Below are 72,089 nucleotides of genomic sequence, written 5' to 3'. Positions count from 1 at the left end.
CTAGCTCACTGTAATATCCTGAACCCGAGTCTCGTCAATAGTGCTTTAGTTCAATCATGAAGATCGTTGAGTCCCCTAAGATGTAGAGTCCTAAACTTGAAGATTCTATTTCCATCATCTTCGTAACCTTCTCTTTTGAATTAACTCTTAAGCAACCAAATTTGGCTTGTCCCTCGTAACAGAGCCAAAAACATCCAGTTGGAATCTAAATACCCGACAAGTACTAAGTACCAAATTGTCATTAGGCCAGGTATTAGAATCCGCACAATCTGCTTTCAAACTGATTGAGATCATCTTGCTGTGCAATCACTCAATCTGGATCCATTTAAGAGCTTCTGAATCTTCCTCAAGTTTCACTTCAGATTGAAACTCAAAGAAATAACATCCTTTCACAATAGCTCTCCCAGTCTTCACTTCACCGTTAGGAACATTTAAGAACTAGAACTCGGGAATGATATTGACTCCAAACCCTTTGTCTAAGCAGATACGTTCTTGATATGTCCTGTTTATCTTGTGTGGTGTTGAGTTTGACTAGTGGATCTACCAAATGCTCCCCCTAAGCTGTTGCTGAGATTTCTTTAATAATCCTTATCCTTGCAAAGAGATTCCGCTTGGATCTGAATCATCATTATACCAATAATATCACCTTTAACAGCTTGGAGCAAAGTGTTGTTCAACGTCCCATCCAGACTTACAATCACCTTATGTTGATTAATCACAATCACCCTGTAGACTGTAGACTCCATTGAGTAGCCGAGGAAAATATTCTTTGAGCTTCAAATGCAAGACTTGCAAAGAGGCATTTTCCTCCAAACACATACCAAGAGTTAGTGTTTGCTTCTGATTGGCCACTGACAAGAATGGTGTCTTTCTGGATTTATCAATGATCAGGGTTCATCTTGATCAACCTTCATTTGTGACGTCTTGTCCTTCGAACACATACGAACAACACGAAAGAATCTAGAGTAGTCAATGATCTTCGCAAAAAGATATTTGGCTTTGTTGTAGACATGACATTAACTGATCCGTAGAAATCCATACGTATCATCTGAAGCGGCTCAGCAATATTGATCATATCTTTGCTTCTGTGCGATGCTCCTTTGACTTCCCTATTGACATACCTCATAATCTTCATCCATAATGAATTCCAGATGAGGCAGTCCTCTCACCAAATCTCTTCTTACTAATAAAAAGAGCTCCTTGTTTTGACATACAAGTTTGAGAGCTTCAAGTGCCATAGCTAATACTCATCTGATGAGGCTTCACTATCAAAACAGCTCACTCCATCTTCAGTTGAAGTTCCATATTAGCTACGAGCAATATTCACATCCTTCTTGATTTAAGATAAAACACTATTCCATGAACTGACATAATGTCCTTTGTCAGAGAACCGTTTGATACTAGGAATTTGTGTGCTTTGACTCTTCCAAGAAAGATATTCTTCCATGATGACATTCCAGGAAAACAGGCATGTCCCGTAAGAGAATCTTTGTTGTCATCTTTCAAAGATTATTGACGGAACTGCTCACACAATCACATTTGCTAACAGGGTACTTTTTGTGAATCATATGATTTCAGCTACTCAGCAAACAGAGTGCACCAAAAATCATATGGATCATATGTAACCTGCAATCACAAATGGAAAGAGTTCTATGGTCCCCAAACATAACTGGGTCCGGATGGATTAGAGATTTTTCTTTAACAGTGGTAACAACAGAAGTAACCTTAACATGCTAATTCTTATCTAGACATTGCCCTAATGTGATTCTCAAACATGCTTTTCTAAAATCAATGCAAGTACAAAGACATGCATTCATGACATGAAAATAAACAGACATGATGTTGAATACACATGGCAACCAATCAAAGATAAGACAAGAGCAAGACAGGCAGTTATGCAATTCAGAAGATTCAGTACTCGTTACTTAAACCAATTAACACATGTGCAACAGGTAGCAAGTAGAATTACATATATTCAATAATCTTTGAAAAGCATATGGATTAGACACAAGAAATTAATGATCACATTATCAATTCATACTAGTCCCAATCTGTTGTCATATGGCATTATTCTATCTCTATTACCAAAGTCAGTTTTAGATCTAACATGAAGTTCTAAAAGTTCTACTGACACAAGGTAGACATTCCATCATAGAACAAAATAAAATCCTTAACAAACAATACAGATAAATAAGCAAATCTAGTTAAACTAGGGAATCTGAAAGTAAGTGTTTTAACAAAGTTATATATGCTAGGATCATAACCCCTAAAACTAAGCGTCGTGTTCCAAAGGAAAGCTTCTAATCTCACCATTGCAAATAATCAAATCCTAAATATTCATACACATGTTAAGAATCTGCTAAAGACACATGCACAAGATTATCATCAATCCTAGTTACCAGAATAGTCATCTAGCATACTAGTTCAACATTATCTACTGTGATGCTATCATGCTTGTGCTTATGTGTTAAACAATTCTACTCAGAGATTTATAACATGCTTTGCATAGTTAGAAAGAATTCGTACCTGAGATGTGCGAGTTGAGTCATCTTCAGAGAATGCTAGGATAGCCAGATAACCATAATCATCCTTCTCATCAGCAACTGATCTAGCTCACACATTTCCTAGAATAGCATAAGAACTTGTTGTGATGTTTCTTTCAAAACATCCACTTGAATTTCAGACAAGCCCTATCATCCTTGTTTGTCGAGGCTTCGATATATATAGCAACCCTCCTTTGCTAAAGATACCAATCAATATTGTGTGTACTGACCAACTTAGTTTTCAAACAACCTGTCGAGCTGAACCTTGAAGAGTCTCCACTTGAAACCAATGGATTCCATCTGAATCTGACATGACTAAACCTCTCAGACAGTGTTATGCTAATCCTTGAAGTTCTGTCCTCACATTCTTCAAAAGTGTTAACTTTTGTCGACTTGAGCTTCCTTAAATTCAGCAGTTACAAACTCTTCTGTTCAATCCTAAGGTTCTGACATAAATGCACGAAACTGATTTGGTGCGGTAGTAACTCGATAATTATATCCTTAAACCTCCACAGTTCTCTGTCTTTGGTTCAGTTGATTCTGGATGGATTTAGCATTGATACAATTCACTGTGTAATTGTATTTCCCTGAATCACTGAGTTATATTGAAATCCCTTGAAGATTCGTCCGTAAAAACTTCTCTTTTCCTACTACCAGTGGTGCCATTCAAAGTTGACATTCCGAGCCCTAGAAAGATGCTTCACTGCATATGTAGCAAATTTCCATCCTGATCTGGTGATCTGATAATCAAGTCGGAGTAATTACTCAGATCAAGGCCTGAAGTACCTTCTTCAAATTCACTGTCAATAGTGTCCAATCAGTCTTCAATAGAATCTTCTTCGAATCACAATCAGCTTTGTTGAACATAGAAAAACTGCTTCTAATAATCCTTTGAGTAATCAATTGGATTGGGTCATCAATGTACTTCCATTACCGGTTCTGAGAATCTGGTATTTGAAAGCCCGGTGTTTGTCTTGTAATCTGTCAGCCTGATCTGTCTCAACTAAATGTCAATCTGATTTGTCTTGGAGTAGAATAATTAAAAAGGTTACGGGACACTTGATTATTTAAACTAAGTTTAAATTATAAAGAAAATAAATTTAAAAATAAGTTTTAAAATATGAAAGAAAATAAAGTATAAAATAAACTTAGTTAAATCTATAAAGTAAATTTAATTATATTTAAAAAATAAATTCAAATAAATTCATAATAAACTGAATAAGTTTAGAACAAATTTATTTCAAATTCATTTAGTAAATATATTAAAATTTATTAGATAAATTTAATTTTTGAAAATATTCAAGTGTCTCGTCTCCAATTAAATCATAGCTTCCAGAACAAACTAAATTGAACCCTTGAACTTGAACTTATATCCATAATCAGTTAAAATCCTCTAAAATTTATATTCTAGATTTTAACTTAAATTTAAATCATAAACTATACAAATTTAAATAATAAATTTATAAAAATTTATGATAAGCTTGGTAAGTCTAAGAGTAAACTTTACAAGTCTAAAATAAATTTAAACAAATTTAATAATTGAATTTAGTAAAGTTTATAAAGTAAATTTAATTAAGTTTATAAGATAAATTTAATTAATTCATAATAAACTCAATTAATAAGTTTAAAATAAATTAAGTCAAATTTATAAAATAAACTTATTAAAATTTAAAGTATAAATTTATAAGTCCCGGTCCAAAGTTCAGTATCCGACAGATTTTCCTTGCTTAGGCCTACGGACAAATTCAGCAACACAAACCGGAAGAACATTTCCCCTAATCAAATATCAAAAGCTAGGTTCTTGATTTTCCGTACGATTAGGATCCTGATTTGTATATCAATCAACCTCGCTCTGATACCAATTGTTAGGTCCAAAGTATCGTAGAAGGGGGGGTTGAATACGATACTCACTACAATTTAAAATTCTTTCGAATCTTGCGGATAAATAAATTGCAGTCCTGTAATGGGTTTCGTGTTCCGGATATTTATTGGGTCGGTTTCTGAGGATATGAAAATATTAAACCAACACACAATATTTTCCAAGGTATATCTGTATATTGATAAATACCTCGAAGGGTGCTACAAATCCAAACCCGAAGGTTGGCTACAATGACCACTACTCTCAATATTACAAACTCTAACCGCTACGAATATTTCTATTACAAAGCTAGACTAGAGTGTATATATAGTGGGAGTAGCCGTGCAGAGCACTTGGCCATTTCATCCCGAAGGATGATGTAAATTGTGAGAACCACAATCACATATTTATAGGCTTTCATAAACTAACCATGGTTAACGAGTTCGTCCTGGACGACTTGAGTTCGTCCTGGACGGATTCGATTTAACAAAATAAATCTAACTCCCAAGTACTTGAATTGGTGCCAGGAGATGTTGGTTTGGGGCGCAACATTTGACCAAGTCAAATGTTGCGCTTCATTGCTCCTCTGTTTGGTACTTAGAAATAATTCCAGTAACAAAAGTTGCGCCATGATTGTTGATTAGAGGAGCAACATTTGACCAGGTCAAATGTTGTTCCAATATAGTGCATCCCTTGTAGAGTTGTGACTTAGAAATTATTCTAAGTCACAAAGGGTTAGTGCCAAGAGTTGTTAGTAGAGGAGCAACATTTGACCGGTCAAATGTTGCGCCCGGGTCAAATGTTGCGCCTGGGTCAAATGTTGCGCCCGGGTCAAACCTTGCGCCTTGGTCAAATGTTGCGCCATAGAGTGTGCAAGAGGTATATGGTGACTTAGAGAAATTCTAAGGCAAATATGAACTTGCTCCACCATTGTAATGCTTCCCCTGTTATCTCTCATCTCTTGGGGACGAACTTTGACTTTGGTCAAAGGTTGCGCCTCAAGAGTGCTATGTCTTCACTGTGATGTACTTAGAGAATTTTCTAAGTGAGGAAGAGCTGTTGACTTCGGTCAAATGTTGTTCCTCACATAGTAAGAGCTTTCCTTGTTATCACTCCTTTGACTGAGATTGACTTGAGTTTGCTCCATCCATATATTTATATTATATTCATAATATTATATAAATATATGTATAAATAAAGATATATATATATATATAAATGTATATAAATAATATTTATATAAACATATAGTAATATATATATATATACATATATTTAAATATATTCTCATATATTTAAATATATATAATATACATAAAATTATATGTAAATATAAATATAAATATATATAGGGATATATATATAATTATCTATAGATATAAATATACACATATTTATGCACATAATATAATATATATATATATATACACTTAAATATATAAATGTTTATGTAAAATATAAATACATATACTATATACATATATATTTATTTAAATATATATACATATAAATATACATATACATATGTTTAAAAACATATATACATATATATTATATATATTATATTTAATTAAATATACATATATACATATATAATTATATTTGTACATATACAAATATATAAGTGCACACATATATAAAATGTCACTTCCTGATATGGCTTTCTGTGGAAGCTTTGACATATGGCATTTGAGCAGTAAGCTTTGGCATAGCTGGCATTTGGCTTGACTTGGCTTTGGAACAAATGACTTGATATGACTGGATCAATTCTTCGATCGATAAATACTTTGCAAAGCTCCGTACGTGCTGACGCTTAGTGCACTGGTCTGGTTCACAAGCGACTAACACTGAAGTTGAACATTGTACCGTCTTTGTCAGCAACCATTGATCAGTCGGTTCCGGGTTAGTTTATGCTTCAGTTTGTTGATTATAAATAACCAACCAAGATATATAGAAATATCTTGCTTCAGGGGTTGCACTGAAATCTTTCGAGTACTTGGACAACATCTTCATTGCTTCCACAATCTTGAATACTTCAATCTTTATTCTTCACTGAGGCATGAACATATTAATGAACTTCTTCCAGTGAACTTATTCCTTCAAGACTGTAGATGGCTTCTTCAACCTTTGTCTTCGTATCTTCCGATTCCGGTGCAGGCGTAGTGTTATTTACTTGTCCTGTTCTATTGTTGAGTTATCATCCCTATGTAACAGATAGGGTTGTCTTTACATTTAGACTTACATAACCCTGATTATTACTCCAGCTGAAATTCGGATGATTTCGGTTGTTAGGGTGGTAAGTAGTTGGAGCAGGCTGTTGACCTCTCTGAAAGTTGCTCACAAATTGTGCTGATTCACTAGAAATGGCACACTGATCAGTAGCGTGAGTACCAGCACATAATTCGCAAATTAAGATTGGCTGTTGAATTCCTTGGTGAGCCAGAGAATCGACTTTCATCGTTAGAGCCTTAAGTTGAGCTGCAATAGCTGTAGATGCGTCAAGATCAAGAATTCCGGCTACCTTCCCTTGAGTGAGTCTTTGAGTGGGGTTCTGATATTCATTAGCAGCCATCATTTCAATAAGATCATAAGCTTCTTCATAACTTTTAGCCCATAGCGCACCTCCAGAAGCAGCATCAAGCATAGGTCTGGATTGAGGTCCAAGACCATTATAGAAACTGTTTATTTGAATCCAATCCGGCATGCCATGATGGGGACACTTCCTTAGCATCTCCTTATACCGCTCCCAGGCTTCACAGAATGTTTCTCCTGATTGTTGAGAGAATTGAGATAGAGCATTTCGTAGCGCAGCAGTCTTTGCCATGGGGAAGAATTTAGTAAGAAATTTCTGAGCTAGATCTTCACATGTAGTAATTGAACCAGATGGTAAAGAATGTAACCATCCCTTGGCCTTATCTTTCAGTGAAAATGGGAAAAGTCTTAGCTTCACAGCATCATCAGAGACGTCATTAAATTTGAAAGTGTCACAGATCTCTATAAAATTCCGTATATGCATATTAGGGTCTTCAGTAGGAGAACCCCCATACTGTACCGAGTTCTGGACCATTTGAATAGTTCCTGGTTTGATTTCAAAGGCTTTGGCTGCGATTGCAGGCCTGACAATGCTTGACTGGATATCATCGATCTTTGGCATAGAGAAATCCTTCAATGCCTTACTGTCTGGTTGTGCTTCAGGTTCTGTCATTGTTTCAGAATCAGAAGACGAAGATGAAGATGAATCAATTGCTTTTTTACGAGCTTGAGAACGTGTTAGCATAAACGCGATCCAAGTACCTGAAATAAAGAAAAGAAGAAAAGTGAGAAGAGAATAGAATCCTAGTCAGTGAATTTTAATGCACACTGATGACAAGTACATAAACTAATTAATTAACACCGAGTCCCCGGCAGCGGCGCCAAAAACTTGTTCGCAGAAATCTACACGCAAGCGCACGTGATCACAAGTAATATATTAAGTTCGATCCCACAGAGACTGGTGAATTAAGAATACGCACCTATGCAACAATGTATGATCAATTTTCACTGCCAAGACAATTAACAAGGATGGGTTCTTTTATACTAATAACTAAATTTACTAATCAAATTCAGAATAGGAAAACACATGGGATTCTAACTTCATTATCGAATTCATCTAGAATTGAAATTACTGATTAACATGCGACTGTTGATCCTAATCAGACAACACGGAAGTAATACATGCCAACTCTCGTTGCACACATATCATACCAATCAAAATCCGCAATTAAGACAGAAATCTCATGGACACCAACAAAGCTCAGACCCTATATCTCTATAGCGGTAGTGTAAGCAGCGAGGTTTAATAGCAAGTCATCTATCGTGATTACACAGGGTGATAAAAATAGTTCAAGTCTACCACAAATTATGTTTCATTCACATAATCCTATGTTTACATGGCATAGTTCTAAATTCAATCATCCACTCTCGCTTCAGAAAGAATTAACAAACAACTCAGAAGTTAGCTACGCTTCTAAGAAGAATAAGCACGGCTCATGCAAAGAAATCAACGTACGTCACAAAATCACATAATTAATATTCGTTACTAGACTACATCGATAAATCCATTAGAATCCCATGAAGGCGGTTAGTTCATAATCGAACTAATCGACATCATGGGTTCTAGTGAAAAGATGATAAATAAAAGACAAGAATTAAACGGAATAAAAATGCTTGAATAAATTATAAAGATCACACGTTACAGAATTGATGTTCACGATCTCGCTCGAAACTGTCACTTCCTCGCGAAGAACGATCCAATACAAACTGATAATGTGCTTGATTACTAGAGAAAAATTGAATAATACAATATTCTACTACTCTAAAACTACTTGGAGGCTAGGGTTTTACACACGAGAAATTAAATTACATTGACCAAGTCAACCGGGCCTCGACCGCTGCGAAAATCCATCAGAAAAGCTGTAAAAATCGGCCCGGGAAAGTTCTGTTGGGCGCGGCCGCGCTAAACTAGCGCAGGCGCGCTAATTGCAGCAGTCTGTAGCGCGGGCGCGCTAACAAGTAGCGCGGGCGCGCTACTGTCTGTCTTGGCAGCTCCGTTTCTTCGTTTCTCGCTCGTTCTCGCGTGCATGTCCTTCCTCGCTTCTAGTACCACTTCCGTAGGTGATCACGGTTGCATTTAGCATATGCAACAAGCCCTTTAAACCCCTAGATAGCTCTAGTGGACGAGTGTGCTCTCGTGAGGGTTTGTAGAAGATATACCCACAAAATCCCAAGTCGCGATGAATCCACAATTCTCTATTCTTGCAAATAATGCACCAAAACCAACCTAAAATGATAGAAAATCACTTCATCACCTCAACTCGTGACCTGCACAGAAAAACAATAAAAACACATCAAAAGACACTAAACACTTAAGTACAATCAACCAATTTAAGTGGAAATGAAGGCCTATAAGTGTGTATAAATACCACTTATCAAGCGTCTGCTGAAGATAGTTGGTTATGGCATAAGAAGCTCTCACACCTCAACTTCAAAACTATGAACTCTCTAGTCAAGAGAGATCTAGTGAGAGGGTTGCCTTCCCTGGAATTCTCAACTGATGATCTTTGTGAAGCTTGTCAGAAAGGAAAAGCGAAGAGAGCATCTCACAAAGGCAAAACCATCAATACCATTACAGATCCACTTCATTTGTTGCATATGGATCTGTTTGGCCCTGTGAATGTTGCATCCATTGATGGAGGAAGATATGCCCTAGTTATTGTGGATGACTTCTCAAAATTTACTTGGGTTTACTTCTTGGCTTCTAAGGATGAAACTCCCCTGACAGTAATTGATCATATCAAGTTGGTTAAGTTGGAAAAAGGTGTTCCTGTAAAAGCTGTAAGATCAGATAATGGAACTGAGTTCAAAAATCAAACTCTAATCAACTTTTACTCTGAAAAGGGAATTAGAAGGCAGTATTCAGCACCAAGGACTCCTCAGCAGAATGGAGTCGTCGAAAGAAAGAATCGTACACTGATCGAAGCTGTAAGGACTATGATTGCTGAAGCAAAGCTTCCTCTGTACTTTTGGGCTGAAGCTGTGTCTACTGCCTGCTATACCCAGAATAGAACTTTGATCAACAAGGATCATATGAAAACTCCATTTCATCTGTATAACAACAAGAAACCTTATGTCAAACATCTTCATGTCTTTGGAGCCAAGTGTTATGTTCTCAAGGATGGTGAAGAGAACTTGAACAAGTTTGAGCCAAAGGCATCTGAAGCAATTTTTGTTGGTTATACAAATAATGCTTATAGAGTTTTTGTAATTGATACTCTGTCAGTAAAAGTTAGTGTCAATGTTACATTTGATGACACTAAACTTCCAAGTCTACAATCTGCTGATCCATCTGAGTCTCTGAAGTTTGACAACTATCCAGACTCTGATTCAGATGATGATATACCACCTGAGGTTGCAACAGGAGATGACAACAATGATAATGATCCAGGCAATGGTGGAGGAAATGGCAATAATGCTGGAGATTCCACTGATGCCAGTGGTGGATCATCAAGTCAACCTGGCAACAACTCAGGGGGAGCTGGTGGATCAACTAGTCATACACATCAGCCTAATGATAATACTGCTGAATCATCAAGGACACAACTTCCAAGGGAAAGGATTTGGAGCAGAGATCATCCCTTTGATCTGATTATTGGTGATCCTGATGTTGGTGTAAGGACTAGAAGTGCTACGACAAATGAATGTCTATTCTCTGGTTTTCTTTCACAATTAGAACCAAAGAAAATAGATGAAGCACTTGCTGATCCTGATTGGGTTCTTGCCATGCAAGAAGAACTCAATCAATTTGAGAGACAAGAAGTCTGGGCCCTGGTTCCAAGACCAAAAGGAAAGTCTACAATTGGATCTAGATGGGTCTTCCGTAACAAGTTAGATGGTGATGGCATTGTTGTAAGAAACAAAGCCAGACTGGTTGCAAAAGGTTATTCTCAGGAAGAAGGAATTGACTACGATGAAACCTATGCTCCAGTTGCTCGTCTTGAAGCCATCAGAATATTTCTTGCATTTGCTGCACACTCCAACTTCAAGGTATATCAAATGGATGTGAAAAGTGCATTTCTGAATGGAAAGCTAGAAGAAGAAGTATATCTGGAACAGCCCCTTGGCTTTGAAAATCCAGAGTTTGCTGATTTTGTATACTTCCTATTCAAAGCTGTCTATGGACTCAAGCAGTCACCAAGGACATGGTATGACACTCTCTCTGAGTTTTTAATTGAAAACAATTTTACTAGAGGTGTCATAGACAAAACTCTCTTTTACAAATTGCATGATAAGGATATGATATTTGTACAAATATATGTTGATGATATTATATTTGGTTCTACTAACGATAACTTGTGCAAGAGATTTGCTAAGTTGATGCAGAGTAACTATGAGATGAGTATGATGGGTGAGCTGTCCTACTTCCTTGGTCTTCAAGTAAGCCAAAAGGAAGATGGAATATTCATTTGCCAATCCAAGTATGTCAGAGATCTTCTTTGAAAGTTCAATCTAGAAGACTCTTCACCGGCAAAGACACCCATGGCCACTGCCACAAAGCTTGACCAGGATAAATCTGGTAAGAAAGTTGATATCACAAGCTATCGAGGTATGATTGGCTCTTTACTTTATCTTACTGCAAGTAGACCAGATATCATGTTTGCAACATGTTTGTGTGCTAGGTTCCAAGCTGATCCTAAAGAATCACATCTTATAGCCGTCAAAAGAATCTTTAGATATCTTAAGGGTACACCTGGATTAGGTATTTGGTACCCTAAGAATACTGGTTTTGACTTAACCGGCTATACAGATTCTGATTATGCAGGATGCAGGATTGATAGGAAGAGTACGTCTGGAAGCTGTCAATTTCTAGGACGTCGGTTGGTTTCCTGGTATAGCAAGAAGTAGCACTCCGTGTCTACTTCTACTGCTGAAGCTGAGTATATAGCTGCTGGAAGCTGCTGTGCTCAGATCTTGTGGATCAAGAACCAACTGAATGATTATGGTGTTGTAGTAAACAAAATTCCTATATTTTGTGATAATACAAGTGCCATAGCCATTTCCAACAATCCGGTTCAACATTCAAGAACCAAGCACATTGATATCATGTATCATTTCATACGAGAACATGTCATGAATGGTACAGTGGTGTTACATTTTGTACCCACGACTGAGCAAATTGCTGACATCTTCACTAAACCACTGGATGAATCCACTTTCTCTAAGCTGGTTTGTGAATTAGGGATGTTAAATATGACATAGTTCTCTTGTATATATTCTTCATATGCATTATATGTTTTTGTATATTTTTTGTGAATTTTCTGTATAATTATATCTATATTATTAGATTTTATATGATTTTCTGTATGTTATCTGATAATATTCTGAGTAATTATGCATGTTTGTATATTAGTCTGTAATTTTCTAAGTGCTCATACACTCCCCTGTAATATTCCCTAAGCATTTAGATAATTATTTGTAATTATTTTGTATTTTTCAAAATTAATTAAGCATAAATATTTGATTTTAAGTTAATTCATTTTATTGGATTAAAGTTAAAGTCATAAGTATTTATATTTAATTAAAGTTGAAATTTACAAAATATTTGTGTAATATATAGTATTGTTTTTATTATAGATTTTTGATTTTAATTGCAAAATGTTTTATCTTTTAAATTAATCAAAAATCATATTATATTATTTCTAATTTCAGCAAGACATTTCGTTTGTCTTACTGATTTGGGTTGGCTGTTCGGTAAGACAATTTAATTGTCTTACGCGTATGGCTGACACGGCAAGACAATCAATTTGTCTTTCTCAGTTTATTTTTCGCCCAGTTCGGTAAGACAATAAATTGTCTTACTGACTACACTCAAAAGCATTGCTTCGTCTCGGCAAGACAATTCAAAATTGTCTTACCGAGACTTCACTCGCTATTGTCTTGCAGTGCCTGTATATATACCTCCGTTAGACAATTGAGCAAGACAATTTATATTGTCTTGCCCAAAGTTCGTCTTCTTCCCTTGCATATACATACATATATACACGCACTTGATCTGGGTTTTCAAGTTTTTGTCGAAAACTTGCTGGATTCTTGTATTTCAAGCTCATAAGCTTGCTTGGTTTGTGTTGTTGCTCTACTTACAGTCGAACCTCTGCCAAAATTTCGAACTGACCTCGTGCAATTTTGATCGGAATTCAAGCCACTTTACTGTGATTACTCGAGTTTTAACGTTTACGTTTGCTGTGCTTATCCGTGTAATCGATTCCTCTGATTTGTGCTGCGAACTGTTTTGGATCGACTTGCTGTTAGGGTTCTTAAGAATTTTGGGGATTATTTCAATTTAAGGGCTTGTTTGGCTAGTTGGTTATTTGTATTAGAGGCTGCGTTTGGTTTGAAGTTAGTTGAATTTGGGGTTTTTGATCCTAAGGGCGTGTTTGGCTGAGTTGGATTAATTGTTTAGTGCCATTTAAGTTAATTAACTTTTAATTCGATATTATCCAAATATTTCGAATTATTAATTAATTAATCAAGTTTTAATTATTAGTTGAAATTCGCGAGACATTTGAGAATTCACATTTTAGTTGAAAAATTCTCGCTTAATTCAATTTTTAATTATTAAAAATGGCCGGAGAGTTTGTGATTGCTGAGACTAACTACTGTGCCAGCCTCAACCCTGATGATTGCTCTGATAGATTCCGGACTTGGGTCAGATTTCTTTCGAGACAGAGTTTAGTCAGTACGGCACTGACTGCAGATATTCCGATTAAGCTGCAACCTCTTTTTGACTTCTACTCAAATGCTGTCAATTCTACGACTCTGGAGAATTACAAGATAATAGGGGATCTGCCTAATAGGAAACGTATTGTAATCACTGTCGATGATGTGAACCGGATCTTAGGACTTCCAAGGGACAATTTTGAGCCAGACCCTTCAGAGGATGAACTGAGACAATTCTTTCAGGATATTCACTATCAAGGTCAGATTTTTCTCCCAAAGATGTCAAAGGGAAATCTGAAGGCTGAATGGGATGTGTTCTTTGACACCCTTGCCAAGGTGTTTGCTCCCACTAATCGAAAGAACTTTGGGAATATATCTTCAATGCTGCAAATCTTTGGATTCAGCATAGCTTATAACCGTCGAATCAATTTTGGGAAGATATTGCTGAGGGAGATTATCAGAAAGATGGGGTCTGTTACACAGAGATCAATTCAGAGGAATGAGAAAGTTGAATGCTTCTACCCCAGGTTTCTGATGTTATTCATGAATGATAAAATGGATGATGCTGATAGGCACATGTACGTAGATTCTCCTGCTGTTCCTATTCAGAGGACTTGTGCCAAGATCCAGACCCGGCTGGTGAACAAGAAAAAGCATGACAATGTGCCACTGGTGGTGACTCCTTTCATGCTAGAGCAATTCAGTGCTCCATTTCAACCTGTACAAGTTCCAGAACCACTACAACAACAACAATATCAACCACAACAACAACAACAAGCTCAACAACAAGCTCAACAACAAGCTCAACAACAAGAACAACCGCAACAACAATCACCTCCTCAAAACTATCAACCACTTCAACTACTTCAAGACTATCAGTCATCCAGCCAATCCTCACATTACTCTCCCTACAACCCTCCTTACAATTCACCACAACAATCACCTCACCAATCATCATACAATTCTCCTCACCAATCTCAACACCAATCCCCTCCATAATACAACTTCTTCCCAGACCAACAAGCCTCCATTCTTCCCTCTCAATCTGAACCAACACCTTCACCTACACATACACATACCATTCCTCAACCACAATCAACCTCTCAGCCACTGCCTGCTGATTCTGCTATCAATCCTGGCCTACAGGACTTCAGGGCTGATTTACAGGTAGCTCAGGTACTTTCTAATCTCACCGATACCTTTAATATTGATATTGCAGATTATGATTGTGATATTGGATTTGATTTCCAGACTCCCAGCATTGAACCTGAAAACACCCAGGTTCATATCCAAGCTGATGTTTCCGCTTCAACTACTGATTCTTCATCAAACACTTCAAACAACACTACTTCAACCCCTGTTGTTAGAAAGGTAGCCCGGAAACGGAGTGGGAGTGCACTTTTACGAGATCCCGCAGCTCTGTCTCATAAGAAGCAAAGGGTGGCAGAACCAGAGACAACTGCAGCTGCATCCATTTCCTCCCAAAAGGATTTGGACACTGAAACGGTAAATATACAGTCTCTAGATTCATTCTCTCCACAGAATGCATTTATTGAAATTGGCCGTCCGACCGCGGTATCCTGTAAAGAGTCAAGCACACAACTAGCACTCACGCTAGTAAACACTGAACCTGTGTCTTTTGATTCTTCACTTAGAGAGAGCACAGAATTTCAAAACATGTTATATGAAAATCTTTCTGATCACTCTTTCTTTTTGGATCAGGATCTACTTGGCAACCTGCAAGTACATCAGCCTTCACAGGCATCTGAAGGACAATTTGTTCCTTCACTTCCTACGGTTCCATCTCAGGGGACTATGGTTGTATATACAGGTTCTGGTGACGGTGTGAAAACTACGAGTGAAATCAGGCAAACACCGAGCGAAACACATACACGAGAGGATAGTGAAAAATCTTTGAGTGTTCGTGAGGTGAGCGCACACACCAACACAGATCTGTTACAGGAACAAATGGCTGCTCTGAGAGCTGAGATAGAAAGGTTGAATGCTGAGAATGCAAGATTCAGAAGTGGAGAGCTGGTGACTCTGCAAGAGAAAGTTGGTGATCCATCCTTTACTTCTCTGAAAAAGGAATTGGATGATCATGTACGGGGCATTCACTCTAGGATGGACAAATTTGATACAACTCAGGAGCTCTGTCTGACGAAGCTTGACAATTTGGAGCAAACTTTGGCTCAAGTTGTTCAACACTTAAAGATCAATCCGTCAACATCTCAGTCTACTCCAGAGGATCCCTCAACTAAGGGGGAGAAGGATAAGGATGACAAAGATAAGGATGACAGCAATGCTGATGCTGCTGATAGGAGTGATAAGGGTGGTGATACTGATAGGAGTGATAAGGGTGGAGAAGGAGCAAGTAAAAAGGATTCTTCTGCAGCTAGCAAATCTAAAGGCAAAATGCCTGAAACTGAGAACATCTTCACTAATCAGGATTATGACAATATTCCTGAAGATGTTGATGATGATGATGCATTTGATTCTGCTTATTTTGAAGCTGAGGAAGAAGGTCGTTTCGAGGAAGGCTTTCTTTTCAATTAAGACCAGTCTGTGGACCCTGAGCACATGGAAAAGGTCAAAATGTTTAAAGCTCAACATGAAGCTAGCAAAGCAAAGCTTCAGGAACTGCAGAAACTGGTGGATGAAAAGAGGACAACTGATGAGTTGGTCAAGCTGGAGAAACAGAAACTGTGGGATGCCAAGTGCAAGGAAAAGAGAGAGGATATCTCCAGGAAAGTTGGTGAAAGCTGGGATATTGCAAGACAAATCCTCTCTGGACCTCAAAGGGAACCTTTCAATGATGGTAAGTTCAAATCCTTCATTTATGACCTGAGAGAGGCTAACCCTAATGAAGATATGTTTATGCGTGCTCTTGCTCTCGAGTTAGAATATTTAACTATTGGTGTCAAGAATCTTCTCAATGAATGGGAGATCATTATTTCTACTCAGAGAAACGGAACATTCAGGGTTTCAATTGATTTATTCAAGTTTCTATCTCTAACTGAAATCTGGGTGATTCGTAACAAGATCAGACGCAGCTCAAATCTGAATGAACTCCTTCGTGACAGACTTATGGATTGTGCTATTCATAACAGTCCACAAGTTGTCAGAAAGCCTTACTGTGTCAAGTTCATTCACGAGAGAAAGTTTGGAACCTTCTACCTGGACCACCAACATCTTCTTAAGTATGATGTTAGTCAGTTGGTTCTTGTATCAACAATTCTACGTACCAAGGGCTTCGCTACTAAGGCCAAAGCTGATGCTGATACTGAGATTGTAAACTACTGCACAAGGAGAAATATTCAACAATACTTCAGGAAGATGAAGTATATCAACCAATCTCAGCCAGCAGATTTCATCGAAGACCCTGTGGATATAGAGGTTCAATTTCATCTTTCATTGGCTCGTGAAAGAAAGAAGCGTGGAGAATCCACTGCAGCTGAAGAGCCTACTCAGAATGAGCCTTCTACTCCAATTATTCACTGTTCAGATGCTGAAGAAGGAGAAGTCACTCGTTCTGAGTGAATAGATTGATTAGGATATTTGTTAGATATGTTCAAGGAACATCCTTTTGTAATCTATTATGAATATGGTTTAATGTTCAATGCAAGCCATAAACTTTTGCTATTTACATTCCTTTGTTTAAATCTTTGTCTTATCTGTTAGTTGAGTTATCCTCTAGGAAATTTGCATGTTATGTTAACAAACAAATAGGGGGAGATTGAAAGGCATATGTTCAGCCTATTTGTATTTAAAGAGATACAACTCAATTCAGATAAGAAAGCTCAGTAAATAGCAAGTCAACGGAATTCGTACGAAGAACGTCAAATGATTTATGGGAATTATATGCCAGATAAATTCCAGGATGCTGCTGCACACCACTGAAAGAAGTTCATTAATATGTTCAAGCCTCAGTGCTCAAATAATCTTTTGTGGCACGTCCAGGAGTTCAGAAGATATAAAGTTTCTATAGTTTATTTTATCAGAAGATTCTATTTAATGAAGATGTACTTACAAGACGAAGACTCGACGAACAAATCAATTTCTTAATGTTTATTTGACAAAGAATATTTGATTTAACTAGATACAGATGAACCAGACAGTACATCTGTGTATCAGTTATTCAAATTAAATATTTGAAGTCAAGCAGATTTGATGGTTCGTTCGTTCGACTGATCAAGACGGAGTTATTAATGTTTAAAGAAGACGGGAAGCAATTCTGCTGAAGAATGGGTGATTAAATATTTAATAGATTATTATTTCACTTCATAAATAATTATATTAATTATGTAATTTATTTATTAAGTTGATTCACTCTCGAATTAATTTAATTTATGAATTTATATGATTAACTTAATTAAGTGGATAATTTTCTATTTTAAATATATGTCAAATTACATTTCAATCACCTACATTTTGGCATCAAGACAATCTGTTTTGTCTTGTTAATTTGTAAAGGATTCGGCAAGACAATCTCTTTAGTTTGTCTTACCGAATGTTATGTAACTTACAAGACAATCTCAATTGTCTTACTAAGTTCCTGAATCAACTGCCAAGACATTTGTTGATTGTCTTACCGAAGAAATCAGGAGGCGTGCAAGACATTTGTTGATTGTCTTACCGAATGATGATCAGCAAGACAATCTTTGATTGTCTGGCTGAAAGAACAATTCTGCCAAGACAATTAGGCATTGTCTGACCGATGTAAATTGTCTGCAAGACAATGTCTGTGGCTTCCCAGACAATCCTTGATTGTCTGACCGAATGGAGATTGTCTGACCGAGCTCTGAATTGTCTTGCTAGCTATAAAATTGTCTTTCTGCTGTGTCTTGTGCTTGCAAGGCAATCCAAAATTGTCTTGCCCTTGCCACTTTGTCTTTGCTACTCTCAATTGTCTTGTCTTTCAATTGTCTTACAAGTACAAATGCTTTGCCTATAAATATGGCTTTGCATTCTTCATTTTTAGTGTTCATCACTTTGTAATTCAAAGCATTTGTAAAGCTTTCAAGTTGTTCGTAACTTGCTTGATCGTTATATTCACAGTTTTCTGTGCTTTGATAACCCGGTTGTTTTAATCACTAAAATCTAGAATGTACCCTGTCGAATTTATTCTACGAACTTTTAGTGGACATTAAAACTGAACCATATTAATTATATAACGACTTCAAACATTGTTATATTAGTTAATTATAATCTGATTAACAAGTTATATTCAATCAGATTATCTTCCGCGATTATTTGGTATCGATTGTATTCAACCCCCCCCCCTTCTACAATCGTATCTGGACCTAACAGAGATGTTACATGCATCACAGTTAACCACACTTTCTACTTCATCACCCTCAGAAGCAGACAATGTGACAAGATGGGTTTTGCAACGCATGTCAGCTATTCGACTAATAAACAATGGATTAACAGGCTCACCCGCAGCAAGAAATTCAAGGTAGGGGACCATTTTTAAAACACAACTCCGACAGTGCGGATAGGCAAACAGCTCGCGAACACGGCTTCGAACAAAACCACTATCACCACCATTGTACAACAACTGAAATGCAACCCACGCTAATTTGGAAAAGAAATCACCATTATTAGATAGAACGAGAAGGGAATCTAACTGTGCGTCAATGCTTCCAACTCCGCATATTAAATTCTTGCATGGGACAAAACACCTCGCTCCAGGAATTTCTAACCTGGACACAATAAACAAAAAACGAAAGAAATAACCAACTTCATTGGGGCTGTTAACGCGTGAAAACTTATACAGCTCCTGAAGGGGATATGCACGGAGAAGCTGAATAATCACACAACGCCGTTGACTCTGACACCATGCCATAAAACAGTGGAAAAAATCTTCAAAAGATCCCCCAGCTAACACCGTCTTCAAGATGCAGACGACCATATCAACAGGGATATTGTTTAAATTGTGCGGCACAGCATCCATGGTGTAGAAAGTATAATACGCAGCTGGAACCAAAACCCTGTTTGCAATCTGCAGAATCAGCCCACACACACACGAGTCCTTATATACACACAGTCGGATATGGATGCTTAGTTATCGGTACACATAAAAAAAACGGGCGTTATCCAAAACGGCCGCTGGTAAAATAAAGGGCAATTATGGCTAAATCAATGAGTTTTATAACTCAACTGTTCTTTATTGGTGATAATCGCCTACTAATATACAGCCAAAAGGCGCCGCACATTATTCGCCCTGGATCGTCCATATATATTTGTATAATTTTCGTTCCATTTTCAGTGTACATCCCTCACCACATTTACAAATCCTATTATATTTGAGCTACATAAATACAATTACTTTAGTGAATAAATAGATTGACAAAATATTCACAAATATAATGCCTAAATATATGATTGCCAAGATTATGGAAACAAGATTGTGTGTCCATTGATATTTATGAAAATCCTTTCTAACGCATTATAATATCATGTTCAAAACATTATTTGTGATAAAGAACCTCGAGAAAACATGACACAGAGTTTTAAGCAGGGCACAAGGTTGTACATCACATGGCAATTCACCTGTTATAAAAATAGCATACACCAAGCTGCCAACACCTACCTAGAAAGACCTTACGCAAAAACATAGATAAACATAAAACACCTCTATAGCAATTTATCTACAAAAAGTAGAATACAAAACATTTGGCAAGATGTAAAATAAGAAAACCATGTGTCCAACAAAACATACACTGCTACAAGGAAGCAAAACAGAATAGTGTATTAACAACAAACAGGTCAAAATCTAAGGCTGTAAGTTTCTTGACCAGTTGCTCACAACCCTGGGGAGCCTTATAAACACCTTTCTTTCTCCTTATCAAGAATCCAAACCCCAAGAAATATTCCCCATTTCCGCCACCCTCATGCATATCTACAAACCAACCACCACGACATTTTTCGAAAAATACCTTTACATGATCATCCAGAAATTCATCACAAAAGTTGAAGTAGAGAGACTAGCTTACAAATAAGAAACGGATGCAACATAAAAACAATGAAAATCGAAGGCAGCAATTAATCTCAAGAAGCAGCAAAGCTGGAAAGTGACGCTTGATGATGAAAGTCAGCATCCAAATATTAGGAGACTGCCTATGGACAGGTAATACAAGACATGGCATATTTAACAATGAACATATTAATAAATGATGGGTTGTGGATTATCGATCATCACAGGGTTTTTCATCGAGTCAGAGACACTACCATATTGATAACAGCGATTTAGGGACATACTGAAGTGGCAGGTAGGTGAACTAAAGATGATTAATACGCTGAAACACAATCCAACTAAGCTATAACTCGATATCAAACCGTATAAATTCAAAATTCTGATAAAAAATACAAGTCACTTGGTTAATTAAACATCCAAGGCCCCCAAAATTATTTTGGTTAACTCAATTGGTGCTTCGACTTAAAGCTCATATCCTGGGAAAAGTGCTACTTGTTTCTAGAGTGAGACAAGGATGTCTGTGTATCGGAGCAAGCTATCCTGGTAGATTACTGCTACATGTTTTTAGTGTAATTCTTCCTGTTAACCAGATTAATCAGGATCTCACATTTCCAGCTTAAATACAATTGTAATCTTATACACTATTTTGAATTTACAGGCATAGCCTTTCCGTCAGTTGAGTGCGACAAACATCAGACTAATATAATCATAAGGGACTTATCATTTGGCTCTTTTCTTATTTCTGCCAGTAACCTCAGAACTCATATGATCGGTTTATTTTCAGTTGGATCTACTATTTTATCATAATTTTGTTAGCGGTCTGATTCGGTATGAACCATTAAAATGTGTTCAGGTTTCAGTCAAATACAACTGCTTAGTGCAAATTCATATTTGAATTGAAAATTTGTGTCAGCATAACAAATGATATATAACTAATAACATAAACTCTCATGCAAAGACTTAAGGAAGCAGACCATTAACAAACACAGGTCGTATACACAATGACTCTATGATAATGGAACACTACGGAGAACACACTATGCTGCTACTGGTTATAAAACTAAGCTTCAACACGTAGGGGCCAAATAAGGCATAAAACAACTACGGAACCCTAAAACATTTACTCAAACTTGCATACTACATTGCACGCTAACATTTCAATAAAACACTAGATAGTAGACTCGTAGACGAAAGGCTGACTTATAATTTATAGCTTCCTTCGGCCACAATGCACGGCCATAACGACGCAGGGAATTATTGTTTCATGTGCCCCAACCACTTCTTACAAAACTGTTCAGCATGCAAGCCAATTCACAGAAGATGCACAACTCCGCCTCAATACAATCTATTATAAACAGGTCATCCCCATCATTTGAATGAATAGGACAACATGTCTTCATTTCGACAACATGCACGAGTTTAGAAGATTCAACAGAGGAGTATATCACTTTAATACTGGCAAGAGCACGAACTATCCGATGACAATAATAAGGATCCCTATGAATATCAACAAGTCCATGTAAGGCAGTGACACTGGTATGACGACGGTATAAATTTTTTTGAATCCAGTTGGCAACCTTGGCCAAAAAAAGGCCCCGGCCGCCAAGGTCAGCAAGGGCGGCAAAACTGGCCTCAGTACTGCCAGAACCAGAGAATAGATTGAGGCAACTTCTATACACTATAGCGTCACCAATACCCATTTCCTCAGCCACGTTCATGAACTGATGAAAGGCGGATATATCCGAAACAGAACCCATGTCTCCAAACTTGTACAAACTGCTAATAGGAAGATCCTCAGACAACTTCACAATGAGGTGACGCCTTTGAGAGCGAGCCCATGCTTTCAGCAGATTAAAGAAGCCGTCAAATCCAGTGGCCAACGCAGACTTAAGAAACAGAGATATTATATCTAGAGGTAGTGTTTCCATCCCCCGGTTTGAACACATTTTAGGCGACTATTTATTCGAAAAAGGAATGACAGAAAAAACTTCGGTTCTGGAAATAGAAGCGACTAAGCATCCTTATATTACAAAGCTGAATGCACAAGCTTCTATAAGATAGTATACAATAATTTTTAATTAAATCCTCCCTAAAGGCATGGCGGTTACACTCTTTCATATCCCACCTAATTACAGTACATACACACCTTCCGCCGTGGACATACAAACGCGCCCCAGAAATATAAGGAGAAAATGAAATGATAAAAAGAGTATTTACTTCTGCTTAAATTTCTGATGCCCTGTATATTTTTACATCCACAAATTATTATCATACCTCAAATATACAAATCCTAAATAAATATTCATTACGGGAACTACAATGTTTCTAAGGATACTTGTCTCAAACTTTAGACAGTTTATTATATTAACGTAACTAGGTCCAAATACATAAATATACTTATTAGTACAATATCATACAAAAGTAAAATATCCACAATCGTAAAACAATGAAAAATAATATGGAAAACATTAATATATTTAATAATATTATCGACTGCGTGCTCGAAAATTATATAATTATTTAATAAAACTACTAACCACTTTGAATTAATTTATTTTCTAACATTCCATCCTACAACTAAATCCATAACCAAAGTTCCCAAAATGAAAACTAATATTACTTTACCTGGTAAAATAGCCACTGCTGTTTACATCAAAATAAGCCACTAACCATGTGTAACTGATGCAGAATAATTATATTGTCATAAACAACAGCCTCTTCGAATTCAGGGGTTTCAGCCTATCACTTATAAGGACAACCTCTTGCCACCAGAACAACCAGAGCATAGCCAAACACGAAGTAACTCAGAATTTCACAAAATGCCTACAAACGCCATCATAACAGCATTTACAATCAAAATCAGATACTCAGAAGATCCAGGTGCAGGTGGGACGGATATGGGAGGCAATTAACAGGAATAACAAAGTGGTGCTTTACACAAATGTCATCCTCATGGATCAGCAGGTATCACTCGCAACAATAATGCGACAAAGTAGTAGTTCAGTTTTATTACTACACTATATAAGATCAATTAACACGACTACTTTATACTCCAAACAAAATATCATTTTATTACATCATCCGCAAGCTTCTAATAAGCTCTCATCATATGATGATCATGTCCTGGCTATAATCCGAAACAATCAGAAGAACTCGCTCCTCCCTCAGCTGAAGGAACAGGGTGTCTACAATACTTGAAATTTCAAGGTCGTCCCCGGACCAGCGTCCAACAGAAGCGTTGATATGGACATGGCTATCAACTTCTTCTATAAGACCAAGATTGAAGAAGCAGAAGACAACAAAATCATTCCACAATACAAATTTGAGATCCATCCATTCGACAAGGTGCAAGGATTGGTGGGCCAAATCAAAAACCTTATAGGTAAACAACTAAAGCAGGTTATAATCTCTCATAATATAGTTACAAAACTGATGCAATGACTTCTTCTTCAAATAGATGTAGTTGGTATGGTCACAAGCGTCGGGCGGCTGGAGAAAAGGACAAATGGAGCGGAGAAGCTGGATGTGGCTCTTACTGACAGCAGGTTTTCATGAGTTCTACTATCATACATTACTCCTAACACCTGCCTAAACATGAATGTGAACTATTTTTAGTACATGCCTATATATCATAACTTAATGTTCGTCTGCAACACACTCCGGCCAACAATCTTAGAATGTTATTGTACATTTCACAACACACACTGATTAAACAATTAACACATTATATTGTTAGTAAAGATAGGAGACCTTATGCAACTAACGGCAAAGGGGTTGATGTTTTAAACACAAGTATTTAGTGAGGATGGCATTTAGGCGACGAACGCGTCACTTTTCATCATACCCAGTTTTATTATAGCTCATATGCCTGGTAATGAAAAGCAATATTTAGGGCCCAGATTGCCCACATAGGGTTTTAAAAAAAAGACACAGGACATGTTTTGACGTGTTCCTAGGCCGTTAAGGCCAAACGCATGGACTAAAATCGAAGGGTGGAAAAGTTTCACTATTGATATGAGTGGTGGCTTTTTCGTGAATACCAATATTAGACGGACAATAGAAATTTAATTCTAGATCCCTGTTTCCGTAAAAAAGAGCACAAAACTGCAGCTACAAATCCTACAAAATCATGCAGGAAAGTCCTGAAAAAATGTTAAAACATCTGATCCATGAGACCTGGACAGAATTACGCGAACCTGAACAACATAACTTTGTGAAATCTTTCGTGTAGAAAGGCACTGAATACATAAATCACTGCACATTCTCGATGTCCTTGGTTGAATGCACACTTATGGGCAAAATTTAGGTTCTGAAAATATAAGATAAAATTGGTCCCCAGCTTATACTAAAGTGCCCATATGTTTTTAGTCTAAAAAACTAGGTAACCACACCCGGGGGCCACGACAATAAAGTTATGATGTCATGAAAATCAGGACAACAGACACAAAAACTGACGACTGTGTATGTATATTCACTACTAGAAAAAGTGGAATAGACATCACACTTCAGACATCAGTTAGAATTGCCACTGATGTTAAAAGTGCTTTTAACATCATTTTCACTTAAACTGATGTGTTAAAGTACTTTAGACATCAGTTATTTATGCAACTGATGTGTAAGGTACGTGTTTAAAAAAAGTTTCCATCATTCCCACCCTCATTCCCCCCCCTTATCAAAAATTTGCCTCCCTTATAAAATTTTAACTTCCCTCCCTTAAACAAATTTCATCTCCCTCCAATATTCATAACATAAAACTTTGAAATAAAATCATTCAACTACCAACACATAAATATAAATATTTGTATAAATCAAAATCATTAAAATACAAAATCATACATACATACATACATATATATATATATATATATGTATATATATATTTAATATTAAAATATTAGAAAACATTAAAAATACACAAATCATACATATTATAACTTTAAAATTATAAAAATGAATATTAAAAATTATAATTATTCACCTAAATTAAAATATTAAACTAATTAAAACTACTCCCACACACACATAAATTAAAATCACCCAACACATTACAACCCAACACATTACAAATATAAATAAAAAAAGATAAGATTACATAATTAAAACAAAATTAAAACATAAAACACACACACAAACATTCAGACACACGCACACTCAAATTAAAACAAAAAGTCCCGACATAGCCTCTCTCTACTCAGGAACCCTAGAAATCGCGCGACATCGATTCCACCGGCGTTCATCATCTCCGTCCAAGTTCAGGCGCTCCAAGAGCTGTACAACCTCGATTCCGCCCCTACTTGTTCAGTCCCGAGCTCTTTCCTCGTGCATCTTGCTGCTAGCTGCTCTATTCCGAGTGCTCGAAGCTTGAGCTTAATTAGTCGACTGGGAGCTTCTTTCTTGAGTTGGTAAGCTCTCATTGGTGTATACATGCTATATTTGGTTGCTTTTTGGTTTAATATTGTGCTATTGTGTATATATGAAGATTTTTGATTTCGATGTTCTTGTATACATATATGAGGACTACCAATTTTAGGGTTATTTGGGTTAATATTGTGCTACTGCAGTGATAGTGTGTTTGTGATTTGTATCATGTAGATAGGGGTCCTTGTCTAGGGGCTGTTTGCTTATGTTGAATATTTGTTTAGTTTAAAATAGGTAAGAGAGAAGTAGAGGTTTTGTTTGGTATTCTCTTTCAGCTCAAGAGCATCTGAAGAAAGGTACTAACAGGCTCTTTGATCCGTTGATTGGCGAAGATGGGAGGGAAATGTATGGGGAAGAGCTTGCTTGCTTTCGAAAGCAATGGCACCACAGCTTGGACACCGCCTCTTGGTTACTCATGTAATCTTGGTATTGCTCCTGTAACTGGAGCTTCATCAATGGTGAGACAAGATTACAAATCTGCAATATTGATTTTATTGTGATTTTAAGCTTAATTGTAGTTATAAATTATGATAATTTTTATTTTCTCAAAAACTTAATTTTGTCAAAGTAGTGCTTCCTAGTTATAAATCCAAGTTGATAATAGACTATCTAAACAATTTTATTTCGAGCAAGAAGATATTTACTATAACTTCTTTTTGTTTCATATTGTAGAAACTTTAACCAGAGCAGTGCCTAATTGTCATAAACTCTGCTACATGCCAACATACTTGGTTAGAATTTGGAGATTGTTTTTAAGAGGCTTCACAGTGAACCTTAATCCTTGCAAATAACTCGTTATAGAATAGTATATGCCCTCTGTTGATCTTACTGATTCCCGTTCCATGTGGTTTCATCTTTATGTGGTTGTAGAAAATAGAGTAATGAAAATCAATCTTTGAAACATAGGGACTTCTGAATCTGCTCTGGAGGTACTCTTTGGTCCAGAATCTGGTTATATCATTGGACTATTTGTAAGCACAACAATCTCTTGCATAGCCATCAATGTCCTAATAGTACTCTGTTAACTTAGATTAGTTTTTTAAAAAAAAATATTATGGCTATAGAAACAGAGGTTTGAGAAAGTTTTGCATTAATATCAGTATAAATAGCATAGATAATACAATACGTGTACAATCTTTTTCCGCTTAAATCTAATTTCTTTTTCAGTTTGTGGATGTGCAGGAGAGTTGCTATATAAAGAAAATGTAGAGTGAAAAAAGTAATGCAACAAATATTAGTGAGAAGACAAACATGTGGACAGGAGGTATGGAAAGTTTCCGGTGAATGTGCACGTGAGAAATTTTCTGTTTTCTCTCAACTTGTTCAGCTTGCTCTTCTTGTCTTTGCTACTATTCATTCCACATTACTAATGTACAACAATACTAGCTTTCCCATTATATAATAAAAACTGTATGCATGTATACCAATTGTTCAGGTGCTATAATAATTAATAAAGGTAAGTTTACATTTTTTTTTTATCTTTCTCTTGAAGTATTATACTTGCCTTTGTGTTGTACTAGTCCAGTGTTGAATTAGAGATTTGAGACTCATTGAGTTTAATTATGTGGATTTAATTTTCCAGCAGCATTCCCTTGAATAAGGCATTTCATTATTGTAGCCTGTGTTAGAATATTTGTGTATATGAAGTTCAGCTGCACAGGATTTATTGTTCTTCCTCGTCTTTGTAAACTTGTGCTGCTAATAATAATGAATGTTTCAGCATCTTTAAAATACGTGAACTTTTGTGCAGGTTCACCAGAATACTCTTCAAGTTCTTCAGAAAATAGCTTTTTAGCTATGCATGGCAGACATCAAATCCATATATGCATACAATTTTGACCGTAGTCCTTGATATTCCCTTGAAGACCCTTGATTATATCGAAGTAGTTCTTACACTCTTAATTAGTGTATTTTGATTATTGAATTTTAAATTATTGTCGAATATATGGATATAGTACGTATTTGATATTTGGATTAGATGGATGTGTAGTAGTTGATCGATATTGGATTTGATGGATGTGTAGTAGGTGAAATTGGAATTTGATAGATGTATAGAGTACAATTGCTTTATATAAGATTTAGTTGTTGATTTTGTTGTTTTCTTGGTTTGGCATTTTTCACGTATAAAAATGATGTTAATTCAATATTATTACATCAGTTAATAAATAAAGAAATGATGTCAATCAAATGTTATAACATCGGTTTCTTTAAAGTTGAAGTGATGTTAAAGGCTAAAGACATCAGTTATTAGCTGATGTAAGCGAAAAATCCAAGCGATGTCTTTGTGGGCGATGTTAAAGGCACTAATCTTTAACATCAGTTATTAACTGATGTAAATGAGTACAATAGACATCATCCAAGCTTACAGAACTGATGTTAAAGAGTATATTATACATCATTTAGAGTGTATGAACCGATGTTAAATCTAACAATAGACATCAATTATTAACTGATGTTAAAGATAGGTACCTTTAACATCGCCCACAGTAACATCAGTCACAATTCTCCGGGACATCAGTTTTTAACTGATGTGTATTAGCAGATTTCTAGTAGTGATTATCTACCCTAATGCAATAGGAAGTTTGAACTATAACAATTAATTAACCAATCTACTATACAGTTGTATAAGATATTCACACATGCTCAATGAGTTTACCTATACACATAGACTCCCCCTATAAATTGTATGCGTTGCAGGAATGAGAAAATGATAGTGACATTGTGGGAAGACAGGGCATATCAATTCCAGGCGAGCCTCCAGAACACAGGCCAATCACCAATATTTGTTGTCATTACTGGCCTGCTAGCAAAGAAATTCTCAGGTATCTCACGAAATATTATGACCTTCAAGCCTAATTCTTTTAAAGGAACCAATATATGAGAAAGGTTCAAGGATAAGTATTAATCGTTCCCAGGTACACGCATGCCGATTTATTCAGTACAAAAATACTCATACACTGATATATGCCTTGTCAATCACACAGATAAGCCCTCTCTATCGAGCACTGATGCAACAAGAACCTATTTTGATATTGATTACAAACCACTCAAAGATTTGAAGAATGCACTACATGAAGCAAGTGCGAAAGCTGGCGTGGGGCTGTTACCTCCAACAAACGTTCAATTTGTAACCGCGGACGAAAAGAGCGTCCAACAACTCCATATTAAAGATGTCCTTGACATCGAGATCCCACCAGAAAAAGATGTAAAGGATAAAACAATATAATTTTGGGCATTACAAATACTTACCAAATACTACACATAACATGATACCATTGCTGACTAATTGGTGTTGATATGCAGCAAGTGCGCGGTCTTTGCATGGCAACAATAACAGAAATAATGGAGGGAAACGGATGGCTATATAATTGCTGCTCAAAATGTGCCCGAGCTGTGCACCCAACCGAAGAAAAATATTTCTGCGTCGCTTGCAACGATGACAACATAACGGTTTCACAAAGGTATAATCCCTAGCACAATACTTGCGTGCTTCTAACACCCGTACACTCTAACTAAAACTAATAACATACCCTGCTATAATTAAGTCCTTATAAAACTTTAAACCACTAAATTAAAAAAATGTTCAGAGCCTCAATAAATGATTAAAGGTATAGGGTGGTAGCTCGCATCAAGGATGACACTGGAACAACAACTGTGACGCTATTCAACAAAGAGGCAGAGCAGCTTATTGGGGCTCCAATTCAAAGGCTCATTAATGAACTAACCGAGGTAAACATGATAGATATTGTATGAGACGATGCTGGGTTACAGCTAGCACCTATTTATAAATTCTAAACTTCGAAATTCTCGCATTGCAGGGAACAAACATGGAAGAAATCCCTCCTGCAGTAAAAAACATCGTTGGGAAGTTATGTGCATTCCAAATAAAGATCAACAACTACAATATAACAAATGGCTGTGAGGAGTATACCGTCACCCGCGTCTCAGAATGCTCAAATGCTGAGGCTGGCGGTTCTGACACTGTCAACGCTGGCCACAAGGACAAGAGGGTTAGGTTGGAGTGATAGCCCATGTCACCAAAAACATTATATCGGTACAACACTGTACGCAGTGCGTTTAAAACAACTTGAGTACTATTACGGGTTTGCTTTCGGAAATACTACTATATAAACTCTTGTTTCTTGTGGACCTATAAAACAAATCTTACCTACCACGGGTTATCATTTCATACTAAAACGATACTGCATTCAATGCTGGTATTTGTTCGCGCGGTATAGTTTGGCATATTCTATTAGTGGCTTCGAAAGCGCCAAGTTAACATATTTGATAGATGCTGATATATTTTTAGATGAATGCATTGGTCCATCAATATTAGTTTGTAATAATACTACATATCACTTGGGATATACCTTATATTTATATAATCATGTACATGACAATGTTTACGTACTGTTTTACGAAAGCAGGGCTGACCGATTGACTAGAAGAGATAAATAATTAGTCCTATGTCGGTACTTGTCATGTACTCAGACATGAAGCAACAACCTTTCCTAATCAAAATCTGCTTCATTACTACAAATCCGGATGATCTGAAAAAATAACATCAACGTTTGTGTTCACTCGGGCCAGGGGCAAATATGAAGGCCTACTCGGTTCACCAATCCACAACAACTTGTTTCAAGCTACATCAATACATGTAACAGTAAAGCGGTAAAAAAAAATGGGGTGAAGCCTGGTTGCTCCATACATAGTTTGGCATAATGCCCCTGAAATAGGAGCCTCACATAATGCGGCTGCACCACCAGACTCTTGACAGAGGGTCTGCCTTCTTCTGCACATACCACAGGTGTCCTTCATTAGTTACGCAACATTAGGCAATCACTACAAACACACACCTTTTGGAGTTTCAAAAGAAAAAATGGTACACAGGGAGCAATCAACCCTCCTCTGCACAAATATCACACGATACAAAATTAACAACCATCCTAACACTACACAAGCAGACCTAACCGCGCAAAGACAATTCAGACTAGCGCCCCGTGCCTTGCCCGGGCTATTATGCTAATTTTTAATTATGAAAAGTAAACTAAATAGTTGTATTGGTAGTGGGACGGCTGTTTTTCATGCTAATCGGACCGGCCCAGCCCAAACCCAATCTGAAATGCGAATCGGGACGGAATAGTTCAAGACGAAATTTATATCATAAAAAATGTCTAATTATTCTTGTGTTGAAAAAATAATTTAGTTTCATTCTATTTATTCATTTTAAAGTTTCTCTGCCCTGTGTTCACTCCTGAAAAACAGAGAAACTATTTTATCTGCTAGCTCTAACAGAAAAAACAGAAGCACTGTTCTAGTTTAATCTACCCAGTTCACACACACAATCTGTTGATTTATAGTGTGTGTGGGGGGAGAGAGATGAGAGAGAGGGGGAGAGAGAGAGAAATGAGACCTAAACAAATGATTGGTGTTTTTGTTGTAGCTTCGATGATCTTCTTGTTAGTTTACACACAAAAAAGAAATCAAGGTAGTGCTGGCTCAACATCAGAGATCAATCAAAGGGCTTTTATGAAATTGCATGATGACCCACATGATGTGGTTTGGATAGTTCAATTCTCTGATCTTCATTTTAGTGTTCATCATCCTGATAGAGCTCTTGATTTCAAGAATTTGGTGCCCCCCACTTTGGCTATGATCGAACCTTCTCTTGTCTTAATTACTGGGGATCTTACAGGTCTCTCTCTCTCTCTCTCTCCCTCCCTCTCCCTCTCCCTCTCTCTCTCGCTACCCCCTCTCCCTCCCTCCCTCTCTCTCTCTCTCTTCCCCTCCCTGTCCCCCTCCCTCCCCCTCTCTCTCAGTTAATTAATTCCGGGTTCTGAGAATTCTATGTTGGATTTTGTTTACTTTTCTGGTCACAGGCTTATTCCTGAAAGCTATTGAATTATATCATTATGATTACTGAATACAGACTAATATAGTGTACAATGTACATACTCGTGTGACTGGCGATTTGTAGTGTTGTTGCTGGTTATGGACTTTGTGGCCTTAAAACTAGACTAATATGCAATCTTTTCCTTTTAGTATTTCAATCTATCGTCATTCTCTAGATAAGCCAATTGCTAAATATATCTGTCTCCTGATTATGTTAAAAATTTGTTGTTACCCTTGGCAATTAAAGAGGGAATGTAGATATCTTCTAGTTTGTGGTCATTGTGTAATTTTGCTGATGAAGGATTGGAGGGAGAGAGAAATGGAGAGGATGTGAAGAGGACGAACAATGGAAGCTGGCGAGGAAAGAGACATTAACCGGCAGAAGACTAATAATGTAGCCATCAGCGGCTGAAGACGTTTAATATATTTCACCGATAATCCAATATGTAGGTGAATTACAATTAATTGTTGAAGTTTAGGAAGGTCTTAAATGTTCAAACTTTCAGAATTTATTTGTTACCCACTCGAGTGAAAATGTCCAACACTGATACTTGTCTAAGTGTCTGACTCTGCAATATATATACAAATGTGTTTTGGCCTAAAAGTGACCATACCCATGTCCGAGTGTTAATGGCCTGGTATTTGAGGCAAAATGAAGCGCTGAAATAACAAAGATCATTTTTAACAAGGCAGAATCAGAATGTACAATTTTTAGCTTTCTAGTATTAACAACTGTTATCTACATTGTAGAGAGAGAAAGAAGTGATTGTATTGAAGAAATGTGTAAAAAAAGTTATGTACAATAACTGCAGTAGCTATATTTATACTAGTCTACATAACAGAATTAGTTACAAATATAAGGAACTGTTTGGGTGATGGTAAGCTCAGCTTCTTGTTGACTTGTGTAAAAGTGATTTTATCTTTATTCTCATTAAGTATTCTAGTTCAATATGTAACTCCTCAATTCCTGATCCTGTAAATCTTAGGTGTTGTTACCCTTGGAAGTTAAAGATGGAGAATAGATCTCTTCTTTTTTTGTTTGCGTTCCATGTGTAATCTGGACAGAAGGGGGCAGGGGGGGTGATAGAGAATTAGATCACACTTGATTAGATACTACGTACTAGTAACCTACACTGGATGTATAGTGGTGATTAATGGCTTAAGTAGATCTTGCAGTATGTACATGCCTCAAATATTCTAATAAAGGCTTTAAACGTGTACTTGGAGAAAGTAAACGAGCTGGTATATAATGCGCCTTGGTGGTGCTCCACGATGTCATTACTTTGTGCACCTAAGATTTAAATTAATATACATATATTGGATTTAAGTAATGCATATTTTGGCTTGTAAAGTTGTTTTGCTTGAGATTAATTTGCTCTGCTATGTGTGTTGTTTTTCTAGTGATTATTATATGCATTTGCAATCTGTATTGAAAAATAGTTATTAGTTAATAAATGCATACAATAGCCTGGGATAATGTCTCGATAAAGGCCGCACACCTAAAGCTATGATGCCTGTTTGCTTAAAATTTGTTTATCATGAAATAAGAAGTTGTTCATGTTTACATGTATTTATTCAATATTATTTGTAAAAAGGTCATTCGCTTTTTCATTCTAATTATGGATGAAATTTTTTGCTACCATGCACCTATGTTTGAAGTGTCTTCTTTACCAGATGGGAAAAGCAAAGACCTGTTGACGATGAAGCAAGACGAAGAGGATGGAATACGATCAGGTAATTTGCGACCTGTACTCATTTGAAATTGGAAAAGTCAATATGATATTTGTGGCTTTGAGAGATTAACCTGTGATGTGATACACACAAGCCCTTATAAACTTGCCCCCAGTAACTGCTTCTGCTTCCAGCAGTCATTCTTCAGCACACAACTAAAATAAAAAAATGTCACATTTACGTATTGTAGTCAGAATTTATATTGATGTCAAAAGAATGATAACATCTAAAATATATTAAGATTAGTTTTAATCTTATGATATTTTAAATAAATTTATTTATTTTTATAAATATATTTTCTGACGCATGTGTACAGATAAATACTCCCTCCGTCCCCATGAGTAGTATACATTGGGGGACGGGGACGCGGCACGGACTTTAATGCACTGTGTAGTTGTGTAATTTATTTTTAAAATTTTCTTTTTCTGAATTAAAGTTTGGATGTTATATTTTTATACAGAAAAAGAAAATCTCAAAAATAAGTTACGGAACTATATTTTATAAGAGCATTGAAATGCGTGTCGAGCAGTTAAAAGGAAACGTAATAGAGGGAGTACTACTTATTTTTCAATTTTCAATAATACGAGATGATGCCGTACTTTGTACTCCCTCCGTCCCATTTTATGTGATCTCATTTCCTTTTTGGGACGTCCCAAAAAGAATGAAACTAGAATACTTACTATTTTTGAACATTACTTTTCACTATTACACCCACTAACTCTATATTTTATACTCCCTTATTATTAAATAAACACTATTACACCCACTACTTTTCTCCACTATCTCAAATCTATTATTAAATATTGATAAGTTCCACCATTTTACTCACTTTTCAACTACATTTACTACCTTTTTCTTAATCTCCGTGAAAATCAAACCCGTTCACATAAAATGGGACGGAGGTGGTAGTTTTTACAGGCTCCGCCCCTCGTCATGGGTATATGTCATACTGGTTTGGATCTGCAGTAATTGTTGTATTTCAAAGTAAAACATTCATCTGAGGGCAGTGCTTATATGACCTTGCCCACGTTCTGCTTCATGAGCGTCATCAGTGACAGAACCGTGGAATTAATAGTTAAAAATGACTCCAGACTTTAATATTTGAAAAAATATTCTTGTTTATGAATTAGGACCAAGAAGAATTGTGTTACATTTTCACCGTGACGATGGTGCGGGTACGGCCGATGATTAATGAGTCAAACTTTGATATTTAAATATTGAAAATTAAAATTGGAGAACTAAAAAATGATGGAGAGAGTAGTAAGTAATTAATTTGTATTGTCACTTTTTATTTTAAATTACACTTTAGACATTAACTGTGTTTAAATGTTAAATTCTTTACTTTATACAAATATTTATTTACCCAATATTAATTTCTTGTATACTCTTGATTAAGTCTTTTAATGGTCTCTTTTATTTATTTTGATTTTCCTTTATTCAAATTACTTTTCTTTATCATGTTATTGTTGCCACTCATTATAGTAATTGGGACTTGGGAGTATGATTTATGGTGAGATGGTTTGTGGGTCCAGCGGATTGCATCCTGGGTATGTTTTGACGAGATGTAGATGAGGGTCATTGGGACCAAGATGTGGCCTCGGATTGAGGCGACATATATCATTTATGTGACATCTACATGTGTGATCTAATTAGAGAATATATGTAATATATGAAATATTCTAACCTGGTAAAAAATAATAAAAAATAATATTTGATGAGTTATATTTGTTGAATTAATGTATTTTTTATATATAATTTTATCTAATCAAAATTATATATACCCTCTTGGAGCACATGCCTTCACTTTATGTATATTTATTAGTTATAATATATTATATTGATAATTATCTAAAATTATGGTTAAAAGATTTTAGGTTCACTGTCCAATGGTATTATTTATAATTATATTATCTAAAATTAAACCTAATAGATTTAGAGGTTTTAATAAATGTAGCTAGGCCATTTTTAATTATCTATATATTTTTGTTAAGAGATAATGATTAAAATATTGAATTTTTTACATATTATCTAAAATGTGTATGTTTTGAATTTTGATGAGACGATAATAATGGATTGAGTAAGTATGCCGGAATGGATGATGTCATTTGACTGATCTAAAAGTTTAATATCAAAAATGTAAACAGGCGAAACAGAGATACCCGTGGTAAAATCAGCTACACAATCATATCATAACAATACCCATAAAATAAACACTTCTTGTTAAGAGTTTCCTCATGTTGACGAATGGTATTCGCGAAAAAAGTCAATTATAAAAATATCCCTATAACATAAACAGATTTTCAGGAGATGCGACTAATTGGTAGTATAGATACAGAACACTTTGAGAATATAATTTCATAAAATATTATTGAAGAACTTGTACAACCATAATAACATAAATCTTCTAATTCTAAAGAGAGTTAATTGCAAATTGCATCCCTAAACTTGGGTCCAAATGCACTTCGGTCAACATATTTTTATAAATTGCATTTTGCATCCCTTCGGTATTTAATGCGCTGCAATGTGCAACCTTTCCGTCAAAAGATAACGGAGCCGTTTAAAAATCAAGGGCGGTTACGGTAATTAAAAAATTTTAAAACATTAAACCACTAATCATCAGTTAATTACAAAATTAACATCTAAATCTAATAAAACCCTGCGCAAATCATAACCACCCCGACCAGAATACACACGAACTAGTCATCCGAGCGAGCCTCCGTATTTATTTTCAGCCACAAATTATGAAAAATACAATGATGATGCAAGGAAAGGGCTTGAGATGTATATCTCATTGTTCATTGACTGATGCCCCCATGGAACTCTGTGAAGTGCTGCATGCGGCTGGGTAATTTGCCGAGTTTGGAGATTCTGTTGGTTCTCCACCGAAGCCTGTAGGATCTGTATTATGAAATGTTGGTGGGCTAGGCATCGAGTCATATCCAGTTGGTGCACTAGGAGACGTAGGAGTTGGATAAATCGGTGAAGGAATTATATCAAGGTTCTAGGAATGATTTTTTTTCCATATATTTCACTATATGTCTGCTTAATTGATCTACACGCATATGACGTATTGGCTCTTGATGATCAAATATATCTTTTCTAAAGAAGAGAAGAGACTAAGCCAAGAAATTAGGGCTCATGCAAACAAATTTAGGGCATATATAGAAAATTGGGGAAGAAGATCATTGAAAATGGATTTTTCCTGTTCTACCCTTACTTAAGTAACGTTAAACACTGAGATTTAACGGACTTGGATGGAAAGGTTGTACATTGCAGCGTGCTAAATATCAAGGGGATGCAAAATGCAATTTATAAAAGTATGTTGACCGAAGTACGTTTGGGCCCAAGTTCAGAAGTGCAATTTGCAATTAACTCTTCCAAAGAATCACGAAAATGGAGGGATACTCTGTTCGTGCCTGAAGAAGTTTCCAGGATCAACCGACGACTTAACCCGAACCAATCTATCGAAATTATTCTTGAAATACTTTTTACCCCACACGCTTGCTCGCTTGTAGCTTGTTGGACCTTCTTCATTGTTGACTCCCAGATCAAGATCATTATAATTCACGTACGAAGTTCTCGGATTTTTCGTTACATAAGGTGTCAAATACTCGTACAGCTCTCTGATCCATTCTATTCTCTTCTCCGCATCTCCATCAGTCTGCACTCTCATATAGATCATGAACAATGTGCCAGCTCTATGGGGGAATGGAATTGCAGATTCTGCAATTTCATTCATTCTGCCTCCGTAAGAAGTGAAAACAAAATTTGTCGTCCCGGGATCATATTCAAGGAGCCTGGTCCATATTCCCTCTAAGCCTTTTCTTGAAATTGGCCTTTCGGCGTAGCTTGATTTGGCCTTAAAAGGGATTCTGAATGATGTTCTGTTTAGCAGAACTTCAGGGGACTCGGATGTCGAAAGCAGGGAAAAACGTTGTGCAGATTGAATGTAACTGAGTTCGGTGCAGTCTTCTTTTGTCAGGCCTAGTTCAGAGAACTCTTTGTTCATCATGGAAACAAGTTTTTCTTGACCGCCAAGGAAATAGCCCGAAAACCTTAACAGAATTGTTTTTTCGGCTCGGTTTCTAGCTATGGAGTCATCGGTAAGTACTGTTCTGGCTACTGGATTAGGCCTATTTTTCCATATAGTAGCGGCTATAACTCTAATTTCGACGTCTTTGGGAAGGTTAGGAGCCACAGATTGCCACTTATGAAGAATTTCAGTGCCATTTTGTTCTATTGTTCTGTCGAGCTGAATAGCTGTCACAATTTCAGGAACCGAAACGAGCTTTAGTTTCCAAGAAAGAATGACACCGAAACTAGAAGCACCGCCTCCTCTAATAGCCCAAAACAAATCTTCCCCCATCGAATTTCTATCCAAAATTCTTCCCTTGACATCCACTATCCGAGCATCGATCACATTGTCAGCAGCAAGGCCATATTTACGTCGTAAATTTCCATAGCCTCCGCCACCAATGAGTCCAGTAACACCCACAGTATACCAGAATCCACCCGGAAATCCAAGGGTACTACTTTTTTGAGCAATGCTGTAGTAGAGTTCACCTAATGTTGCACCGGATTGCACCCATGCAGTGGCAGCCTCATGATCAACATCAATCTTATTGTAGCGAACCATGTCAAGCACCACAAAAGGCGCTTTCGAGACGTACGAGAGGCCCTCATAGTCATGCCCCCCTCCCCGGATCCTCATCTGGATGTGGTGCTTTTTCGCGCAATAAATCACTGCCTGGACCTGAGAGTCCTCCGTTGGTGTGACAATCACAAGGGGCTTGGGGGTGCTAGAGCCCGCAAAACGTAGATTATTTATCGAGGACTCTAAGACAGAAGTGTAAGATGAGTTTTGTGGGGTGTAAATTTGTTTGGTTATTGAGTTTGTGTTGGGTGAAAAACGGGTGAGACACTGGACAAAATCTTCATGGCTGCTAGCTGATGAAAGTATTACCCAAAAGCTACAGAAAACAAAGATTTTGGCCAATGAAATCTTCATAATATTTAATTTTTTGACTTGTGATGGTTGATTATTGTGGATTTGAAAAATGAACATACAATCTCTTTATATAGTGGATTTGATACATTTAACATGGTCTAGAAAGAGGAAAGCTTGTGGTATTTTGAAGAGATGGGTGAGAATTTTCAAAAAAAGAAAAAAGAAAAAAAAAGAGATGGGTGAGTTCTTTCTAGAAAGATTTGACAATACTCATGTCGATATTTGGCAGGGCTGAGATTATTCAATTCAACGGAATTAATTAATGATATTTTAAATAATACTCCCCCGTCTTATTTTAGTTTTCACATTTCCATTTTTGTTGGTCAAATTGACTAGTTTTTTACTAAAGATTATAAGTCATTCTTTAATTATTTTAAAAAACTAAAAATTACATCTTAAAGTAGATTAAAAGTTATTTCCGATGACAATTTTTTTTTATTTTTTCACTTGATAAAATATTAATAAATTTGAGTCAAACCTTGATCAATTTGACTGGCACAAATCCAAAAGTGACAATTAAAATAGGACGGAGGGAGTATTTCCTCAGTTCCTTATCAATGACAGACTGATGTAGCAAGTGTGACATGAAATTAATTTCAATAATGAATAATACGGAGTCACAAAGAATTACTTGTAAAATCATGAACAATCTGATTAAAGTATCATGTTATTGATTCAAAATATTTGATAATTAAATAACATTTGATGAATATATTATATTAAAAATTTATTAATTCTTTATTATTATATCAAATCATTTTAAAATTTAAACAGTTTATATATCGAGTCATCGACCGATAAAATTCTTATTATTTCAGTTTTAATAATATAATATAATATAAATAGTTTAGAGTGATTTAGAATTTTCAATTATGAAAAGTATACTAAATCTATTTCTATATATTAAATTGTAACCAAGGGCAAAAAGAACAAAAGAATTAGGCGTGAAATGTCCATTATACCCCTACTTAACCTATAATTACAAGAATGCCATCATTTATTATATTCAACATATTAAATATCATTGATTAAGGTATTTACACATAAATATTTATGTTAATTACACTTTACACTTATTTATGACCCCTTATTTACAAAAGTTTTTGAACTAATATATTCATACAAAAAATAATAAATGCTAATAGTTAGTCAATTTACAAAAAAAAATTATCTGAACTGATTTAGGAACACTTAATCAAACTATCATTTTAATTATAAATTTAAAGTTAAGATCTTGTAATTCTCATTTTATTAAAAAATAAAAATTATTTATATATAATGGACTCAAGTGACAACTTAATTAAATTCCGTAACTATTATTTTAAAAACCATATTATGATATGACTCGGAGATGAATCGAGTAATGAGTACTCGATTAAATATAGAAGTACCGGGAAAAAATTGAATTTATTTATAAATTAATTTTGGAGATTAAATTATTAACATATGTGTATTATACGATAAATTATATTATATATTATAATACTATATCCAATTTCACGAGTCTTAGATAATTATGTCATTATATTCAACCTTTTCAAATTTAAAACTTTTTCCATTTATTAAATTTCTTACCGTCTGATTCAAGTTGGCCCGACCTTGTATCGAGTTTTATTCGAGTGGCACTTAAAACTGAGTTATCATCCAAACAATATAAAATTAGCTTGGAAAAGATTTCGAGTGCAGGTACTTAATTACCGAATTACAACTCAAATCAGTCGAGTTTTAGACAACTCACTATTAAATAAAAATAATCACATATAATTTTATAAAAAATAAATCAACTTGTTAAATATTGATAATCTTTCATGATAGGACCGAATGATGATCATAGTATTGTTCAACATATAAATATGTGTAGACCGGTTATAACAATACTGTGAGAGAGAGAGAGAGAGAAAGAGAGACAATTACAACTATTATGTTTATCTAAACTTTGATCGCCTCGTATAGTTAAATTTTTATATGGGCATGTGCTTGAATTCGATCATATCACTACGGGTGATCGTAACTTTTGAACATATTAAATCAATTTCAACTATTTATATGTTTTATAGATTAAAATATATAATTTGCGTCTAAAAATTCAACTCGTGTCATTATAATTGGATTAAATATCCCGCTAGACTTCACTGATTGTAAAAAATCTCTCATATACAAATTATATCGTGTTAGTATGAGTAAATAAAAATATATTTACTATCCTAGAGTTAGATATTATTGATGTTATTAGTTGGTTTCAGAATAAAATCATATTTTTTTAAACATAAGAACCTACAGCCGGTGCGCGCTGGATAAACCTACGGGCTCACGCAATAACCTGCAAACTACGTGAACCAGGTAAATCGCACTAAGCGACAGACTCTCGCTCAGCAGGCATAATCATAAATTCTTTTCTCTTCGGGAGTCGAACCTATGACCCAGAGAATATAAATCCTCTCTTTAACAAACGGGCCAAAATAAAGTTGCACTGTTAGGTCCTGATTAAGGCGTTGAATTAAGCTAGAAGGGGGGGTTGAATAGCTTAATGTCCAATTTAAAAATTATAATTGCCTTTTAAAAATATTTTCCAAGTTTTAAATATTTTTACCGTGTTGTTTAGCAATTATATGTGCGGAAGTAAAGAGCAAATATAACACGGTCGATTTTATCCTGGTTCGCGATGGAGCAACCTCTAATAGATTCTCTCACCCCTAGTCCAGTCCCCGAGCTCCTCTCCGGACTCGAGATTTTTCACTATAAGAAAGATGTACTCCTTATAGCTGGCGGAGAAGCCGTTACAATCTAAACTTACAAATATTTATCTTGGTCCGTAACTACCCGTTACAACCTCACAATAAATGTAAAACCTCTACTTGACTTATCTTAGAACGTAACTCCCCGTTACTTCTTCAAAGTCGATGTAGAACCTTGGTGTAGTCTTTGTACTTCTATGCTGTTGCCGGTCTTGGATCTTAGGTCTTAGATCTTGGGTCTTTTCTTTTCTTCACGGTGCAAAGACGACTAACTCCCCGTTAGTACGTCTAAGACTTGGATCTTAGAACAAGAATCACCTCACTTCACTTCACCTCACTGCAAAAGTTAGAAAACAATATCTAAGAAAACAAACAAGTTGTAAAAGATATGTTTTGAACTAGTATGTTACGGTACTAGTTCGGAGATGACAATAATATTCAAGTTGTAAATATTAAAGTCAAGTTAGGTATACTTGTAAGCAAGTATACGTTTGATTACTCCAAGTTAAGTTAATTTGGGGAGTAATCAAAAGAAGTCTTTCTTTTTAAGCTTGAGAGCTTAGGACTTCACTAGTATTCCTTTTCTTTTAGATTAACTCTTTGTGATCGAAGAATACTTGATTTACAAATCTCCGTTTTGAGATATATTTAAAGATCTCGGAGATTGTATAATATCCTCTCTTTTAACTTGATACACAAGCCTTTGAGGATATAAGAAAGCTTTCACGAACAAAGTTCAGAATATTCGATATCTTTCCCGAGATATATAAAGTTAAGTTAGTGCGGGATCGAATAAGCTTTCTTTTGCTTCTTCAAAGTTTAGCAAGGATAATAACAACGATAAAAATGTTGCTAAACTTTTCTTTTGAAGCTTTCGTGTATAAAAGCCGTTAGAATCGTATCTTTCTCTTCCACACAACGCTAAGGCGATAGATGGAAGTACGATCTTGCTTTTATAACGAATTTGACTCTATGTCAAATATCTCCCTTATTGGAGATAAGTACTCTTGAACTTTTGGAAATCCTTTTTGAGCTAGAGTTGACCATTTGACTTTTGATAAAATCATTTAAATAATATGTCCTAATGGAGAGGATTTCTAAGTGTATTTAAATTTTATGTGAGTTATACAAATACCAAAATAATCATTTATCGAAGATGTCCTTTCAATCTTCCCCTTTTTGGTATTTTCCAAACAAACATAAAATTTAAATAATTCTAAGTGTGTGCTTCCCCTACGTGTATGCATGATTTAAATAAATTAAATTTTGCATATAATAATAAGGGTTAGTCATATAAATCCTCTAATAATTGCTTCCTGCAAAAATAAATTAGCTAGTCAGTATGTGCTCAAAAAGATTTAGTTAGACTGTAAGAATTTTAAAATTTTAAAATTGAGTCAATTTTCTTCTTCCCCTTTTGTTTGGTATAAGACCAAAAAGCGTTTTTGAAATATGTGTGTAGAAAGGGAAAAGAATTGAAAGTAGTTAAAAGGAAATGCGAGATAAGTTTTAAGATTTTGAAGCTCGTGAGTTGTTCCAAGAAATCTCTTTGTATAAAAAATGTTTTTAGACAAGATTTAGTACGAAGAATTTTTAGCATGAAATACAAGAAAAGTCGAGTTTAGATAGTACATGCTAGTGATGACCACAGATACCAGATGACAGTGATTATGAACTTAATAACAAGTAAGTTTTGAAGAGCCTTTTCTTTGACTTAAACGAACATTTTAAACTGGTGTAATCAAATTTTTGGATATAAAAGCCGATATGGAGTTTCACAAGCATCTGGCACAAGTACATGGTAATTCTAGTTGAAAATACTCATTTTAATGAATTTAATCAGATGAGCAGGTATGAGGAAGTTAATATCTAGATCACAAAACTTAAGAGAGCATATCACATAGTTTCACTAGGGTGTATGTGCACTGGCACAAATCTTTTAGAATGACAAGAATTTTCCCAAAGACATTTTACACGAACTATTCTAGATACAATCTATCAAAAATTATATGGCCTTACCGAGTTCTGCAATTTACATAAGCTAATCTAATACATTTAAGACCTGGAATACTAATACAAAGACTAAAGCTAATACATTCTAACTGATTCTTACATAAGTCTTAACTCAGCAACTGCTTTAAACAACAATGGAATTTAACAGACCTGCAAACATTAATATAGCATCTATTTTTCGAAATATGCAGATGATATATGAAAACTATTTGCTTGCTGGATTGGCTTTGCACAACTATGTATATTTAAAAGAAATTAAGTGACAGTTTTTGCTCACCTTAGCATTTGACTTCACATATAATGATGCATAAAACTCATCCTTGAAATTTGATCACCAAAATTTCTTGTTTGAGTTTCATGACTTAACCTGTACACAAGCTACATAAAATCTAAGAGGTTATAAGAATTAGCTGCAAGACAGGATATTAACAGGAATGAATTAGATATATTACAACTTGAAAATCAGTTTCTACCAATCAGTGTGGTTCACTGATTATATGAAACTAGCATCCATCCCTGTTTAAGTACATAGCCAAGTCTTGTAATATCAAGTACAGAATCAAAGTTAGATATTACAATAATCCAGCAAATTCAAAGTAAATTACAATTCTTGAATTAAAATTCAAGAACCAAAAGCAGACAACAACAAACCAGCAACATACCAACAGGAATCACTTAATGGATTCCTCCATTGCAGCAACAAAACCAACAGTTCCAAAGCTTAAATCCACAAAGTCATCAGGTCCTTGACCCCCAATACCAACACCAACAGGTTCAATAGCATGAAACATATCCACATCCCTAATCATATTACCACTCATTTGAACTTGATACAGATTACCAATATCTATATCCATTTGCCTATTTCCATTTAAAGAAGCAGCAGCTATACCCTCTAAATAGGTTACCCTATTTATGATATTCACATTTTCTTCCTTAAGTCTTTTCATCTCAATTTTCTGTTCCTCTATCACCTTAAGCACAGAATTCTTATCAGCTAAAAACACATCTTCCTCATCTAAGTAGGATGGCATATTAAAAGCAACAGATTTCTCAGGTTCACATTTATCTAAGGCAACTTGAGCTCTAACATGAGTGACATCAATGTAAGCAGTGGTCTTAGTCTCTAATGCAGTAGGCAAGGGAATGTGAAATAGACTAAACACAGCAGTCAAGACATGAGCATAAGGCATGTAATCAGTCAAATGAGCATTGATCATGTTCAAGAGAATAACATAAGATATGCTAACCTCTATCCTATTGGTAACAAACAGGAACATCAGCTTCATATCATAGAAATCAAAGTGTTTATCTTGGTTAGACTTAGGGAGCACATTGGACCTTATAATCAAAGCAACCAACTGATACACAGGAGTAAAGTGCTTATAGTGTATACCACAGTTAGAATCACACAGACCAAATGGCACATCAGAATCAGTGAAGAACCCCACATAAAGTTGAAACTCTTCTTGACAGAACACAAAGTGAGAGTAAATGTCAAAGCATGGCATTCCAGATAATCTTTGGGGTAATTTTAAAGCCTTGTTTAAAATTTTCTGGTCAACTAGAATAGGTTTCCCTCCCACAATGGTAGTCAAATGCATTATCCCATCTAATCCCCTTATAGGCTTCATGTTACAGTAAAACTCACCAATTAAGTGCAAGAAGTACCTATGATCTAGGTCATATATCAGACTTTTCCACTCAGCAGCAAGCACAAGCTTTTCAATTTCTCCCTTGGCTTCCACAATGGTTCCAGGTTGGACATTTTGGTTCATAAGGAGAAGCTTTTTAGAATGTGACAGATTGGCTAGTCTTGGTAAAGGGGGTCTGATTTTGATAAGGTCAGGATAGTTTTGATAGTTTGAAGCTCTTTTGAGGGGTCTGATAGGCTTTTTGAAGATGGGACTTTGGTAGAAGGGGATGGCATTTGTGGAGGTAGTGTATTTAGGCCTTCTGTGATAGGTTCTTATGGGTTTTGGTTTTGAATATTGATGGAGTTTTGAAGTAGTGGATTGTTTAAACTGGGTGGATTTCATGGCTTCAAGAAGGTAAGGTTGGTCTGAGGGGTTTCTTTGATAGTTGGCAGGGAGGGGAGTGAAATCCATGGGAGAGAAATTAATTTTCTTATGCTTGCTGTGAAGTAAAAGAAGACAGGAATGTGTGTATATATAGACAGTCATGCAACACAGATATATACATATATATTCATGCAGTACAGATACATATACATATATGTTTTGCAAATCAGTCATGTAATACACATATATATATATTAAAATATTAGCATGCAAGCCACCTATTTTCATGCAAGCATGGGATTCAAGTCAGTTAACTATCTCAGCCACAGAATTATGCAGATTATGACACAAAAGTCCACAGATGAATAGTGTAACACAGTACTTGAACAGTTACAAAGGACTGCACATGCCAAAACTATATGCTAGGTGTGTAAGAATAGGTGACATGTATTTTTCAAGTAACCAGTGTAGTGACAAAAAGAAGCTCTATCAAGTACACATGCATTTAAGAATTTCAGTGATGGCAGAGCATAAAAGAATGTGCAGCATACATTTATTCAAATTTTTGCTCAAAAAGGTTGATTTGATAGTGTCAGAAGGTACAAACACTTCACTACTCTAGGTTTTATATGCACATTCTCAGAGTTTAAAGGCTCAAGAAATGAACCAGCACATCAACACAAGAATGCAGCATTAAACAGTACAAGCATGCAAACATATATTATACAGTCATACACACACACATTATACTCAGCAGAGCACACAAGCAAATTCATCAAGCCATAATACATATTTCAACACATTCATCATCCATACTAAATAGTTTACATAAATTTAGTGTAAATATAGAATAAAAATCATTTTTGTGGCCGTTGATCTTGGCAGTGATCCAGATATTGGATTGCTCAAGGCACTCCAGCCAGGTCTTTCCAAGAGGGCAGTGTGTGTTAGTGAGTTTAAAAATATTCTTAAGTGACTATTAAGCTTCCTAGAGCTACTGTCTATCTTGTCAAATTAAGTTGCCTAAGCCTATTATTTCAAATAGTGTCCAGCTGTAATACAAGCAACCACAAGATATACAATATATCAGACATGCATATATAAGTCCCTTCACCACAGCAAGTGTCATGTAATCACATGCTTTATCAAAATAGTGCACATATTCATACACAAGCACATATATCACATAAAGCATTCACATCAGATAAGCACATATATCTAGTAATGAATTGAGTGAGTCATACAGAGCACAACATTAGGATCACTTTGTTTAACAAGTTATCAAGAGTTCATGTAGCAATTTTCAAAACAGTATTCATGTTACATTATAAATTCTCACTAGACATACTGTTATATCTTGTTACTAGTTGTAGTTTAATAGCATGTTATAGTCTACTTATCTCAAGAAGTGAATTTGTCAGGAGTGACAGAAGAACATAAACTGATTGACACCAAGAAATAGATATAAATCTAATTCATATTAAGTCAGTTGGTATGGTAAAGGAATAAGGATACCACCAATTAACTATGTTGAGGCAAATTCTGAGTTCCAAGAGTCTAATTCTACAAATTCATTCCAGAGATTTCATTTAGTAGAAACAAACCAATTAGTTTAATAAGACACTTTAGGTAATGAACCATGACTGTATTGAGAAATCTGTATAACATATAGGATTCATATAGTCAGAGAAGTGAAGAGAAATAGGATATCAATTTTGAACACTTCAAATTTCCATTTTCATTATCAACACATAATATAATCCATATTTCAGGTTCACATATCAGAGAAGCATAATTTAGCTATCCACATTAGAAGTCAGGCCAAAGAGGATTTACACAAGACAGAACTATCAAGAACATCCATTCAACTATATCAATCAACTTAAGTCAATAATCTGTGAATCAAATTATCACTCACAACTTATATTAGGAATCATACTAAGCAAACTTGACAAGAATAACAAGTAACAATTCGAAGATGTATAGCCATTCAATCAGTCAAACCAGAAGATTATCACAGAGCAAAAACAAGATTATCCTTGAGACTAATGAACATATTATCAGCTTAACACACCAAATAACCACTAGAGACATCAACTGGCACATCAAATTACCCAAAGCTTCAACTCATTAGAAACAGAGCAACATCAAGTCATTTAGGGTTTTAAATAACTTATCTCCGCTCGTGGAGTTTATACACACAAGCTTATGGCTTAATCAAAAACACAAGATTCAAGTCGAGTCTGGGCTTGAATTCGCACAAACTGGGTTGAGAGCAGCTATACCATCACCGAGCTCAGTCAAGCACCACCGAGTGTCTTTTCTTTCGAACCACCTCCCTGAGCTTCAATCCATCCATTTTAGAGCCAAACCTGCAAATTTCTTGAAGAGGCTAGATTAGGGTTTGAGCCGAAATCAAATTAATCATATGCACGAGTTAGTATTACATAAATCAAATTAGAAACTTCAAAACCATGTCGGATTTGAATCTAAACTCAAGATCCATAGAGGGATTCGAGTCTCATCGATTCAAACCCTATTTCTGTATACCAAACCAGCCAGCGATCTTCAAAATACTTAAATGTGAAGCTTGTAATCGAGAAGAAATCATCAATCGACCTCCGAAATCACCCATTAGAAATTAGGGTTTAGTCGGTGAAGACTAGAGAATTCGAGAGAGAGACACAGAGAGAAGAGACGAGAAGGGGATACACACACTGCGGCGAAACAGTAAAAAAATAAGAGTATATATATTTTAGCAACTAAACGGTGCAGATTGGTGTTAGAAGGGAGTGAACGGCTGTGATTTAGGTATAGAAATTTGGGCCGGTTCAAATATAAGCTGGGTTGGGCTAAACAAATACAACCCACAAATATGTATATGGGTACAAATAAGACATTAAACAATATATTTAAAATAATTTAAGTTGCCCAAAATAAATTTACGTAAATATTTCAAAATTTACATAATTAATAGTAGTAACTTAGGAATATAATATTACAAAATATATTCGAAAGAATTATATAGATAATTTTAAAGAGTATAAATTTTAATTTGGGCAAATTAATATGCATACTTTAAGTATCTTGAGAATATAAAATATTCGCTCGACTAAATAATCTTATCGATTAATTCGAATATTCCAAGTAGTCTCATAAAATCCGATTGACAAATTTCTTTATCAATGAATCTGAATTTTAGAGTCTACTCAGATATCCGATCGATAATTTTATTTATTCGTAAGATGACTAAAAAGCATGTAAATTAATTTACCAAAAATAAAATAAATATAAGTATAAATATAAATATAAATATAAATATAAATATAAATAAATATATTTATATATATAAAAATATATTGTGACCTCCGCACTAATTCACTTAGTGTATTCCAGCATTCCCAAATCCAGACGAAGCTTAGCATATCTTTCAGAATGTAATGGTTTCGTGAAGATATCTGCGACATTATTTTCCGTATCAATGTGAGTCATCTTTATATCTACTTTGTTAACATGGTCTCGCAGAAAATGATGTCTCACATCAATATGTTTTGATCTTGAGTGTAGCACTGGATTCTTGCTTAGGTCAATTGCACTTGTATTGTCACATAGAATCGAGACAACATCGAACTTTTTATTATAGTCAGCCAAAGTTTTCTTCATCCACAGAATTTGAGCACAACACTTTGCAGCTGCTATATATTCAGCTTCTGTGGTGGATATTGAGATTGAGTTTTGTTTCTTCGAGAACCACGAAACAAGACATCCACCAAGAAACTGACACGTACCACTAGTGCTTTTTCTGTCGACTAGATGCCCAGCATAGTCAGAATCAGAAAAACACACTAGGTCAAATGATAGCCCTTTTGGATACCATAGACCAAGATCAGTGGTACCTTTCAAATATCTCAGTATCCTTTTAACAGCGGATAAGTGAGATTCCTTTGGTGCCACCTGAAATCGTGCGCACTTACAAACACTGTATTGAATGTCGGGTCTACTTGCAGTGATGTATAGCAAGCTTCCAATCATTCCTCGATACTTCTTTGTGTCCACAGGAATCCCTTTTGGATCCTCTGTCAATTTGTCAGAAGTAGACATAGGAGTAGAGATGGGTCTTGCATCATCCATTTCAAATTTCTTCAGCATCTCTTTACAATACTTGGATTGTGAGATGTGAATGCCTTCGTCAGATTTCCTGATTTGCAAGCCCAAGAAGAAGTTTAATTCTCCCATCATACTCATTTCAAATTCTTTGCTCATGCTATCTGAGAATTGTTTGCACATAGCATCATTTGTAGAGCCAAAGATGATATTGTCTACGTATATCTGAACGAGTAGAATATCATCTTTCTCTTGTCTAGTGAATAAGGTTTTATCAGCAGTTCCCATTTTGAAGTTGTTATCCAACAGGAACTTGCTTAACCTTTCATACCAGGCTCTTGGAGCTTGCTTCAATCCATATAGAGCTTTGTGTAACTTGTACACGTACTCAGGATGTGTTGCATCTTCGAAACCGGGAGGTTGTTTCACATATACTTCTTCTTCGAGTATCCCGTTCAAGAATGCAGATTTCACATCCATTTGAAATACTTTGAAATCTTTATGACACGCGAAAGCTAGTAGCATTCGAATAGATACAATTCGAGCTACGGGTGCGTAAGTTTCATCAAAGTCAATACCTTCCATTTGAGTATATCCTTGAGCAACTAACCTTGCTTTGTTTCGAACAACCGTTCCATTTTCATCAAGTTTGTTGCGAAATACCCATTTTGTTCCAATAATGGAAGTATTTTCTGGCATTGGAACGAGTTCCCAAACTTTGCTACGAGTGAATTGGAGTAGCTCATCTTGCATAGCAGAAATCCAATCCTCATCTAGTAAAGCATCTTTAGCAGTTTTGGGCTCAATTTGAGATAGAAAGCTGAGATGATTAACCACGTTTTGAACTTGTGAATGCGTTTGAACTCCTTTGCTTAAATCACCCAACACATTATCCAAGGGATGACTTCGAACAAGAGGAATTTCTTTTGGTAGATCATCTTCAACATTAGCTAGTTCCAATGGATTGTTTGGTGTAGATGTACCAAAATCCATATTCTCAAATTGACGAATGACATCTTCCACATTATCTTGTCCAACATCATCTTTATCAACAAGATCAATGTATTTGGACGATGGCTTTGACTCGTCAAAGGCGACATTCATTGACTCTTCCACCACAAGAGTTTTGAGATTGAATACTCGATAAGATTTACTATTCTTTGAGTATCCAAGGAAAATACCTTCACTTGACTTTGGATCAAACTTCGTGAGATAGTCTTTGGTATTTAGAATGTAGCATTTGCTTCCAAATACTCTGAAGTAGCTTAGCTTCGGAGTTTTGCCAAAATAAAGCTCGTAAGGAGTTTGCAGCTTTATTGGTCGAAGCAACACTCGATTTAGAATATGGCAAGCAGTTGACATTGCTTCAGCCCAAAAATACTTAGGCCGACGATATTCATTTAGCATCGTCTTTGCCATTTCTTGCAACGTTCGATTCTTCCTTTCGACAACTCCATTTGATTGAGGAGTGTAGGGAGCCGAAAAGTTATGTGTGATTCCATGTTCATCACAGAAACTTGTGAAACTAGAATTCTCAAATTCTTTACCATGGTCTGTCCTTATGTAGACAATGGTGTTGTTTTGTTGATTTTGAATCTTTTTGCATAAAGCGGAGAAAGATTCAAAAGCATCACTTTTGGCTTTGAGAAATTCCGTCCACGTATATCTTGAGAAGTCATCAACTATCACCAATGTATAAGAATTTCCTCCGAGACTTTGAACAGGAACAGGGCCAATTAGATCCATGTGTAGAAGCTCGAGAGGTCTTGATGTAGATATCATAGACTTTACTTTGTGAGTGGCTCGAATTTGCTTTCCAATCTCACAAGCATCACAAATGTGATCCTTTTGATAGTTTAACTTTGGTATCCCTCGAACATGATCTTTTGATGAAAGATTCTTTATCAGCTTCATGTTTGCGTGTCCTAATCTTCGATGCCATAGCCATGGATCATCATTAGTAGTGATTAGGCACACGTTCTTCACTTTACCCATGTCACAAGTGTAGACATTCTTGTTTCGAGGACATGTAAGAACTAACTTTCCATCCTTGTTCAAGATAGAACAGTGAGTAGGATAGAAGATCACTTTATAGCCATTATCACACAGTTGACTGATTGAAAGAAGATTGTATTTCAATCCGGTGACTAGTTGAACATTTGAGATTTTGACACGTTCATTTCCAATGTCCCCAATTCCAATGATCCGTCCTTTGCTACTATCTCCAAAAGTGACATCTCCAGCAGCAACCTTTTTAATATTGTTCAAGAGTGACTTGTTTCCAGTCATATGCCTTGAACAACCACTATCAAGGTACCACATGTCTGATTTAGCAGCAAGGCACACCTACAAATACAATCAATAAAACTTGTTGGTACCCTTTTGTCTTGAGGGTCCAGGGGTTAGTCCAACATAAGCATTTCTAGTATTTGCATGATAGAATTTAGGCATAGGATAATCATTTTGAGGCACATACAAATATCTAGATGCATGATTCCTAGTATTATAGACATGTTGCCTTGAATCATTTCTAGGATGCACGTAGTTTCTATCATAACTGTAATAAGGAGTTGGATGATGATAGAAGCTCGGCTTAGGAACATTATAACTTCTAGAAATATTGCCTCTAGAATATGTACTCTTCTTTTCGTTTCCTTTTTGAAACACAATTGGTTGTTGATGATAGCTAAACCTTGGCTGCCTTTTATCTTTATAGGCACCACTTTTCTTTGGTATAGCTTTGTCAACCCGAGTGTATGATTTTGATTCTTTTGGAATCCATACATGCTTCCCCTTAATCTCACCACTCTTATACTTGCAAAAGGAGACAATATGTCCAACTTTATTGCAATAAGAGCATTTTAGAGTAGGTGAAATGGGAGCAACTTTAGGTGGTTCCACACATGGTTTCACTCGTTCATTCTGAGTGTTGGCATTGTATCCCAAACCTTCACGGTTAAAGGATTTCTTTGAGTATACCATCTTGTTTAGTATCTCATTGCCATGTGTGAATCTTTGAACCACTATCTCAAGATTTTCTTTTTCTTTAATCAAGGAATCAATCTTATCGTTCAAAGATTTTTCTTGATCCTTGACTTGAGATACGAGCTTGAAATTTTCATCCTTTAGTCTTTTTGTTTCTAATAGAAACTTTTCTTCTTTTTCTTTTAAGATTAGGATCATCTCTTTTTCAATTTCAATAGAGCTCTTTTGATGACTCGGGGTTGACTTTTCTTGAGTCAAAGATTCATTCTGAATCTTCAAATTCAATACATCAACATGAAGCTTACAATTATTCTCATTTAATTGTATCTTCTCATTCTCAAATTCTTCAGCTTGTAGTAGCAAGGAAACATTCTCTATTTCAAGATTTGTGATGTTGTCCTTGTACTTGTTGATTTCAAGCTTTAAGGAGTATTTTTGATTTTTGATCATTTAGTGATTTCATATCATCCTCCTTTTCGATCATAGATTCCGTCATTCGAGTCAACTCTTTTTGTTGATCTTTACTCGAATCTTTTAGCTTTTCGTGTTCAGTCCACGTAGAGAGGAACCTTTGATGAGTATCACAATATCTACTATTTATATGAACTAGCAAATCAATTAGATCACTTTTAGACATGTCAAGCAGATTTAAGCTAGAGTCACTAAATAGATGCATATTTTCTAATACTCGTGAGGGACCACTTACCTCTTGGTTAGTAGTGGAATCATCTGAAGAAGTAGATGCATTGTCCGAAGCCATTAAGCATAGATTAACAATTTCTTTCCTGGCTTCGGAGGCTTCTTCATCCTCACTAAGATCCCAACCGTTTTCCGCTACGAGAACACGTCCTTTGGCTAGCTTAGGACATTCCCTTTTGTAGTGACCCGGTTGTTTGCATTCAAAACAAACATCTTGTGTCTCCTCTTGAATAGGCTCTTTAGGCTTGGGAGGAGTATAGTTGTTATTGTTGATGTTGTTTGCATTGTTGTAGGAATTCGAATTTGAATTTTGAATTCCTTTTCCTTTGTTATAGCCCGAAGTAGGAAAATTACTCTTGTAGTTAGGAGTGTAATTTTGAGAGTAGTTAGGCCTTCCATTAGAGTTGAACACTCTTTGTTGATTGTTTGATTTTAGGAAGCCTTTCTCATATCTTTGAGCTTTGCTTTGGAGCACACGACGAAGTTGTCTTGTTAACAAAGCGATTTCGCCTTCATCAAGATTTTTGAGTTCTTCGTTCAACTCTTCGTCGTTGTCATCATCATCGATTAATATGGCCTTAAGTGCCATATTCTTTTTCTTTTCTTCAACTTTAGGAACGACGATATCCGGAACATTGTCTTCCTCGTAAGCACGAAGATTTCCGAAGAGATTGTCAATGTGATAATCATTGAGATTGTGCATCTCTTTGATTGTAGTGACTTTAACTTTCCAACTTGGAGGTAGAGATTTAAGAACTCGCCGATTCTTTTCATTTTGCGTATAGTTCTTTCCAAGTTGGGCAAGTTCATCAACAATTCTAGTGAATCTTGTTTCCATGTCGATGATGTTTTCTCCTTCTTGGAGTTTGAAGTTCTCGTACTCCATAATCAAAGTATCCATTCGAGAATCTTTGATATCAGTGGTTCCTTCGTAAGTAACCACAAGTTTGTTCCACATTTCTTGTGCCGACTTGCAATTATTCACGCGCTTATATTCTTTTTCTGCAAGTGCACTTGTGAGAACCATTTCAGCTTTGGCAGCGATGTTCATTCTATCTTCCTCGTCATGAGTATATTCACTCACTTTCTTTTCGTAGATAACATCGTCAATAATTTTGGTTGGAATGATAATGCCATCCTCTATAGCCATCCAAACTTTGACACCTTGAGATCGAGCATAGATGCGGAATCTCGTTTTCCATGTTGCAAAGTTGGTGCCATCGAATAGAGGTGGTCGGGAGCTAGATAGACCTTCACCGCAACCAATGGTATTTAAATACGCCATTTAGGATCACTGCTTGTTGTGCCTGTATATCTGAAAATCACTTGACAAACACGTTAAGCAGCACAGCTCTGATACCAATTGTTAGGTCCTGATTAAGGCGTTGAATTAAGCTAGAAGGGGGGGTTGAATAGCTTAATGTCCAATTTAAAATTTATAATTGCCTTTTAAAAATATTTTCCAAGTTTTAAATATTTTTACCGTGTTGTTTAGCAATTATATGTGCGGAAGTAAAGAGCAAATATAACACGGTCGATTTTATCCTGGTTCGCGATGGAGCAACCTCTAATAGATTCTCTCACCCCTAGTCCAGTCCCCGAGCTCCTCTCCGGACTCGAGATTTTTCACTATAAGAAAGATGTACTCCTTATAGCTGGCGGAGAAGCCGTTACAATCTAAACTTACAAATATTTATCTTGGTCCGTAACTACCCGTTACAACCACACAATAAATGTAAAACCTCTACTTGACTTATCTTAGAACGTAACTCCCCGTTACTTCTTCAAAGTCGATGTAGAACCTTGGTGTAGTCTTTGTACTTCTATGCTGTTGCCGGTCTTGGATCTTAGGTCTTAGATCTTGGGTCTTTTCTTTTCTTCACGGTGCAAAGACGACTAACTCCCCGTTAGTACGTCTAAGACTTGGGTCTTAGAACAAGAATCACCTCACTTCACTTCACCTCACTGCAAAAGTTAGAAAACAATATCTACGAAAACAAACAAGTTGTAAAAGATATGTTTTGAACTAGTATGTTACGGTACTAGTTCGGAGATGACAATAATATTCAAGTTGTAAATATTAAAGTCAAGTTAGGTATACTTGTAAGAAAGTATACGTTTGATTACTCCAAGTTAAGTTAATTTGGGGAGTAATCAAAAGAAGTCTTTCTTTTTAAGCTTGAGAGCTTAGGACTTCACTAGTATTCCTTTTCTTTTAGATCAACTCTTTGTGATCGAAGAATACTTGATTTACAAATCTCCGTTTTGAGATATATTTAAAGATCTCGGAGATTGTATAATATCCTCTCTTTTAACTTGATACACAAGCCTTTGAGGATATAAGAAAGCTTTCACGAACAAAGTTCGGAATATTCGATATCTTTCCCGAGATATATAAAGTTAAGTTAGTGCGGGATCGAATAAGCTTTCTTTTGCTTCTTCAAAGTTTAGCAAGGATAATAACAACGATAAAAATGTTGCTAAACTTTTCTTTTGAAGCTTTCGTGTATAAAAGCCGTTAGAATCGTATCTTTCTCTTCCACACAACGCTAAGGCGATAGATGGAAGTACGATCTTGCTTTTATAACGAATTTGACTCTATGTCAAATATCTCCCTTATTGGAGATAAGTACTCTTGAACTTTAGTTCAAATCAAGAGAGCACTTTCACGGATTTTTGTTTGTTCTTTTTGTTCTCTTTAAAAGAGAAAGATATATCTTTGATATCTTGAACAAATCCGGATCTTTTGGTGTCTTTTGGGGAACCTTTTAGAAGAACTTTTAAGATGAAGAGAAGTTGGGTACAAAGTTCTAAAACACAATGGTCGGTTAAGACACAAATAAGATGCTAAGTGGAAACCACTTACGGAAAAGTTCGCCGGAAAAATTCGCCGGAGGTTCGGCCGGATTTTGGCACTATGAACTTACTTGGGCAGCCCTTACAAAGGCTTAGAAGTGGTTGTGGTTGAGCTCGATTAGTGTAAGAAAGCTTGTAGATCAAAACCTTGAATATATGAATATATATTTGAGAGAGAGAGGGTTTTGGTGGAGAAGTATATTTGAGAGAGAATATAAACTTGTATGTCTTCTCAAAATCTCAGCACTTTCTTGGCTCTTAGCTTAGGAGTATTTGGTGTGTGGGAGGTTGGTATTTATAGAGGAAAGTGGGTGGAATGAATGGTTGAGATGAAAGGAAAATGAAGGGTGGAGATCAAAAGGGTGTGGATTGTGGTTTTGTTGTGTTAGTTGCCCACTTGTATAATAAGACAAACAACTTTATGGGACAATTTTCAGCTGAATTTTGTCACTAGAAGACAAGCACGCTTCCCAGGAATTTGATTAATAACGTAACTTTGTATCGTTATTAAATGCGACGAATTTTCGAAACCTCCAATAAATTACACCAAAAATATGATAAATCATAGAATATTGGAAAATGATGGTCTGGAAATTTTGGTCAATTTTGGTCAAAGTTGACTTGGTCAAACGTCCAGTCAAAGATCCCAGTCAGCCCCTAAAAATATCGTCCGGACCAAACTTCTCAGAAAATTATGAAAAATTTACTATGCACCAAAAACATTATTCAAATGATCTATCTCAAGTTTCAAGTCATTCTAGCAAGTAGAAGTATTTTATTTGGATTTAAAATGATAAAACCAGTCTCCGGTTTTAAATAAAATACGATTAGCCTTTTGCGAGTTTGAACAGAACTTTGGCTAATATTTTGACTTGAGTAAAACATTTAAAATATATTTCCTTGATGATAAGATATTTGAGATTTGAAGGAAATATTTTTATGATGTTAAAAGACTTTATTCCATAGAATAATACATTGTATAAATGGGGAATAAATCTTTAAAATCTGAGACTTGAATAAAATATTTTTGTCTCTTTAAATAAATGTCAAAAGAGTGTTCTAAAGAATATAATGGATGTATATTCCTTGTTCAAATTTCTTTTGCATTTTGCTTTTGCAATTGTAATACAAGAGGATATCATTACTAGATATTTCTCGTCCGATAAATTGCGATTTAAAATCTTTGAATACTCCTTAGATATATATTGAAAATCTTTTTGTAAACATGGAGTATCAATTATATTTATGTAAAATAAATATATTTTGGAAATCCTTTTTGAGCTAGAGTTGACCATTTGACTTTTGATAAAATCATTTAAATAATATGTCCTAATGGATAGGATTTCTAAGTGTATTTATATTTTATGTGAGTTATACAAATACCAAAATAATCATTTATCGAAGATGTCCTTTCATACACTTAAAAGTTTAATAAAAACACAATTATATTATAAGAAACAAACAAAAATCGAGTTTTACTCGAGTAACACTCGAAATTGAGTTATCATCCAAACAATATAAAATTAGATTGGAAAAGAGTTCGAGTGCAGGTACTCGACCGAATTACAACTCAAATCAGTTGAGATTTAGACAATTGACTATTAAATAAAATAATCGCATATGATTTTATAATAATAGATCAACTTATTAAATATTGATAAACTTTCATGATAAGATGGTAATAGGTAGCACATGATTATTCGACCGACTGATGATCGGTTATAAGAAGATTGAGAGAGGGGGAGAAAGTGAGACAAAGGGAGATCACAATTATGTGTATCTGAACTTTGATCGACTCGTATAGTTAAATTTTTATATGTTTATGTGCTTGAATTCGATCGTATCACTAAGGGTGACCGTGAATTGTGAACATATTAAATCAATTTCAACTATTTATCTATTTTATAAATTGAAAAATATAATTTGCGTCTAAAAGTTCTACCTGTCATTATAATTGGATTGAATAGCCCATCAAACTTCACTGATTGTAAAAATCTCTCATATAAATAACTAGTGAAAAAAGTCGCGCTTCGCGGCGGCGTTATAAATTTTGTATAGATTTCGATTCGAATTAATATTACAATAACATAAAAATTATTTTGAGTCATCTTCCGGTTAAACATATCACTAATAAAAAGTATTATAATTAGTATAAAAATTTGTTTAGGTGGTCATCCTGTCAAACACAATACTAATAATAAAATTAGTTCGAACCGTCCTCCCGTCAAAGACAATATTAATCCATAATTATTATTTTTATGATAAAATTAAATATTATAATTTAGATCAAAATTAGTTTGAACCGCTCTCTTGTCAAACATAATACTAATAACAAAACATTATAATTTAAATATTAGTTTGAGTCCCCTTACTGTCAAAAACAATACTAATAAAAATTATTCTAATTATGATAAAATTAAAGATTATAATTGGATAAAAATTATTTAGAACCGTGTACACGTTTTAACAAAAAAAATATTATAACATAGATAAAAAATTATTTTAGCCACTTTCCCGTCGAACATAATACTGATAGAAAATTTATTATTATTCAGATAAAAATTAGTTTGGGCCGCCTCGCGTGCCCTTCAAACACAATACTAATCAAGAATCACTTACATTATCATAAAATCAATATATGATTCCTATTTTATATATCCTATTTTATTTTATGATTCCTATTTATTAGTTAAAAATTATTATTATTTTATGGTTGTAATTTTTTTTTTTGCTATTAGTTTTTTTTAATGATTATTATCTTTACAATTCTTTATTTTCTATACAAAATTTAAGAAAATTATAAGACTAAATCGAATATAAAAATTGTACGTATTATACGAATCTTTAATATAAATTGTATTTTATCTATGATTGTTAGTTTAAATAAATATAAAAGTTATTCTAATTATGATAAAATTAAAGATTATAATTGGACAAAGATTATTTTGAACAGTGGTCCTGTTTTAACAAAAAATATATTATAACATAGATAAAAAATTATTTTAGCCACTTTCCCGTCAAATATAATACTAATAGAAAAATTATTATTACTTAGATAAAAATTAGTTTGGGCCGCCTCCCGTGTATGTCAAACACAATACTAATCAAAAATCATTTTGATTATCATAAAATCAATATATGATTAGATTAAAATTTTATTTTCAATTTGAAATAGAATCAACCGAATGCAACTAAATACAACCATATGCAACTATATATGCAACTGAATTCCTGATTTCGAGTTCCAGTTTTCAAATGACATTTTCGACCTCATCTGTGGAGTCGATATATATATATATATATACCACAGATGAGGTCGAAAATGTCATTTGAAAACTGAAACTTGAAATCAGGATTTGTAGTTGCATATATGGTTGCATATGCAACCACCGTGTTTTTGGAAAATATTTTCAAAAAGGTAGTATTTTTGGAAAATAAGATTGGAGAAGGTAGTATTTTTGAAAATAAGATTGAAAAAACAATATACAAGATAATTCCCCTTTTATCTATGATCGTTAGTTTAATAAATATAAAAATTATTCTAATTATGATAAAATTAAATATTATAATTAGATAAAAATTATTTTGAACCGTGGTCCCGTTTTAACAAAAAAAATATTATAACATAGATAAAAAAATTATTTTAGCGACTTTCACTTCAAACATAATACTAATAGAAAATTTATTATTATTTAGATAATAATTAGCTTGGGCCGCCTCCTGTGCTCGTCAAATACAATACTGACCAAGAATAATTTACATTATCATAAAATCAATATATGATTCCTATTTTATATATCCTATTTTATTTTATTAATTATTTTTATTTATGATTTCTATTTATTAGTTAAAATTTATTATTTTTTTATGGTTCTATTTTTTTTCTATTAGTTTTTTAATGATTATTGTCTTTACAATCCCTTATTTCTACTCGAAATTTAAGAAAATTATAAGACTAAATCGAAAATAAAAATTGTACGTATTGCTTTCCAAGTATTAAATATTAATTGTATTTTATCTATGATTGTTAATTTAAATATATATAATCCTATTCATTTTAGGATTCCTAAATAAAAAAAGAATTGTATTACTTTTAGAATCCAAAAAAAAAAAAGAATTGTATTATCTTTTGGAATCCTTGAACTTGATTTCTTAAATTATAATTATATTTTCAATCCAAAATTTAAGAAATTATAAGAAAAAAAATTTTATTATTCGAAATTCAATAAATTATAAGACTGAATCGAACTATTGTTGAGACCGGTCGTAAGTCCATGCATACTATTTGAATGAGGTTGCGAAGATCTCAAAGATGTTTTCATCACAGAGATGCTATCTTCTTAGTCACGATGGAACAACATGGAACGACGTGAGTTTAGTGTTACGAACATGTTTAGACAATTTAAGATTCTGGAAGATGCTGGTTTTTATTTTTTAGATATATAATTTGAAAAAAATTAATAAAATAAGATTATAAATTTTATATCTTTTGAAAATAAGAATTTTATTTCTTAATTACATTTGTTCAATAATTGTTATTTTGAATAAATATAATTCTACTTTTTTATGATTCCTAAATAGTTAAAAGAATTGTACTATCTTTGCAATCCTTTTATCTATACAATACTTGAACATGATTTTTAGATTATAATTTTATTTTCTATCCAAAATTTAAAAAAATTATAAGACCGAATCAAACAATTCTAGAGACACCACGTCACCGCCCTGCATCCTCTATCAAAATTGTGTTAGCATTAAGGTACATGAGTTTGTGTAACATGTACGATGATCTATTTAGTGGATTACTTATAATAAGAACTGTACTTCTTTAATAATTTGTATATTAATTTATAAACAAAAAATTAGGAAAAATTAAATGGAGGGTTTCTAGATTTTTTAGAATTGTAATTTTTTAATAATTTCTATATTAATATATAATTAACAATAAGAATCGTATTATCTTGTGATTCCTAAATAAGAAAAAGAATTGTATTACGTTTAGAACTCTTTTTCTAGATTCTAGAGTATTACCTTTAGAATTTAATAAGAAAATAGTCATATTATCTTTAGAATTCTTGAACCTGATTTTCTGAATTATAATTATATTTTCTCTCCGAAATTTAAGAAAAATCAGGAGACTGAATCGAGCAATTCTAGAGACGCCCGCATCCTCCTTTATATATATATATTGATGATTGATTGATATATTGATTGATAATTTCATGTTAGTCTAAGTAAATAAAAATATATTTAATATCCTGATATTAGATATTATTGATATTATTGGTTGCTTTCAAAATATAATTATACTTAAAAATTTAATAAAAACACACAAAATTATTATTCAAAATAAATAATATATATTATAAATACTGGCCCGTGCTTTACACGGGCTTCTACGCTAGTTGTATTGGCAATGCGACGGCTGTGTTTTTCATGCTAATCGGCCCAGCCCAAACTCAATCTAAAATGCGAATCGGGACGGGATAATGTAAAAATAAATTTATCTCATAAAAAATGTCTAATTATTCTTATTCTTCTGTTGAAAAAATAATTTAGATTTTTCGAAAAACAATTTTTTTTTTTGAAAATTTTTAAAAACAATTTTAGTTTCTTTTTAATTTTAATTTTATATTTTCTATGCCCTGTGTTCACTCCTGAAAAACAGAGAAACTATTGTATCTGCTAGCTCTAACAGAAACAACAGAAGCACTGTTCCAGTTTAATCTACCCAGTTCACACACACAATCTGTTGATATAGTGTGTGGGGGAGAGAGAGAGAGAGAGATAGAGACACAGAGAGAGGGAGAGGGAGAGAGAGAAATGAGACCTAAACAAATGATTGGTGTTTTTGTTTTAGCTTCGATCATCTTCTTGTTAGTTTACACACAAAAAAGAAATCAAGGTAGTGCTGGCTCGACATCAGAGACCAATCAAAGGGCTTTTATGAAATTGCATGATGACCCACATGATGTGGTTTGGATAGTTCAATTCTCTGATCTTCATTTTAGTGTTCATCATCCTGATAGAGCTCTTGATTTCAAGAATTTGGTGCCCCCCACTTTGGATTTGATCAAACCTTCTCTTGTCTTGATAACTGGGGATCTTACAGGTCTCTCTCTCTCTCTCCCCTCCCTCCCTCTCCCTCCCCCCTCCCTCTCTCCCTCTCTCTCTCCCCCCCCCCCCCCCTCTCTCTCTGTTAATTAATTCCGGGTCTTGAGAATTCTATGTTGGATTTTGTTTGCTTTTCTGGTCACAGGCTTATTACTGAAAGCTATTGAATTATGTCATTATCATTACTGAATAGTGAATACAGACTAATGTAGTGTACAATGTGCATACTCCGATGACGATTTGTAGTGTTGTTGCTGGTTGTGGGCTTTGTGGCCTTAAAAATGGTTTGCAGTGGAACAGGACTCATTTATATGATTAAAAAATTAGAATTTTTTTTGTATTATATCCTGTTAATTACTATTAGGGTGATTAATGTTTGTTCTGAGTAAGTAACATGGGAACCTACTGTATCAATTTGAATTTTAATGGAGGCCTATGTTTTTTGTGGGTACCTAACTTTGTAACTGCCAATTATTTATTTTTCAGTAGGACAGAAGCAAAATGTACAATCTTTTCCTTTTAGTATTTCAATCTATCGTGATTCTCTAGATAAGCCAATTGCTAAATATATCTGTCTCCTGATTATGTTAAAAATTTGTTGTTACCCTTGGCAATTAAAGAGGGAATGTAGATATCTTCTAGTTTGCAGTCATTTTGTAATTCTGCTGATGAAGGATTGGAGGGAGAGAGAAATGGAGAGGATGTGAAGAGGACGAACCATGGAAGCTGGGGAGGAAAGAGACATTAAACGGCAGAAGACTAATAATGTAGCCATCACGGCTGAAGACGTTTAATATATTTCACCGATATCCAATATGTAGGTGAATTACAAATAATTGTTGAAGTTTAGGAAGGTCTTAAATGTTCAAACTTCCAGAATTTATTTGTTACCCACTCGAATGAAAATGTCCAACACTGATACTTGTCTAAGTGTCTGACTCTGCAATATATATACAAATGTGTTTTGGCCTAAAAGTGACCATACCCATGTCCGAGTGTTAATGGCCTGGTATTTGAGGCAAAATGAAGCGCTGAAATAACACAGATCATTTTTAACAAGGTAAAATCAGAATGTACAAACTTAGCTTTCTAGTATTCTAGTTCAATATGTATCTCCTCAATTCCCGATCCTGTAAATCTTAGGTGTTGTTACCCTTGGAAGTTAAAGATGGAGAATAGATCTCTTCTTTTTTTTGTTTGCGATCCATGTGTAATGTGGACAGAAGGGGGCAGGGGGGTGATAGAGAATTAGATCACCCTTCATTAGATACTACGTGCTAGTAACCTACACTGGATGTATAGTGGTGATTGATGGCTTAAGTAGATCTTGCAGTTTGTACATGCCTCAAATATTCTAATAAAGGCTTTAAACATGTACTAGAAAAAAGTACACGAGCTGGTATATAAGCCTTGGTGGTGCTCCACGTTGTCATTATTTTGTGCGCCTAAGAATTACCTTATCAAATTATTATACATATATTGGATTTAAGTAATGCATATTTTGGCTTGTAAAGTTGTTTTGCTTGAGATTAATTTGCTGTGCTATGTGTGTGTTGTTTTTCTAGTGATTATATGCATTTGCAATCTGTATTGAAAAATAGTTATTAGTTGGTAAATGCATACAATAGCCTGGGATAATGCCTCTATAAAGGCCGCACACCTAAAGCTATGATGCTTGTTTGCTTAAAATTTGTTTATCATGAACTAACAAGTTGTTCATGTTTACATGTATTTATTCATTATTATTTGTAAAAGGTCATTCGCTTTTTCATTCTTATTATGGATGAAAATTTTTAGCTACCATGCACCTATGTTTGAAGTGTCTTCTTTACCAGATGGGAAAAGCAAAGACCTGTTGACGATGAAACAAGACAAAGAGGAGTGGATGGAATACGATCAGGTAATGGAACATGTTGTTGAAAAAAGTGGACTTGACAAAAGTATCTTCTATGACCTTAGGGGGAATCACGATAATTTTGGTGTACCAGCTGTTGGTGGCCCATTGGACTATTTCTCAAATTATAGCCTTAATGGGAAACAAGGAAGAAACGGCCTTGTCAATAGTGTCACCATTCAGGTCTGTGTAATCATGGTATTCATATTGTACATATTTTCTCATCACGGTTCTAATAATAATGTTCTTCAGTCTATGGTAACATTTATTGGTATAGCCGTTGCTATTTATCTTACCATTGGATTTTTGCTTAGGCAAAGTCCAACTAACTAGTTGTATAGTGCTCTATCTACGTGTCATTGGGCATGAGCTCACTTCATGTTTTATAGTATATATTAAGATTTCTGAGGACCTTTAAAAATATCTTAATATTTCATACATATGCCTTATCATGCAGACTGGCAAGCGAAGACTTCTTTTTGTTGGGTTTGACAGCACAATGTCTTTGGGGTTACGAGGCCCAACTAATCTTTTTGGACATCCAACTGATAAGCTTTTAAGTGATATTAGTTTTGAACTCTCACAATGGGATTCACAGTCGTCTCTACCTGTAACAAAAATTTCTTTTGGGCATTTTCCAATCTCATTTTCAGCATCCTCATATTCTGGGAAGACGCTGAAGAATACATTACTCAACCATTCTCTGTCAGCTTACTTGTGTGGGCATCTACATACCAGGTTTGGCAAGAATTTGAAGCGGCACCATGTGTCAAATCATCGTTTGTTATCTCAAGAGTATATGCAGTTGAATCCTCATGAAATACTTTCAGAAATAGTAAAAAATTGCTCAACTGAAGCAGCTACACCAACCAAGGAATTTTGGGAGTGGGAAATGGGTGACTGGAGGAAGAGTAGAGCTATGCGCATACTGGCCATAGATAGAGGTGACGTGTCATTTGTTGATACAGACATTAAGTCGGAAGCTAAAACAACAATCATATTAGTCACATATCCATTGGACTCGCGCTTTATGTCAACAATATTGTCGGCTCGCAAGTACATCTGTCAAGAAGTGGACTCAACATCTTACGGGACCATCAGAGCCCTGGTTTTTTCATCATCGCCGATTGTATCAGTTGTTGCCAGGATCTTTGACTCAAGTTTAGGATATCTTGTCATCATGGAGGAATTTATGCAGAAAAAAGAGAATGAGTCTGCATCATCAAGGGAAGTATTGTATGATGTTCCCTGGAACTTTAAAGCTTTTGAGGATCCATCGCCTGACAGATATTGGTTGCAGATTGAGGCAATTGACATTAAGGACCAATCAACTGTGACTGAACTAAGGCCGTTTTCAGTTCATGGGCTTGTTGCTAAAGTTTCGTGGACATGGAAAGAGTTTCTAGTCATGGGTTGTCAGTGGGCTGCCTTATATTTTCCGATTTTCTGGATATTTTATATATTTATGTTTTCTGTGCTTTTGATTCCGAGATCCATAATCATCTTCTCAAAGACGCAGTGGAGTTACAAAAATTTCATTGCAAATAAAAACTTCACAACTTTTATAGTGTGGGTTTCTAGTGAGTTATACAAAATTCCTAAAGTATGGTTTTTGGTTGTAGCTTACTTATGCTATCTTGTATTATGTCCTTGGCTTATCGGACAAGTTTTGACTGATGGTGAAAAGGGATACATGACCTACAAAGGTTGGGTGCTAAATATCAACAGTATCAGAAACTTGGACTTTCTTGGTTATCCAGATATAATGGTGATCGTTTTTCCGCATCTTTTCTTTGTGGTTTTGCCTGCAGTTTTGGTAATTATGGCCTTAGCTGCTGAACGGGCAATGTATCAGGACTTTCTTCTTTCACTATCAGGAAAGAAAAAAGATGATTACAACAAAAGATCAGCTTTATCTAACCATGACAGAAATAACAGCCTAAAACTCTACCTCCAAAAACGATGGTTCAGGATTATCCTTTTTGTGGTTTCCTTGGCAATTTGTTTGAAGCATTACCAGGTAAGATTTCAAACTGTGTTCATATTAAGCAATTAACGAAAAAAGTTGCTTATCCATATAAAATAATAAAAGCAGATACAGTTCAGAGGATGTGTAGCTTATTGTATTGTGCTTATGTGTGCATCCCCTTTTCCGCTACTTGGATCATGACATGATCTCTATTAAATTTGCTCAAATTTCTCAGTTTATGCTAATTGGAAGAAGTTTTAGCTGACATAAAATAATGCTTATCTAAAACAGTTGTCCTGCTGGTGATCAATGGAGCTTCAGAAGCCATTTGTTTTCTGGCTACACTAGAAAAACTTTTTTTTAATTTAACTACATATATATGTATTCATATAATAAAGTCAGCCTAAATAGATATGTATATTCCGTTTTTTGATTATTTGTTTTTTGAGTTTCATTTCTATCTTCAGAGGAATGATTGTTGCAATCAACGGTTGACCTTTTATAGATTTTATATATAGAGAACCACGCCTGAGCTGTAAGCACTCAGAATCACCACTTCCACATACAGCAATTGGAACGACAGTGATCTTAAAAAAAATCATTTGCTGGGAATCATAACAAAATTGAAGGAAGCGGTTACATTTTATCTGCATATGGATACACATACCTGTATTTGTGTTTTAGTATATGTTTTTGCACGCACATGTATATCTATATATGTATCGTACACCTACATACACTTCCTAGATTTCTTTGTGGACATATTTGAACATCTGTACCTTTATCAAATGTGATATTGGGTGGCAGGGCCAAGACTATAGATTTGGTGGCATCCGCTGTCTTGCACACAGTGGTGCACATTAACTTTTTCTTTTTAAAATATTTTTGGTGATGTTTGAACACATACCCCTCTTCTTTGTGTGATGCACAGATTGTGTAATTATATGTTGTCTGTCCTTTCAATTTTGGTATTTTATGTATTGTTATAGATCGACTTTTCTATGCAACTCACCGACTTGCTAATACATCTTCTATGCAACTTCCAAATTGATTATTATATTGTATTTCTTGATTTTCCTCATCTTGTGATTAGCTAAATTAACTGGTGTTTTCATATTTGATGTATCTTCCATCTTTTACTGCAGAACTGCAGGGCTCTTGTGAAAGCGTATGAGATGAATCCGTTGGCTCATTTTTCACTATATTGCTTGTCGATACCATTATTGCTGGCTTATGTTGTCTACAAAACTGGGAAGGCCTAAAGAGCACAGATGTCAGTAAGTTTAAATTACATGGAATCTGAAGCACAGGAGTTCTTATTGATTCACACACCGCTTAAGCAATGAGTATTGATTTTCAACCCTAGAAAGTTCTAAGGATAGCGCTCGTGCTTTTACTGTTATTGGACTTGCTACCTATTAGCTTTGAATAATACAATTCTTGCTAGAAGTTACCACATTTCTTAACTACTTCAAGGATCTGAGGCGGACCATTCGTATAATCTGCAAAACTTTGGAGTAGTGGTGAAAGAGAGGGAGTATATGTGGATGGGTCACACTTATATTACAGCATGTAGTAAACACTTTGTAGTGACCTACCACGTCATGTATTAAGTGTAACATTAGTTATTGACTTCGGCTATAGCATCCATCATTTTTCGGCATCATGATGCATAAGCAAGATTAAAGGCCTGCTTAGAGACTACTAAAAATAGGTCTATAGCCATGTATTCGCATCATTATTGTCTCTGGATTTTAGATTCCACATTTGCTTCTTGTATGCTGGATCATGATCCTGCAGAGCTACTACTCCTTGTTTATTTGAAGTAGATTGCTGATTACAATTTACAACATAGTCAAATTCATGCTATTTACAGTATTAACAACAGAGTTATGAGTCGATATCTTTCAATATATGATGGCACGAGATACATTGAAAACGAAGTACATGATGGAGGCCATGAAATTTTCTTTGTATTTATGTACCTGTTTTTTTCTCTTTTTAATCTCAAGACGCTGATGTGTATTTATTTTTTCTTCTTGCTGCCATATTGCCCTGGAGAATTTGCTGCAGATCATGTTGTGGACTTGTAATTTGTTTGTAATACATGTCTATTGTCTAGTGATTTTAAATAGCTCTTTAGACAACTGATTCGCATCTCCCCATAGTTCATATTTAGATTAAATAACATCTTACTCATGAAGAACAAATAGCAAATTGACGACATATCTTTTGAGAAATTTTTTGGGGAAAAAATTGAGAGAGCATTTCACTTTATTTATTACTTATATATCACTTTAGGTCGAACAGACTCTGCCTCTCTCGCGGCTAGTATCACGTTTGGTTGAGTTTTAAATTATTACTTATTTTTTAAGGTGAATCTTAAATGTCAGTGTAAATTTGACTAATTAATAAATTGGACTCTAAGCCTAAGATTAGTTCTGACTTAAAGCTGGACGAATAGGTTTTAGGACCGTTTAAATTAGAAAGGTACCACCAACTGCTAGTCTGCTAGATTAAAGTCGAGAAATTAACTTGATTTGATAATTGATTGTATGTATTCTGGAGTATTCAACAACTCTGAGGTGTTTATGAATAATTAATTTTGGGATCACCATCTCTAAGTATTAGGCTGGATTTTGGAACACAATTTAAGTATTAGTTAGAATTCTGCAGCAGAACTTCACATTCAAAAAAATGTCAATATCTATGTATTATATTTTAAATTTATTTTTAAACATAAACAACGATGAAAAATATGAAAAAAAACATGTATTTAGATTTAAATATTAAAATTTTATTTAAAATTTAAGGTTCTGCGGCAGAACCTTAGTGGCTCTATGGTTCTATTTTAAAGATCGGTTCTCTTTTGAGCGTGACTCCATATATATATATATATATATATATATATATATATATATATATATATATATATACCAACAGAAAGTAATGGATATCTGAATACTAATTACAATAACATATATCAGATATAATTTAATTTAGGGCTTTTTTTATTAATAATCACGTTTTCAATCTTATTTCCAAAAATACTACCTTATCCAATCTTATTTTCAAAAATACTAGCTTCTCTAAAATATTTTCAAAAATACTGTGGTTGCATATGCAACCATATATGCAACTACAAATCCTGATTTCAAGTTCCAGTTTTCAAATGTCATTTTTGACCTCATATTTGGAGTCGATATAAATGCAACTGGAAATTGTAAGTTGCAACGGATGTATGGTGTGCCCCTGGCGGGGCCATTAGATTGCAATAGAATCAACTGAATGCAACCATATACAACTGAATACAACCATATGCAACTATATATGCAACTGAATTCCTGATTTCCAGTTTCAGTTTTCAAATGTCATTTTCGACCTCATCTTTGGAGTCGAAAATATATACTCCCTCCGTCCCGAAAAGATTGAACCGCTTTGACTTTCACGGAGATTAAGAAAAAGGTAGTAAAAAGGTTGAAAAGTTGGTAAAGTGGTGGGACCCATCAAAATTTTAATAATAGATTTGAGATAGTGGAGGAAAGTAGTGGGTGTAATAGTGTTTATATTATTATAGAATAGAGATAGTGGAAGAAAGTAGTGGGTGTAATAGTGAAAAGTAGTGTTCAAAAATAGTAAGTTTAATAGGTTCATTCTTTTTGGGACGTCCCAAAAAGGAATAAGTGTCAATTAAAATGGGACGGAGGGAGTATATATATATTGAAATTAAAATCTCAATTTTATGATTTTTCCTGAATTTTCAGGATTTTTCCCATATTTTTTGAGGAATTTTCAGCACTTTGTGAATAAATCATAATTTATTTTCCTGAAATATCCCTTCTTCATGTGTATGCTTCCTTGGCGTGGGTGACAAATATATATATATATATATATATATATTTATATTTATATATATTTATAAATATATATATAAATATATATATATATATTTATAAATATATATATATATATATATATATATATATAGGGGAGGGTTCCGGTACAAACTTTTTTAGTTAAAAACTTACAAACTTTTTTACACCATCAGATCTAAACAAAACAAGCGGCTGAGATTAAAAGATTTTGAAAAGGCGCGGTGGCAGTTTTGTAAATAACTGCAAGCCGCTCGTTTTCTGACACATTAATTAAAACGCACGATCTCCTAAATATTTAACTGCACGAAACCGCCATAACACTCAAACGGCATTACACACAAACCCACTGCTACACACAGCGATTTTCGATCATCATCTTCAGCAAATCTTCAGCAAATCTTAATCAACTGCAAGTCTACATTCTCAAGCGAAGTCGTCGTTCAACTCTCAAGATCTTGATCACTAACAATGGCTCCAAAGAGGAAAAGTGATGAATTACAGAGCGTCGCTGGTAATATCTCTACATTATTTCGTAAAAGCTTTGATTTTATAGTTTCAGTAAATTTAGGTTAAATGTTTGAGATATTTGTGCATTTTTTTCCAGTTAGAGATTTTAGGTTAATTTTTTTGATTTTAGGTTATTCGGTTTAAAAAGTGTTGAATGTTTGATATAATGTTGAATGTGATAATATACGTTTTGAACTGTGTTGAATAGTAAAAAATGTTTTGAAGTATTGAATATTTCGATTTTTATTTGTTGAATTTGTACTTAAAGTATGTTGAACATGTTTGAAAATCTTGTTGGAATGCTGTTGCCAGTAGATATTGTGTTGAATTTGTGAATGATTTGTGTTGAACATGTTTGAAAAATTTGTTGCAATGCTGTTCTCAGTGGATATTGTGTTGAATTTGTCAATAATTTGTGTTGAACATGTTTGAAAACCTTGTTGCAGTGCTGTTGCCAGTAGATATTGTGTTGAATTTGTGAATGATTTGTGTTGAACATGTTTGAAAACCTTGTGGCAGTGCTGTTGCCAGTAGATATTGTGTTGAATTTGTGAATGATTTGTGTTGAACATGTTTGAAAACCTTGTTGCAGTGCTGTTGCCAGTAGATATTGTGTTGAATTTGTGAATGATTTGTGTTGAACATGTTTCAAAACCTTGTTGCACTGCTGTACCCATTGTATATTGTTATTGATATTGTGTTGAATTCTGTTGAACCTATAGTTAAATACTTTAATTTGAAGAACAAAAACAATGATTTAATAAAGAATATAAGTGATTAAATTTTGTCAGATGCACCTATTCAGGAAGATCCTTTACTAGCAATTCTGCGAAATCCTACAAGGACATCATCACAAGAAAGATATGTTGTACAATGTTTAACTGAAATCTTTTCTAGTGAGAAATCACAGAATGTTCAGTTATCAACATCGATATGTCCTACAAAATCACTAACTGGTATAGTGATGATCTCTGTATCCACCAGTACATATCAAACATCGATATGTCCTACAGAAGCTGCCATTGCTAATGATGAGGAATTTGATAACTCATACTTATCTGTTGAGTTACAGAATGACTCTGATGAATGGTTAGCACTACAGGTGGAAAGAGGTTTGATAATTGAATTATTTAAATGTTATGAATTTTTAATAGCTGTATTGTTCATATTTCATTATATTTTCTTTGAACAATATGTTCTTATTTAATTGTAGGGAAAAAGTCAGATACATCTGATACATCTGAATATCAACCTACTGATCAAGAAGAATCAGTAGAGACGTCAGATGAAGATCAGCTCATTTCTACAATGAGAGATAAGATTTTAAAAAAAAAGGGAAAAGCAGAGTCAAGTACTGGTGCAAAAAAAAGAAAGGAAAAAGGGAAAGCTAAGGCAAAAGAAAGCCAAAAGGGAAAGCAGAGGCAAGATGAAGATGAAGATGAAGATGATGAAGATGACGAAGAAGACATACAAAAGCCAGGTTCTGCAAGGGATTTCTCCAACAGAACAAGAACAAGAAATTCACCTTCAAAATTCTGTGAAGTTTTAAGTCAACTATCTGCAGAACAAACACAATGGATAAGAGCAACAGGATTTCATGAGCTCCTTAATTTTTCAATTAAGGAGCTTCCACATA

The 72,089-nt window shown here is 34.8% G+C and overlaps 3 protein-coding genes and 1 non-coding gene across 8 annotated transcripts; 3 read left to right on the top strand and 1 right to left on the bottom strand.

The window, feature by feature from the left end:
• The first annotated feature begins 7,103 nt into the window (after positions 1 to 7,103).
• LOC135149792 (small nucleolar RNA R71) lies at positions 7,104 to 7,210 on the top strand. The gene has a single exon (XR_010288007.1). It is a non-coding gene; the product is annotated as a small nucleolar RNA R71 (small nucleolar RNA).
• Positions 7,211 to 23,875: 16,665 nt separating this feature from the next.
• Positions 23,876 to 30,075, top strand: LOC135149602 (replication protein A 70 kDa DNA-binding subunit D-like). The gene is made up of 7 exons (XM_064085349.1): positions 23,876 to 24,014; positions 24,090 to 24,177; positions 28,748 to 28,872; positions 29,035 to 29,255; positions 29,354 to 29,511; positions 29,659 to 29,779; positions 29,869 to 30,075. The coding sequence occupies exons 1-7, from the start codon at positions 23,876 to 23,878 to the stop codon at positions 30,073 to 30,075; spliced, it is 1,059 nt and encodes a 352-aa protein (XP_063941419.1).
• A 1,203-nt stretch (positions 30,076 to 31,278) lies between these two features.
• LOC108192627 (putative metallophosphoesterase At3g03305) lies at positions 31,279 to 67,940 on the top strand. Of its 5 annotated transcripts, none has more exons than XM_017372230.2 (6): positions 31,280 to 31,745; positions 32,244 to 32,388; positions 33,617 to 33,676; positions 64,044 to 64,285; positions 64,560 to 66,122; positions 67,217 to 67,940. In XM_017372230.2, the coding sequence occupies exons 3-6, from the start codon at positions 33,643 to 33,645 to the stop codon at positions 67,331 to 67,333; spliced, it is 1,956 nt and encodes a 651-aa protein (XP_017227719.1). In that variant the 5' UTR covers positions 31,280 to 31,745; positions 32,244 to 32,388; positions 33,617 to 33,642; the 3' UTR covers positions 67,334 to 67,940. The 5 variants fall into 5 exon arrangements, with proteins under 5 accessions (XP_017227716.2, XP_017227719.1, XP_017227720.1 ...); XM_017372231.2 differs by having other exon boundaries at positions 32,190 to 32,388; XM_017372227.2 differs by lacking the exon at positions 32,244 to 32,388 and having other exon boundaries at positions 31,279 to 31,745.
• On the bottom strand, positions 36,681 to 38,711 carry LOC108192661 (tetrahydroberberine oxidase). Its single transcript, XM_017372234.2, has one exon. The coding sequence runs from the start codon at positions 38,679 to 38,681 to the stop codon at positions 37,059 to 37,061; it is 1,623 nt and encodes a 540-aa protein (XP_017227723.2). The 5' UTR covers positions 38,682 to 38,711; the 3' UTR covers positions 36,681 to 37,058.
• Positions 67,941 to 72,089: the final 4,149 nt, after the last annotated feature.

Source organism: Daucus carota, chromosome 9 (genome assembly GCF_001625215.2).
Source record: "Daucus carota subsp. sativus chromosome 9, DH1 v3.0, whole genome shotgun sequence".
Lineage (NCBI taxonomy): Eukaryota > Viridiplantae > Streptophyta > Magnoliopsida > Apiales > Apiaceae > Daucus > Daucus carota.
This window is presented reverse-complemented; position numbering and strand designations above follow the sequence as displayed.

Excerpts from the sequence above, each read along its gene's own strand:
- LOC135149602 (XM_064085349.1), top strand. The coding sequence starts at position 23,876 with ATGGACATGGCTATCAACTTCTTCTATAAGACCAAGATTGAAGAAGCA. Across the intron at positions 24,015-24,089 it reads CCAAATCAAAAACCTTATAG|ATGTAGTTGGTATGGTCACA; the intron begins GTAAACAACTAA and ends TTCTTCAAATAG. Across the intron at positions 29,256-29,353 it reads AGATCCCACCAGAAAAAGAT|CAAGTGCGCGGTCTTTGCAT; the intron begins GTAAAGGATAAA and ends GTTGATATGCAG.
- LOC108192627 (XM_017372227.2), top strand. The coding sequence starts at position 31,430 with ATGAGAGAGAGGGGGAGAGAGAGAGAAATGAGACCTAAACAAATGATT. Across the intron at positions 31,746-33,616 it reads AATTACTGGGGATCTTACAG|ATGGGAAAAGCAAAGACCTG; the intron begins GTCTCTCTCTCT and ends CTTCTTTACCAG. Across the intron at positions 66,123-67,216 it reads TTTGTTTGAAGCATTACCAG|AACTGCAGGGCTCTTGTGAA; the intron begins GTAAGATTTCAA and ends CTTTTACTGCAG.
- LOC108192661 (XM_017372234.2), bottom strand. The coding sequence starts at position 38,681 with ATGAAGATTTCATTGGCCAAAATCTTTGTTTTCTGTAGCTTTTGGGTA.